The sequence below is a fragment of the Drosophila suzukii genome, chromosome X (assembly GCF_043229965.1).
Source record: "Drosophila suzukii chromosome X, CBGP_Dsuzu_IsoJpt1.0, whole genome shotgun sequence".
Classification (NCBI taxonomy): domain Eukaryota; kingdom Metazoa; phylum Arthropoda; class Insecta; order Diptera; family Drosophilidae; genus Drosophila; species Drosophila suzukii.
The window spans coordinates 30,858,991-30,919,938 of NC_092084.1; the positions used below are offsets into that span (position 1 = coordinate 30,858,991).

Genomic DNA, 60,948 nt, shown 5'->3' on the forward strand with positions numbered 1-60,948 from the left:
ACCACCTAGCCTGAGAGAGATCAACACATCGCCGAATATCATCAAGTTCGTCTGGGTGTCGAGATCTCATGTGTACACCGAATCCTCTTTGGCTTGCAAAGGACCGCATACTGTGCCAAGGCAGCCGGCATTTAGTATTCTGAACCAAGGGCTTAAGCTACGTCCAGCCTCTTGAGTATCCACTATAGTACATGAACTGTCTAAAGCAGCCAAGACTCCCTCTCATTACCTGTATACTTGTGATAGGGCCATCATATTTATTTAGGAGGCCCTTCGCAATCAACCGTTTGACCGATTGACCACTCCAGATCCCCCTCCAGTTAATAGTGGCAGAGTGAAACTCTATATCACCTGTAGCAACGAATTTGCGCCGCAATTCATGTCTTATGTCCGGGGTATCGTATCTTTGGATCTTGCGCTGGTGCGCATTGTCCAAAGAGTGTCCCTCTGTTGTCACCTGCACGTCAATCACATCAATGTGATTTGGTCGGAGTACCACCAGGTCGGGTTTATTAAGGCCGGATCCGCCCTGTAGACTTGGCTCAACAATAACCACGCAGCCTCGTTCCTCAAGTCCCCGCTTGATTCGATTTACTACGCAGTTCTGTCTAGCTACCTGCCCCCCATGCGAGCGATAGCATTTTTGCATGATGTGGTTTGATGTTTCGGGAGCATCACATCCTGCTCGACACTGTCGTTCCAATTCGTGCCTTCCCCTCGTAGTACGAGACTTCGTGGGTAGGGCATTTATCCGTAGTTTGATTCCGTCTATATATTCCTTTCCTGTTAGCAAACGCGTGGGTTGTGGACCCTAATGGATCGATTCACGGAGACCGTTACCACCAACAGACATGTACAATCTATTCGCCCATTACTCTTCTATTGCCGGACGCGATAGCAATTCATTTTGTTCAGCTAGCAGTCTAACTTGGGCCCTGCGCTTTTCATCTTCGATGAAAGAGCTGGCTACTTCGGATTGTTCAAAGTGAGGCCCTTTTAATGTTGCTCAGTCGTCTTAGGCGAAGCAGCGGAGCCATCCATCTTATTGATGGAATCCCGAGTCCCCCACATTTTGGGGGGCATGAACGAACGCTATCGGCACATAAGGTGGTAAATCTAGCCATTTACTCACATACCTATTGCACTTTACTCTCCCGTTTGCATTGCAAATGATGCCTAAATACATCCACTCGTTAGTACGCTTCAATGCCGGACACCCGTTCAAGCCTACGCGGAAGGTATGTGGATCCAACACAGTACACTTCGACCCTTAATACCGATAGTGAAACACTTGTCAGCATTAAGGGTGAGTCCAACAGTAGCCAGTAGTTAACTGTCTTGTCAAACAGTAGTTGAAGCCCCATTCGAGTTTCCGCAAAAAGGACCAAATTGTCTGCAAACGCGGCCGCGTTTATTTATTTATTTATTTACTTTTCGCTTATGGATAAAACCTTATCTGACTACATATGATTACCTTAAATCTATTATTGAAAATTTATTAAAAAATTTTCCCTAAGGGTTTGCCTCAGCATATCTTTCTTGGCCCCCAGCTGAATCTAATGCTAGAATGCTTAGTAGTGGCTCATTGCGAGCATAATTAGTCCTGACAGCACGGTCCAGGAATGGAACTATTGTACGGAGATTTCTGGCAGGAACATTAAAATGTATGCATCCCAACAGGCAAGGACAATCAATATTTCCTACTAGCATATCATTTAGAAAGGGAAGGCCAGCAGTTGCACGGCGATCCTCCAAGGAACAAGTGTGAGGCAGGGAACACTGACTATCATAGGACGGAGCCGGTTCAGTAAAATGCAAGGATTACAATGCAAATTTCAAAAACTTTTTCTGCAACCTCTCAATTCTCAAATATCTTCAAATGCATGTATACCGTGATTCGTAAAAATAGTCAAGTTGGTCGTTGTAGATCGATCGGGCGTGAAGCCATGTTGATTAGGTTCGATATAACCCTTATAAAGAAAGATCATTTTATGAAAATTATTCTCTCGAACAATTTAGCTATGTTGCTGATTTTAGCAATTGGCCTATAATTAGAAATATCAAATTTACTTCCTCCTTTATGGACCGGCATAATTCTGGAAATTTTCCATTTAATTGGGAATCTACCTTGAGACAAAGAAGAAGAGAACATAATTTGCAGGGGTAAGTACAGACTGGCAATACTATTCTTAAGGAAGAATGAAGAAATTCCATCAAAGTCTAGTCTTGGGGAATCATCAAAATATCTAGTTGCTTCAGCAATGTCATCATACGATATGTATAGGCTTCCAATGTTGCAAATTTCTGAAATTGAATTTTAAGTTTCCTGGTCATTCCAAACATCGGAAGGTTCAATGTTTGAGGAAAAACAGGCAGCAAACAAATTGCGATATCGGCCTCGGTGGAAGCAACAACATTACCATACGACATTGTTGAAGGTATAGACGAATGTGATTTTTTTGAGTTAACAAAGCGCCAAAACGCCTTAGGGTTGGCCTATGCTCAACTTCACAAATGTATTGGTTATATAGAAATTTATTAAGAAACTAAAACTCACGTTTGTGCTGCCTATATCTTTCACCATCGGCTGGGTTATGTTTTTTGGAATATTTTTTGAAGTATTTGTTCCTGAGGTTTTTGTATTTTTGCAGTCCTTTAGTATACCAAGGAAGACTTTAGGAACCCCGTAGCTTAGAACGGACTATGCTGTCAAGAGTATTTCTAGTCGTTGGAAGAAAGGTTTTATAATTAGGTTCAATGCAAGGGTTCGATAGCAAGGCACCCCAATTTAAGAATAGCAGGCAATCCCTAAGGGAATTTAAACTAGAGGGATCAAATATATATCTAGGATTAGCATCAATAAATGGCAGAAAGTTGTGAAATTCGATGTTCAAGCACAATGGTTTGTGACGTACAACATAATTTTAAATCGTAAATTCAGCCAGAGTTACGTTAGAATTAAACAATTGAAAATATTATTCATTTGGGTGAGGCCCATACCAAAACAGTCATTAATGACAATTATTTAATGTGAATGATGACCATTATCGCCCTCCTAACAAGCCTCGCGCATAATCTTTGTTGTTACTTAATTTTTATGTTTGTTTTGTTCGTCTACGTGACCGACTGTTTGTGTTTCTTAAAGTTGTTGGACTTTGGTAAAAGTAATGATAATAAAAATAAAGTGAATTTAACTATTTAGGTTGACATTCTTTAAGTGGTCGGGAATAGTGATTGGTGGATTTCGGAGTTTTGCGATCACATTAAGGAAAACACAGTTTGCTGCTCTGTGGAACGCCGCGTTTGAGGGAAAACCTCGATACGGCCTTGCCGCTGCCGGCTGATCCAAAAGTCGCTTGGCCTCAAACAAAAACAATTCGCATATGCAATTCTCTTTGGTAGATTGGCGCTTAGAAGCGCCGTGGTTTGCTTGCGCCAACTCTTGGTAGTGCTACCCTCGCCGCCGTGGTAGTGCTACCCTCTTTGGAAATGCACCCTTTGGGACCCTTTGCGCCACTGCTGTTGCAAGGGCTTGAAACCCTCCTCACGCGATTAAGTTTTAAATATCTAAGCTGCAAAAGGTGCAAATTAGCATTGAAGAACCACATACTTTTCACTTTCACTCACTTGAAATTACACTTGGAGTCTCACTTGCTATCAGTGGTTGACGCCAGCGGGCCGCCTTTTATACCCCCGCAAGACGCCACCAAGCCGCGATTCCTGCACTCCGCCGTTCAGCCACAGTGAGGCGCGAAAATCTTTTCTCTCCTTGCTCTCGATCAGTCCCTCCCAGCAAACCACACAGCCACAGTTTTTCCGGACCTACTAGGAGCGCAGCACGTTGCCTTGTTTCTCCCAGATGTTCCTAAGAAACATGTTGCTAAGCATCCGCAAAACATTGTTGCTAAGCATTCAAAGGAGCTGGTCTAGGCTATCCGAAACCCAGATACATTACTGGTACACGCGCCCTTACAGAATTTAGCCAAGTCTCAACCAGTATGTTAATGTCACAGTCACTGTTGGATGTATTCATAAAGACAGACTGCGTTTTAGTTCTCATTCACTGCATTTCCTCTCCAAATGATTCATCCCGAAACATAACTGGCAAATCGGAAATCGCTCAAACCTTTGCAAACTACTGGTCAGAATAAGCAGCCGACGAGAATTTTAGCACAGTTTTTTAACAGAAAAAATCCCAAATAGAACCGTCAACTACTCTCTTAGTGCCGTGCGCAGATGCATTGATGATAGGCGATAACATCACCTTTATAGAGTTCTCCAATGCTTTAAATTTCCTCAAAGGTAAAACTTCTGGCCGCGATAGAAAATCATACCCAATGTTTAAGAACCTATCAAAGACTCACAAACCTATTCAACAATATCCTTAGCAACCACATACATCAACAATTTAAAAACAGCACAGTCATACCCATTCACAAACCGAATGCCGTAAAGCCAGCAGTAAGTTCATACCGCCCCATATCCTTAAACTGTTGCATGGCAAAGGTCATGGATAAAATTGTTGCGAACAGGCTGTGGTAGTTTTCTACCAATTGCAAACTCCTCGATAGCCGTCAACTTGGCTTTCGAAAAGGTATGTCGATATCTGAGTGTCTAGCACTGCTAGATCATCAGACTAACGCTGCCCTATCGACAAGAAGACATTTGTCAACATAATTGGAAATTGATCAGATGGCGAATAGGTTCTAGGATTCTGAGATATGTTTAATATATTAACTGTCTCAGCAACAGAAGAATAAACATAAAAAACGTATAATCAGAAAGCAAGCCTATTCACAATGGCATACCACAATGATCGTCCTTATTGCATACAATAAATTATGCCGCACGATTGCTATTCTTTTCCTACGCCGACGACTTCACTATAGTAAGACAGATCAGCAAGAGGACCATCACCGCAAACATAAATTCACTTTTACTGACATTTTAAATTGGAGTAGTTATTCTTGCGCGAAGCTTTCCATCTCTAAATACACACATGTAGAAAAACCAAATGCAATTTTAAGATCAACTCGACCACATAAAGGTTCTTGGCTTAACCATAACCAAGAGATACAGGTGGAAGGAACACATTGACTCACTAACAGTTTAAATCTCCAAGCGTCTCATCATCATAAAATGGTTGGCAAGCCAGAGATACAACTGCGATACAAGGACTCTTATAAGCCTCACAAATGCCCCTATAATGACCAAAATTGACTACTGTCTACCATTCTACGGAAATTGCCCTGCTTCATACTTAAAAAAACTTAAAGCCAATTACCATTCAGCCTTAAGGCTTGCGTTTGGAGCATTTCGCACCACCCCCACCAACAATCTCCTTTTTGAAGCCCAATTGATGCCAATAGAGCTAAGGTTTGAAATGAGCATAGCAAAGATGTGCAAGGCATTACTGTTCGCAGCAAACACCCCAATCCAAACCATCCTACAAAAAATAAAGAAGTCTAAACGAAGACCCAGACTCCAATCAGTCTTACAAAAAGCATTCCAATTTTCCAAAGATAATGGCACATTTACGCCCCCTACAAAACCGTACAAACAAAAGACACCACCATGGTCTTTCTCAAAAGACACGGTGAACCTTTCTCTGCACCGTACAACAAAGGCAATCACTCCGCCAACAGTATACCAACAAAAATGTATACCTCTATATAACTCTTTCATAACTACGGATTTATCTACACGGACGGTTCAAAATCCGCCCAAGGAGTATCCTATAGCATCACGACAGAAACAACTGTAACTAAAACAGCCATTCTTCCGACACTCAGCTCAATCTATACAGTAGAGGTAGCAGCCATCTATTCTGCATGTAAATATGCGGCAAACAAAAGAGAAAAGTGGCTATCTGCTCTGATTCCCTGTCTGCTGTAACTTCAGTTACCAAAACTTATATTACTGTGGATTCCAGGCCATAACATTATTTCTGGTAACGACACAGCAGACCTAGCAGCAAAAGAAGCTCACTAATTCCCACAGGCTATTAAATGCAACTATAACTTTACAGACACACAGTCATTCATAAAAAGGACTTTCAAACAACAAATGGAATCGATCTGGCAAAACGCATCTGACCACTACAAATATTTCAACGAAAAAAATTATAAATCAAAGATTACACCATCTCATCCGAAGACAACATCAACCGCAGAGATCTCAAAAAATCCTTAGGACTACGTTTTGGACATACAAGATACACCCATGAGCAAGTTCTCAATAAACAACCCCCACCCCAGTGCGAACACTGCGGTACGCGAAACATCGTGCGGCACTTTTTCCTAGAGTGTCCAGTTGATGAAACTTTAGGAAGCAACACCCCCTCTCCATAAAGTCACCTGATGCCTTATCCCCAAAATCCATCAATATCGTCCGCGCCAATAATTTCACCAAGGCCATTCGGTTATTCAATAATATATACATTTTTGTAATAACTATATATAAATACACTTTTGCTGAAAATATGTACATAACATCCTCCTAGCTTAAGGCCCAGTAGCTATAGCTAACATAAATGGTTGGTGGCAATTTTCAGTTGTCTCAAAAAACAAAAAAAAATGCATAATTTTAATTTAATATATATAAATTAAAGTTAGTTTAAGATGTTTCAACCTGTTCAATCACAAAATTAATTTTCTTGAGCCAGAACTTGCGTGCAAGTTATCCAACCCGTGAAACGGTCCCACTCATGGAATTTATAAACAAATTTTTGAATTCCATCTCAGCTTTGTTGCCCTTGCCTTCAGCGACATTACCTTTGCCTTTGTTGAAGATTCTGTCTTTGCCTTTTCCTGCTAAGATAAATAACCCTTCAGTTCTGCAGTAGGGACGCGGTGACATGGCTCAAGGCAAAAAGCTTCTTTTTTTTTCTGTGCCTAAAACGCTATGCCGCTGTTGACCTCAGCAGAGCAGTCGGCGCATCGTAGAAGACTGCCTACGAAAACGGTCGTGCAATAAAGAGAGGCAGATACTCGGAGATTTCCCTCTCTTTCTTGTCTTATAATCTGCCTGCACTCCGCGCTCGCAAAGAAAAATTTCGGCCGGTCCGTTATTTTTTTTGCATCTCTCCGTTATGTTCGGCTAGCGACTAAGATTTCGGCGGAAAAATTTTCGTGGAGCAGCGACATGGGAAGGCGCTAATATTTTTGGAACATTATTGTATATCGAAAAAAAACAACTAATATTGTTTTATAAAAGTAAATTATTTGATTATAGTAAAATTGATTATAGAAAATTGAATTTACTTATAATATTATGTTTACTTATTATACATTTTTATTACAAAATAATTTTTTTGTTTAGTTATAGAAATTTAGTCCGTTAAAATTATATTATATATTATATTATATATATGTATTATATTTTAATATTACAATTTTTAAAGTAGTAAAGGGGTGAGAGGAAGACTTGGTGCGTTTGCATTCTGTTTGAGTGATTAGAAAAGAAGCATCGATTTTAATTGTGCGCATCAGCTTACTTAAAACGTGTCTTAAAGTTAAAATTATAAAGCCAGGTAAGTGTTACGTTAAGTCTCATACATTGTGCATTAAACTGACTTTAAAGGTACGTTAGTTTAAGAACTATTTTATGCGTTTGACAAAATAACCCCAAAAATCGAATTCCATTGGCCGAAAGTGGATTGATAAAATAAATTACATAACGGACCTAATTAGATAACAAGAAAAAATCATTTGTGCACGTTTTTAATATTAAACTTCGCTAAACAATTCTCATTTTCCGGGCAAACAAAATGTTTAATTGTGAAATTATTAATTTATCAATTTATTTAAATCGAATAAATAATTATTATAGATAATTATTCATTTATCAATTTATTTAAATTTAAAATAAAATGGATTTATCTATAATAATTATTTATTATTATAGATAAATCCATTTCATTTTAAATAATTGTCTCATTTGTTCATTTGTATTTACATGTTTTTAACAACAGTATGATAAAATCTTTCAAATTATATAATAATATTAAAACTGAATATTACTAATTAATATAACTAATGTTATCAATTTAATTATATCAATTTGTTATTTATGTAATAAAAAAAAATAATTATTGTTTTAAATTGTTTAATATTAAAACAAAAGTGTAATGCCATATATTGATTTCCAGGTCTCATCTTACAAATAACTTTGTTTTTTATCAAAATGCCAGTTTCTCGTTAGGTTAGAAGATTAATTAAAAGAGAAAGGGATCAGTTGCGTGAAAGATTAAGGTTAGTTAAAGAGAACTCGAACGTACATATTGACGAAATTAGGGATCACGAGGAAATTGAAGCTGATCAGGAAAACTTAGAAGTAGGTCAGGATAATCTAGAGTTAGGTGATGAAAATTTAGAAGTTCGTGAAAATTTAGATGTACATCAGGAAAATTTATTAGGAGGTCAAGATAATGTAGAAGTTAATCAGGAAGATATAGAAAACATTGAGTCCGATCAGGGAGACTTAAATTTTAAGTTTAATCAGTGTCCAACTCGTAGTTGCGCTATAGATCTAATCAAAATTTTAAATGAAGAAAATTTAAAAGTTAGGCCTTTTTATAAATTTAAATGCGGGAATACACCAGATATTACTCCTATTGCATATTGGCTTATCGAAGCAATTAGTAAAATTATCTGTGGTAGCAGAATTACCAGAAGTTCTAAGCATTGACGTTAACATTGACGCTCTCGTGCACAATTGTGGCCTATTTTAGTTCGAGTTAATTGTATTAATAAATGCCCCGTCTTTCCAGTAGGAGTTTTTTCATCTAAAAATAAGCCATCTAATTGTGTTCAATACATGTCAAAATTTACTAGTGAATTGTCCGATCTTTTTATAAACGGACTAACAATTTTAAACAAAAAAGTAAATATAGAACTTAGGGCGGTGGTTTGTGATGCACCTGCAGGAACCCCTGGACATACATCCAGTCACGGCTGTACCAAATGTCTTCAGGTTGGTCGCAAAATAGATGGTACATTAACATACAGTACTGTTGCTAGTGAGTTAATTACTGATGAAGACTTTGCGAATAGAATTTATCCAAACCATCACAGCAAAGATTATTTGAATAGTCCGTCCGCCTTTGAAACGCATGGTGTTCGTATGATAACCCAAGTTCCTTTAGATTGTATGCATCTTATTGAGTTGGGGGCAGTGCGCAAATTTTTAGAACGAATTTATTATAACAAAGTTATAAATAAAGTTTCACAAAACCAAAACAGTATTTCCGCTAAGTTAATGTCAAGCGAACTTTTATACCTAGGGAATTTGCAAGGAAGCCGAGGACATTGTTAGAGCTTCCTAACTGGAAAAGCACTGAGTTTAGGCAGTTCTTATTATACACTGGTATTGAAGCTCTTAAAGATTCAATATTTGATGACCAGTGTTATTTATTTTTATTACTGCACTGCGCATATAGACTGCTCTGTTCGCAAAAGCAACGGGAATATAATATTGAAAATGCTCAACAAATATTAAATCTATGTGTTGAAAATTTCCCCATTGTATTTGGAGCAAACAGTGTGACTTACAATGTCCACGGCTTACTCCATGTAAGAGATACTACCAATCAAGTCGGAAATCCGGTTTCATGATCTTCTTACTCCTTTGAGAATTACTTGCAGCTCCTTAATAAATGTGTCAGATAAAAATCTTTTATCTTAGAACAAATATTTAGGAAGATAGTCGAAGAAAAATACGTAGCCCCAGCAGAAGAACAAATAAAATTAGTAGGCAGAAATCTTAAAATGAACGACTGCACACTTAGTGATAGGCAACCAGACAATTTTTGTTTTGTAGGAGATGAAGTTTCAATTCAAATAGAATCTTTCGAAGAGTAAGATGGGAAAATTTTTAAAGGAAGGGAATTGCAAAATAGGGACAGTTTTTTTTTTGAGCCAATGAATTCTTCTGGCCTAGGTATATATTTAGTTAATTTATAAATTCCATCTAGTATAAAAAGATTTTCAATAATGGAATTTAGGAGAAAAGCGGTAGCCATTCCTTATTTAGAAAAAATAGTATTAGTTCCATATTTGCATTTTTTTTTAAATTGGATTTTTAGTTTTTTTTTTTGTAAAGGAGGTGTTTAGTCCGTAGGCGTAATTTTATTATGAATCGGGCATATTTATTGCGACGGCGCTTTAAATATCTTTCGAAGATTCACCTACCTCAGTTCGAGTACCAAAAAAAAAAAAAACGGCACTTGTGTTATTTTATTTATTATTCTTTTAATTTTCTTTACTTACAATTATTGTTAATTTATTTTTTTTCTTATTATTTTCCCTTATTTTTGTTTATTTTTTATAATTTTATTTATTTCTAACTATTTACTAATATTTTCGTTATTAACAATTGTTGTTTATTTTCTGTTTATTATTATTTTCATTTATAATTGTTTGTTTATTTTTTATAATTTGATTAATTTATAATTTTTTACTTATATTTGATTTCATTATTTTTTTGTTTTTTAAACATTTTTAAATTAGTATGTCTCAGCCAGAATCAAAAGTGCGTCGAGTCCAGTTTGATTTGGCAGAAATGTATAAAATAAATCGCCATTGACGACAAATTTCTAAAAATCAGGGCGATTACTATTTTCAGTCTATTTTGATGTTTTATTTATTTTTTGTAATATATATAAATTAAAATTTCAGAAGAGGTTCTCCAAACCCTCCGGGAGATCTCTGTAATATCGCAGAAGCTCGACATTTTGGCGGACAAAGTGGCGAAAACCACCGCCATTTGGAAGGTATCGTTCGCTCCAGACAAGGAGATTTCGGGCGTGGTACCGTTTCCGTTAAAAACCGAAGAGAAACTAGATGCGTTCGAAAATTCCTTGACCCCGGAGCTCATCGGTTTTTACGTAAGTATCGAGCAAGGACTTGTCCTTGCATTTCTATGTTTCTTTTTTATTTCTATTTGCACACAAAGAAAATATCAAAAATAATTGGTAGCGAACCGCTGTCAAAGCGGTTCAAACTGGTCATAGCTGAGGAAATGATAAATAACTACAATATGGACGGGTCCAACGGGAAGAAGTCCCTCCGATCCTGTATAGGGTTTTACGGAGTTCTTAAAGGTAAATATAAAAATAAACAAGTAAAACGCATTTCTAAACATATGCCATTACATTTTTTTAGGAGCGTTGGCCAAGGACTCCGAGGACCCGGACATACCTAATTAAAAGTAAAAGTGTCTTGATGTATAAGTGAGTTTGTGAATTAAGGTTTATTGCCAATAAAAATAAAATATAAAAATAAAAATTAGATTTTTTTAAATTAACGACAACGAATAAAATTAATTTGCATGCGGATTCAAGTTTTTTCACTGGACGCTCAATTGTTGATTGTCGATATTTTAACAACCATAAATTGTACGTAGCGCTCTTAAAGTTGAGGCCACTGACTTCGAATTTCGGTAGTAAATTTTAATATTTTTGACTCGTTGGGTGGTATATCATTCCATGATGAAATAGCAAACCTTTCTGTCCCTATCTTATATGTTGTCGATTCTTTTGGTTTCGGGAGAATCTCGATTTCGTTAGGGATTAATCGATGTATCCGATACTCGATCACATTTTATCGCAGCTTGATTAAATTTGCTCATTTGACTATCGGTAGTACCGTATTTAGGTATTTTAAAATAGGAAAATTACAAATTACTCATTAGAGATGACGACTGCCTGTCTTGCTCGCACTTACGGAAAATTGTATACTCTGAGATTAAATTGTTCTGATGAATAATGGCGCTATAGGCTATAGTGTATATACAAAAAAAGAACAAAATAAAGACAACTTTTTGTACTTTCAGCGGGTATATCTACATTAATTTCGGTTCGATCGCAATGTGCAATACAATTTCTGAAAGGTATATTTACTTCCTTTCACAAAACGTCCCCGGCTAATGGTTTTTGAGATTTTTCTCAGATCTCGGAAACTATAAAAGCTGGAAAGTTAAGATTAGGCAAAACGATTCTAGGGGTCTTAAGCAGCGTAAGTTTGTTCCACCACTCTTACACACCCACCCTAACGCCCAGAACGCTAATCTGCCCGGCGCCACATTTTTAAAGATTCTGTTTCAATGTAAATTAAAGTAAAATTAATAAATTAATTAATTCGCAAATACGGAACAATCTATATACAAACTATAAAAGTATAAAATATATATAATAAAATATAATTAGAACAGAATTAATCAGAATCCTTCCATTCACTTAACCCCATCAACACCATCTCAAACCCAATCCCCGACAACGTCATGAAAATCATCACATTCCTTGAAAAAGACCAAATTAAGTTTAAAATTTAAATGTAAATAAAAATATAGTTAATTCCACACCTCAGACGAGCTGAAGGCCTTAGCTGCGAGAGTTCTTAATTTAGTTAGCCTAGCCAGGTAGCTTAGCCAGCTAGCTTTATATAAATAAATAAATAAATAATTAAAACAAACAGAATTTTAAATGTTGAATGCTTTTATTGGTATGTATATGTATATGTAATTGTTTTTATTTGTTTTGTTTCTCCATCTCTCCATCGGCGGCTTCCCTCGATTGCTCTACGGCTTCCTCCTGCCGCGTTGCTCCGCCAACGACGTCGTCCTGGTGACGAGGATCGGAATGGCGATGGCGAGGAGTCACAACGTCTGCGCCGACGACGCAATCGCCAATCCGCTATAATTTTTTTTATTTTTATTGGTAATAAACCTTAATTCACAAACTCACTTATACATCAAGACACTTTTACTTTTAATTAGGTATGACCGATCGCGGCTACAATCCGAAATAGACTGATTTCATAATTCTACAAATTTATCCAACGAACCTCGGCCGGAAACTTTTATTTCTTAAGCTTCTAGAACTTTAATTTTTGTTTAAAATAAAAGATTGTGCTGAAACTCTCGTATCTCGTTGTGAAATAAAATTATGCTAACCGATGCAATTTAATTGAAAATCGGAATTTTCAAAAATTAGACTATTATTATTTCTGTTTTTTTGTTTTGTGAGCTTATTTTTAACATTTGTCATAGCTTTTCGTAAACATTTGTCCGGGTCCATGGAGTCCTTGGCCAACGCTCCTAAAAAAATGTAATGGCATATGTTTAGAAATTCGTTTTACTTGTTTATTTTTATATTTACCTTTAAGAACTCCGTAAAACCCTATACGGGATCGGAGGGACTTCTTCCTGTTGGACCCGTCCAAATTGTAGTTATTTATCATGTCCTCAGCTATGACCAGTTTGAACCGCTTTGACAGCGGTTCGCTACCAATTATTTTTGATATTTTCTTTGTGTGCAAATAGAAATAAAAAAGAAACATAGAAATGCAAAAACAAGTCGGGCTTGCGTGATACTTACGTAAAAACCGATGAGCTCCGGGGTCAAGGAATTTTCGAACGCATCTAGTTCCTCTTCCGTTTTTAACGGAAACGGAACCACGCCCGAAATCTCCTTGTCTGGAGCGAACGATACCTTCCAAATGGCGGTGGTTTCCGCCACTTTGTCCGCCAAAATGGCGAGCTTCTGCAATATTACAGAGATCTCCCTGCGGGTTTGGAGAACCTCTTCTGAAATTTTAATTTATATATATTACAAAAAATAAATAAAACATCAAAATAGACTGAAAATAGTAATCGCCCGGATTTTTAGAAATTTGTCGTCAATGGCGATTTTTTTATAAATTTCTGCCAAATCAAACTGGACTCGACGCACTTTTGATTCTGGCTGAGACATACTAATTTAAAAATGTTTAAAAAACAAAAAAATAATAAAATCAAATATAAGTAAAAAATTTTAAATTAATCAAATTATAAAAAATAAACAAACAATTATAAATGAAAATAATAATAAACAGAATATAAGCAACAATTGTTAATAACGAAAATATTAGTAAATAGTTAGAAATAAATGAAATTATAAAAAATAAACAAAAATAAGGGAAAATAATAAGAAAAAAATTAAATAAACAATAATTGTAAGTAAAGAAAATTAAAAGAATAATAAATAAAATAATACAAGTGCCGTTTTTTTTTTTTGTACTCGAACTAAGGTAGGTGAATCTTCGAAAGATATTTAAAGCGCCGTAGCAATAAATATGCCCGATTCATAATAAAATTACGCCTACGGACTAAACACCTCCTTTACAAAAAAAAAAACTAAAAATCCAATTTAAAAAAAAAATGCAAACATGGAACTACTACTATTTTTTCTAAATAAGGAATGGCTACCGCTTTTCTCCTAAATTCCATTATTGAAAATCTTTTTATACTAGAAGGAATTTCTAAATTAACTAAATATATACCTAGGCCAGAAGAAATCATTGGCTCAAAAAAAAAAAAACTGTCCCTATCTTGCAATTCCCTTCCCTTAAAAATTTTCCCATCTACCCCTTCGAAAGATTCTATTTGAATTGGAACCTCATCTCCTACAAAACAAAAATTGTCTGGTTGCCTATCACTAAGGTTGTGGTGTTCATTTTAAGATTTCTGCCTACTAATTTTATTTGTTCTTCTGCTGGGGCTACGTATTTTTCTTTGACTATCTTCCTAAATATTTGTTCTAAGATAAAAGATTTTTTTCTAACACATTTTTTAAGGAGTTGCAAGTAATTCTCAAAGGAGTAAGAAGATCCTGAAACCGGATTTCCGACTTGATTGATAGTATCTCTTACATCTCACACTGTTTGCTCCAAATACAATGGGGAAATTCTCAACACATAGATTTAATATTTGTTGAGCATTTTCAATATTATTTCCCCGTTGCTTTTGCGAACAGAGCAGTCTATATGCGCAGTGCAGTAATAAAAATAAATAAAACTGGTCATCAAATATTGAATATTATTAAGATCTACGATACCAGTGTATAATAAGAACTGCCTAAACTCAGTGCTTTTCCAGTTAGGAAGCTCTAACAATGTCCTCGGCTTCCTTGCAAATTCCCTAGGTATAAAAGATCGCATTGACATTAACTTAGCGGAAATACTGTTTTGGTTTTGTTTTGAAACTTCATTTATAACTTTGTTATAATAAATTCGTTCTAAAAATTTGCGCACTACCCCCAACTCAATAAGATGCATACAATCTAAAGGAACTTGGGTTATCATACGAACACCATGCGTTTCAAAGGCGGACGGACTATTCAAATAATCTTTGCTGTGATGGTTTGGATAAATTCTATTCGCAAAGTCTTCATCAGTAATTAACTCACTAGCAACAGTACTGTATGTTAATGTACCATCTATTTTGCGACCAACCTGAAGACATTTGGTACAGCCGTGACTGGATGTATGTCCAGGGGTTCCTGCAGGTGCATCACAAACCACCGCCCTAAGTTCTATATTTACTTTTTTGTTTAAAATTGTAAGTCCGTTTATAAAAAGATCGGACAATTCACTAGTAAATTTTGACATGTATTGAACACAATTAGATGGCTTATTTTTAGATGAAAAAACTCCTACTGGAAAGACGGGGCATTTATTAATTTATTAATTTTTTCAAACACCAAAATGATTTTAGTCTAAGTTTTTTCAAGTTCGGAAAATCAGTCAGGATATGGTAAGTTGAAAATTCGACATGAATGCGGAAGACACGGAAATCTCTTCGGGCGGATTTCGGGAGAAACATGTAGTGTGCAAAAAAGTTGTCAAATTCAATGTAAAGTGCCATGACTTTCCATTCATTCGAACTTGGGGGTACCACATCTAGAAAGTTTCATTTTTGTACTGGTTTCCCCACAGTTCATATCAATTTTTCTTTAGTCGTTTTACTCCAACATAAAAACCGAAATATTACGCAGTGATCATTTTTACAATCCGCTCCTGGTCACCAGGACGACGTCGGCGCCGACTTGCCGGCTCCCCTCCATCGGCGGAGCGCTCCTGCTGCCGACGACATTCCAACTCCTCGCCATCCCGCTCCTGGTCTCCAGGACGACGTCGGCGCCGACTTGCCGACTCTTCTCTATTGGCGGAGCGCTCCTGCTGCCGCCGACGTGGCAACTCTTCGCCATCCCGCTCCTGGTATCCAGGACCACGTCGGCGCCGACTCCTTTCTGTCGGCGGAGCGCTCCTTCTGCCGCCGACGTTGCGGCTCCGTCTGGGAATCGCCCAGATAAAAATTATTGATTGTCTGAAAAATTAATTTTTATTGTTAATATAATTAATAAGTAAAATCAAAAATATACTTACGCATTTAATCATTGATATTTGGCGTGCCATCTTTTATGAAGTTCCCGCAAAAAGTAACGGGGATTGTTTTCGGCAGTACGGCAACTCCACAATAGCAACTAGGGAATTTTTATATTTTTCTTTAATCAATAAAATGTTAAATTCTACCAAACCACTGGCTCGATTTCGATGAATTATACATTAAAATAATCAGGAAATAAATACCAATTAGGGGGTGCATACATATCACAATGAAAATTTGATATAAAAAATATATATTTTTCAATATTTGGCGACCAAAAGTAGTCGATTGGCTCAATTAAGTGTTGTAGGTCGTAGCCTGGCACTTGGCGATGTATCGATAAATACCTTTTTGTGGTAAATGTCTTGGCTGAATTCGCTTTCTCGCTGGTCTGGACAGTGTGACCGCGTGCGAAAAGCCATAATTGAAAAGACTTGAATTTCTCGAGAACTGTGGGCTTGAATTGCCTGTAATTAACTCAAAAGGTAGTTAAAATTATGCCCTTTCGAATGCGGTACCGTGCAAGTTGGCACAACCCTGTGAAAGTTGTAAAAACTTATAAAAAGTTAGCGTCGGATGATTGTCATGGCTAAGCAATTACATTGTGGTTCACGTCTTAGTATCCAATGGTTCGGTTTCTGGATTATCGGTCTTTTATTAACCTTTCTTACACCCCCAACTGTAAAGCAATTTTCTCAAAATCTATGGGTTTGATTTTGATAACATTTTCACAGAACACTCCTTAGATTATCCCCTATCTACCCATGTAACGTGTTGGCACAACCTCTAGGAGTGGAGCCGTAGGTAATTTAATTTTTGCCCCCTTTTTTGTGTGGGGAAAATCCGAGGTTGCGTCACTGTTAGGCAATTTTCTCGAAAACTGTGGGTTTGATTTTGATGAAACTTTCAGACAAGGAGCTTGAGTTAACCCTTAACAGCTTGGCTTATCGTGCATATTGGCACAACCTCTGTGAGGGGAGCAGTTAACAAAATTGTGGGGACACGATTTTTCAAATGCATTTTTGAAATATTAATAGGCCTCGGATGTGTCCCAAACCTACCTAGATCGATAGATCTTTTCTTTCTAAACAATCAAGCATTTTAGATTTTTCGATTTAGTCCCCAAATAGCGAGAAAATTTAAAAATAAAAAGCGCCCCCATGTTCCAAATTCCACCATTCCACTTTCGTTGCTAACAGACCGACGCTAATTTGACAGACACTATTTTTCGACTAGTGAAACTCTTAGCCGATCTGAGTTATAGGCTTTAGCATCGAAAAGTCTTTGAAAAAAAGTACGACAGTGTCTTGGTATTTTTTGTGTATTAATGGTACTTAGTATGAAAGATTTTTCGACTGAATTGCCGCTTGACTCTGACATTCAAAGAACAGTTTTCATATATAAGTGGAACAATTTGCGCTGTTTATTTTATTTTGCAAGTGGTAGTATCTCAAATTAGATTGTTATGACTTCATGTTTATTTACTTCTTGGACACTGTAATGTGTTTCTTGGTGGCTAGACTACACCCACTGCACTACAACAAAGTCAAATGGCTGGCCAGGATGCCGACCAGGATTCCAAACGGGCTAATATTGATATTACAAACATATCAGTTTGATATGAAATAATATCAGTTTGATATGAAAGAATATCAGTTTGATATGAAAGAATATCAGTTTGATATTGAAAAATACCATACTGGTACCATCGTTTTGTCACAAGTTTAATATGTGCGCATGTCAATCTGGTATGAAAAATTTCCTATTGATGTGTTCGAAAATATCAATTTGATATGTCTGAAAATATCAATATTATATGGCAACATAAGGGACCAAAATTGATATTCAAAAATACCCGATTGATGACCAGCTTTGGTATTTTTCGTTCTCTCTGTGAAAGCAGACAAGCGTCTTAGCAAAATGTAGCATTGTAAGTTCATTGTAAAGATTAAATTGTGTAAATGGCTTAATTTATATATGTGTAACTAATAACTCAACTTTACCGCTGGTGATACGAATATTTTCATCAAAAACATCAATAAAAACAAGAAAGGAAGCTAACTTCTGCACGCCGATGTTTCTATACCCTGGCCGGTCGTTCCCGTAAGAGCATTTTATGTAAAGAGCTATCCGATTTCTAGAAAACTATAAATTAATTTTAAAAATTGTAGGCTTATGTTCCACTTTAAATTACTGCCGTGTATGTTTACCGAAAACGAAATATAACGGTCTATGTATTTTTTTGACATTAATTATCCGATCTTTCCTATGACAGCTATATGATGAAGTAGTCCGCTTTGTATTGATTTTACATTTTATTCGAAATTCTAAAATATTAAAAGAACGATATTCCAACAAAAGTTAATATGTCAAAAAACACCAAAAATTTTAATTTTAAAATTTTTAAAGAAAATATTTTTTTGGTCATTCCTAAGGGAGCTATAGAATATAGTAGTCCGATCCGGTTCGTTCTGACTTATATACTACCTGTAATAGAAATAAGATTTTTGGGAAAGTTTAGTCCCGATAGCTTTAAAACTGAGAGACTAGTTTGCGTACAAACGGACGGACAGACGGACATGGCTAGATCGACTCGTCTAGTGATGCTGATCAAGAATATTTATACTTTATGGGATCGGAAACGTCTCCTTCGCTGCGTTGCAAACTTCTGCCTGAAATCATTATACCCTCTCTAGGGGTATAAGAAGGAAGAACTCTATAGTCGAGGGCCTCGGCTATCAGACACCCGTAACTCAGCTAAAGGGACCAAAGGAAGAAGGACATATACAAGCAGCAAAGCGAGATTGTAATGCGATACCTACCCGCGATCTCAATATACGAGTATGATAATGGAGCGGCAGCATTAATATATTTTTTCTTGAACTAAAACTATGTGCGCCACAGTTTTGGGTGGTTTGTGGGCTTTAGAGTGGACGGGCATATTCGCGTAGTAAACTTGCGTTGCGTACAAAGCTACAAAATCTAAATCTGAAATCCCATTTCTCTGGCTCTGATAGTTTCCGTTATATACTTTCCAACGAAAACTGCTATTAAAAAATAATTGGTAAAAAAAACATGAATAGAAAAATTAAAATGGTGTCATTGGGACTCGAACCTGCGTCACTTTTTTTTTTTAACCAAACGCTTTAACCGTCTGCGTTACCGATCAGCAGACCGGCCGCTGACAAGTTCTGAAATTGAATATTTCAGTACGACAGATTATGCAAAAACAAATATATATATTTTTCAGAAAATATTTCCATTTTTTAGAAAATATTTAAATTTTTTAGGGTTAGGGTAATCATTTTTAGAAAAGGTAATACAAAACAATTTTATTTTTTTGTTAGTCTTTCTATTTTTCTAACATATAGGGCAACTTTTTCTTGCTCTTAGTACGCTTCTAGTTTGTGGCAACCATTTCCTACATTTAAGTTCTTGATTCAAGGAAAATTTTCTTGACTTTTGAAATCAATTTCTTGTATTTAGTCAAAGAAAGTTTTGATGGCGATTTTCAAAAATTAATGGTAATTTTGATTTTGAGTGTAATATTAATAATTTTTTAACAACTCTCGTGTTACTTTAATGGAGTCTGCATCGTTTGGATCGAAAGAGTCCAGAACCTGGGCCAAAAATAAATTATTTACATTGACTTACTTTCTTAAATACTTACTGTTTTTATGCCAAAAAGGCGTTTTCGTTTCCAATCGCTTCCGCACGAACACAGCGAAAGTTTAAATTTCTTGTCTGGCTTATACAAATTCACGCGGGAATTCAAGTATTTTTTCTAGTATTTTCTTAGCTCATCAGAGTACCGCGTTGAAAAAAGGCCTTGACGAAAAATGTTATCCGCCTATTTTCCACTGGCTTAGTTCAAAATTATTTGAAACAGTGTCAAATATGAGTATTTTTAATAGGAATTTACACATGTACTTTTCAGTGGCGCCACCTAACGCATATTCCGCATTTTGAAAAGTAAGTGTCGCCATCTAACGCATTTTGCTCAGTAATTTAGTGTTTAAGTGTACTTTTCAGTGGCGCCACCTAACGCATATTCCGCATTTTGAAAAGTAAGTGTCGCCATCTAACGCATCTTGCTCAGTAATTTAAAAAGCGCCATCTATGAGTATTTCTTAAAAGTGTTTAATACAATTATAAATGGAATTTACACATGTACTTTTCAGTGGCGCCACCTAACGCATATTCCGCATTTTGAAAAGTAAGTGTCGCCATCTAACGCATCTTGCTCAGTAATTTAAAAAGCGCCATCTATGAGTATTTCTTAAAAGTGTTTAATACAATTATAAATGGAATTTACACATGTACTTTTCAGTGGCGCCACCTAACGCATATTCCGCATTTTGAAAAGTAAGTGTCGCCATCTAGCGCATTTTGCTCAGTAATTTAAAAAGCGCCATCTATGAGTATTTCTTAAAAGTGTTTAATACAATTATAAATGGAATTTACACATGTACTTTTCAGTGGCGCCACCTAACGCATATTCCGCATTTTGAAAAGTAAGTGTCGCCATCTAACGCATCTTGCTCAGTAATTTAAAAAGCGCCATCTATGAGTATTTCTTAAAAGTGTTTAATACAATTATAAATGGAATTTACACATGTACTTTTCAGTGGCGCCACCTAACGCATATTCCGCATTTTGAAAAGTAAGTGTCGTTATCTAACGCATTTTGCTCAGTAATTTAAAAAGCGCCATCTATGAGTATTTCTTAAAAGTGTTTAACAATTATAAATGGCGCCTTCCACACTTTACCTGTGTATCGATATACTTCTTAAAATCATCGCTTATTGTTCCATCTCTTACATCGATAAGTGTAGTAGGCATTCACCCGTCTCTAGCGAAAATTTCATGCGCCAAAAACGTAAACTAAAGGAGTTACATTGAAAATATAGCGATATCCAGGACACCCAGCTGGCCAATGCATTGCGCAACGAGGAACTGAGACCGGGGACACCAGATTTCGGGAACTTCTGTAGTGCGTCCTGCGCCAAGGCAGCGTGGAAGAAGGAACTTGCACCTTGTGGGTGGTACAGAAGCGGAGGAAGAAGAAGAGCGGCATCGCTGCAGTCTAGTGGATAAACAAAAGGACAAAAACCCGGTCTAAAAGGATTTAATGGACAACTAAACAGGATGGCAACCAGGAGAAAGTGAAAGCGACATTTCCATTTGGCCCTGCAACAGCGAAATTTCGAAATTAAGATGCAGGTGAGAAGGCAAAACGAAAACAAAACAGTCAGTTGTTCCATTTATTAGTGGTAAATATAGCAAAATATGTTGTAATTATATGAGATTCCAGCTTAGTTTTTCATTTTGATAGAGAAAATAGTAATATTGCAAAACATTGAATAATAACTCAATAGTAACTCACGTATAAGATTCCCCTTGGGAATTCTCATATAAACTTGGTTCATAATTTGCATATATTATTTGAAACCTTTCATTTTACTGTAATTAAATTAATGTCGATCCATACGATGATCACCGAACTATAGGATATCTCCAACTTATTATTTAAAATGGGTTATTATTGTGGGTTAAAACAATTATTTACGAGTGAGATGGCGAGACTATGAATTTAACAAAAACTTTAAAACTTTTTAAAAACAATAAATCTGTAGAAATTAGGATTTTTGTTTAGCGCATATATATTTCTGTAACAATCTTTTAAAGCAAGATGCCTATTTCATTTTTATTAATTTAGGATAATTTTCTTATAATGTCTTTGGTCTAATCCAAGCAGTCTAACAAGAAATGTCAGATTTTTGGGATCTATTCTTAAAATTCCTCTGCTATTATCTGACAAATGTGAATTTGTGAAATTTTACATTTCTAATTTCTTACATCTCCTTTCTTAAAATTTAAAATGTACCAAAGCAATTCACGTATCACTACGCTAACATATCTTCGAAACCAGAGAAACAAGATGAAGGTAATTTATGAACTGGATAAATTACCAACCTTTCTAGCACATTAACAAAAATGTGCCTTCCTCTTATAAAACTGGAATAAATAGCATACAAATCTACCTTCCTCTGTCGTTTAGCAAATGGACGATCCGCCATCGCTGCCCGTGGGCACGGAAGTGAGTGCCAAGTACAAGGGCGCATTCTGCGAGGCAAAGGTCAGCAAGGTAGTGCGCAACATCAAGGTGAAGGTGGCCTACAAGCAGGGACTGGGCTCTGGAATCGTCTCTGATGATGCCATTAAGGCCCCGACGGGTCAACTGCGCGTGAGTGCCGTGGTGGAGGTGCGTCACCCGGATCGCAAGGAAATCGTCGAGGCGACCATCACCAAGATCCAGGATTGCTCGCAGTACACGGTGGTCTTCGACGATGGAGACATCACCACACTGAGGCGAACGGCTCTGTGCCTAAAGAGTGGCCGGCACTTTAACGAGAGCGAGACGCTGGATCAGCTGCCTCTGACCCATCCAGAGCACTTCGGTAATCCCGTGGTGGGTGGACGAAGGGGCAGACGGCGCGGCCACCTGAACGAAGATAGTTCAGAAGACGACGAAGAAAGCGATGCCAAGGAGGTCGTCAACGAAAAGGAGGAGAACATCGGAAAGGTGGTGTGTGTAGAGACCGAGTCCAAGAAGAAAGACAAAGAGAAGTGGTTCCCCGCTTTGGTGGTGGCGCCCACAGCACAGGTAAGTCAAGTCGGTATTAAGAGTTAGCACCAAGGATTGTTTATATTTGATTCCCTGCAGGCCACTGTCCGCATTCGAGTAAAAGACGAGTACCTGGTGCGCTCGTTCAAGGACGGCCGCTACTACACGGTGCCGAAAAAGGAGGCTACCGAGTTCACACGCGAAGTGGCCAGTAAACAAGATGTGCCTGCTGTGCAGGCGGCCCTCGAGTTCCTGGATAGCAGCATACTTCCTGCCCACTGGGACAGGGACTCGTTGTTCGGCCTTTCAAACATCTCTAGCGATGACGAGGGCGAGATTGACTCGGACTCCTCCGACGACGAGCCGCACGAGGAGAAGGATCGCTTTGTGGCCCAGCTGTACAAGTACATGGATGACAGGGGAACACCGTTGAACAAGGTGCCCTCCATTCAAAGCCGGGACGTAGACTTGTATCGTCTCTTTCGGGCGGTGCAAAAGCGAGGAGGCTACAACCGCGTCACCTCGCAGAATCAGTGGAAGCTCATTGCCATGCGCCTGGGCTTTACGCCCTGCACAGTGAGTGTGATGAATCTGGTAAAGCAGGCGTACAAAAAGTTCCTGCAGCCGTACGGCGACTTCCACCGCAAGCTGGGCTGCTCCATGCTGATGACCTCGCGCAACTCCAACCGCAGCAAGGGCAGGAGCCTGGTTCGGGCCAACTCTGTGGCGTCACCGAAGCCCATGGAGACCACAAAGACGGAAACCATCAGCAAACTGGCCCAGCCCAATCAGACAAACGTCGTGGCTTCGACTTCGAGCAGTGCAGCAGCCGCGGCGGCTTCAACACCGGCCAGAGCCGTATCCACCGCATCGCAATCCGCAGCCGAGGAGTCTGGCAACACCAGCGAGTCTAGCGTGGTGGTAGAACCACCAAAGAAGCAAAGGAAGGGCTCAGCGGCTAGCAGTCAACAGGGGAAGGTCAAGAGCTTGGTGGAAAAGTACGAGGAAAAATCCACAGCAGCCCAAAACTCTTCGACTGCCTCAGTCGCTGGAACGGGTGCCAGTGTGTCATCTACTGCCGTACCAGCCACTTCGTGTGCGCCTTCCACGCCAGCCAACTCATCATCTTCCACTTCCGGAGGTTCATCAGCCGTTCCGAGTGCTGTTGGCATCAAAGACGCCGAATCAGATCTGCCGCTGGCCAAGATTAAGGCAGCGGCTGCAGCTGCCGCTTCCACCAGACACAGCATGGAAAAGGAGACCAACACTAGCTCGGGCAGTAGTGCCTCCGCCTCCAGCAAGGCAAATTCTACGGAGATGCAGCGCAGCCGTGATGCCTCACCATCGGGTAAGTGAAGGCGGAGAAAAAAAAACCAGACTTAATGGAATTGGATCCAAAATATGTTTCTCCAATTCTTTATTTTTTATGTGGACAATCTTCAGTTCCCCATATTTGATTAGTTTTAAGAAAACTTCCGCTTAGACTATCTTCACTTTGACCTTGTGGTAGGCATTGGCCAAAACGCCACGCAGATTCCATATATGCTCGAACTTTTCCGGCTGCACATTGTACGCTGAGTCGACGGCCTTGGCCCAGATCTCAACGCCCCCAGCTTTCCTTTGGGCCTCAGAAACGGGCAGACGAGCGGTCCACAGTGACCAACCGTAGTGTCTGCCGTCGGGTATATCCTCCTGCTCCAGTTCGGCCACATGCCAGGTCAAACCTTCATCGTTGCTCAGGTCCACCCGCACTATCTTCCTACCGCCTCCGCTCCACGCGTATCCCCTCACCGCGATATGTCCCTCGTCGTCATCTATTTTGACCCTGGATCCTGGCTGCGGCGTACAGATGGCCGAGGTCACCGGCATGGCCTGGATGGCATCCGACTTGCTAAAGTCTACCGTGTCCCAATCCGTGCTGGGACTGAAGCCCTTATAGTCGTTCTGCTGCCAGTGTGAGTCCGATTCCCGATCTGCCACAACAATCCGCGTCAGCCACTTGACATTGCGGGCGCCCACTGTGCCGGGTACAATTACTCGGATGGGGAAGCCATGATCTCGGCTCAGTGGCTCATCGTTCATCTCGTAGGCCAGGATGACATCTCCCCGCGGATCCAGAGCCTTAGCCAGTGGAATCGATGCTCCGTACGGGTGGGAAGTGGGATCCAGGTCGGCACCCTCGAATATCACGTGCTTGGTCTCGTCCGGCTGCACACCCAGCTGCTTCAGAACGTCGCACAGTCGAGCTCCGGACCATTTGGCATTACCCACTGCACCGGCTCCCCACGAAAGACCTGGGGTAGGAATAAATAGAGCTTAAGAAATAGTTAATCATTTTATCCAGACCACTCACCCTTCACCGCTTTGACTTTTGTCATCTCGGAGCGTCGATTGCCACCGCACATTATGGCCGCAGTCACCGAATGCTTCGGAAGGTCCTTGATCCCCTCCAAACTTAGGGTCTTTTTCTTTTCGCCACCCTCGATCTCCAGTTCGTAGTCCTCCGGACTGATTACGGGCACTGGTAGGTGGTTGCGCACATAGAATAGCTCGTTGGGCGTGTAAAACTGCTCGGCCAGCAGGCCAATGGGTGGTTCTGCGTTGAAGGGTCTCTTGGAGGCTGGCTTGAGCAGGGCATGGCGCTGCGGTTCCTGCGACCAGGGCGAGCCCAACTCATCGTCAACACTGGCCACCAGTTCACCCTCCAGGTTGCCAATGCGAAAGCCTTCTAGAAGCTCTAAAACTTCCAGCGTATTGTGCTGTTGGTAGATGGCCCAAAAGGGATCTATGGCGCTGCCGGCAGCCATCAAGATTTTATCGCCCCCCGGATGATTCTCGGCAAAGTCTGTGACATCATAAACGCCCAGGCCGTAGGTCACCCAAATACCTTTCTCAGGACAGTTGTGCTGCTCCACTTGGTCGGCCTTGTAGGTGGGCAGCTCTTTTCTTGGGGTCACGTGCCAGAGTCGAGCCAGTGCCTCCTGTTTGTCCTCGTCTGAAACCTGCTCCTCGAGCAGCACTTTGTTGTTCCTGTGGGTCAGCCAGTAGTAGCCCAGGGTCAAGCCACCTGCCCAGAAGCCGGCATAGAGCACTTGCTCTGCTCTGCTGCCCGGAGAACTCCACTTGAAGTCCTGCTGCTGCTCCCTTTCTCCATCGCTCGCCCGATTGGTGGTCAACAGAAGCCGCCGGTGATGCTGCTGGTGTCTCTGTTGGAGCAATCCCGCCCAGCTGCGCCTCAGCCAGCGCATGATTATGTAACCAAGAACCGGGAAAACACTCGGTGTTTTGAAAGAAACCCAATCCAATCTCAAGCTTCTCCGATCTGCTTCTTGCCGCTCCGGTAAATCGGTTTTGTTATTGATTTATGTGGCCTCCTGGTGGTATGTCTCGTATTTGTCCAGTGGCGTCATTGGCCCCGGCAGCCTCTGCCCCCAAATCTGTGAGGGTTTATTTGATAAGCAATCTTAAAAAGCGCTAATTCGGGTCTTTACCAAACGCTTGTTGACAACGGAACACACTACACTCCCCAAACGATATTTTGCATATTTGACAACCCTGGTTCGGTTGGTTTTAATACCCTTGCGGGGGGTACCATACATATCTAGTAGTTTTTAAACCACTTTTGTATAATTTAACACTTGTAACTAACACATTCAAGAGAAGACACTTTCAAACCAAACCAAACCAAATCGAATTTGAAACAACTATTCGGAAACACTTTAATAAATGTGTTAAAAAACATCTCAAAAGTTATAGTCATAAAATATTTTTCCAGCTTTACTTTCCAGCTAAATGGAACTCAGTTCTTTATTTACCACTTCTTTATATATTTACTTAAACCTTACTTGTCCAAAATTACTTGAAATTAAGAGATTTTAAAATATTCCGATTTTGACTTGATCTTATCCAAAATTTAATACAAATCATTCCAAAAACCTTACAAATACTAAGATACTGATTTGAAAGCAAATAATTATGCAAGATTCCAAAATATATTAAACTAGTTATAAAGAGGAGTAGTAAGAGTATTTGAACTACGACTTTAACTCGTGTATTTATATTTATCACGCACGAAGTACTTCCACACAACAATAAAACATAAAAGTATCGATACAAGTATCGATATTAACAAAAGCAGTTGACGAAGAGTAATTAACTAAAAATGTAACTTAGTAAAGGAACCAGGTTCGCCAAAAATACCCATGTCTGTTCGGACAAGGCACTTGTTGCTTTGTTGTTCATTGATGAGTATAGTATATTTGATAAGAGAAAAACCATCTTCTTTCTCTTTCTTATTCGAGGTATAATGTTTATAGAGAAGAAAAGATGCTTGGTGTTTGTACAGATATTTTACACCCACATGATTGTTATGATACTGGATAAAGAAGCGCTCTCTTTCTAGGTGGGGGAGCTTTTATAAAATACATACTTTTCAACTTTAAAATATCTATTTCATGTTGCTTAGATATGTATTGTCTTTTAGGGCATGCTTCCTTGGGATTTCCTTTTCTTTTTATTACTTATTTTCGAGCAAAGGTGTCTAAAAACTGCTGAAATACTCAAATGTAAATAAATTGCAATTGATTGGTTCGAGAATAAAATACTTAATAAAGTTCAGTTGTATATTTTAAATTTTAAGTTCTATAAAAATTTGACGTGAAGAAGTGTATGCATACATATATCTATTAAAACTCATAAATTAGATTCAGCTCAGCTATAAAACTGACTATAATATTGCTTCTCATTCAATGAACTAGCAACTTTCCAAAAACCAAAAAAAAAGTTTAACGCTTATTCTGCGTTAATTAATTAAACCACATTATCTTAAAGATACACCTCTTCACAATCGGTAGTTCACGTTACCAGCATCATTTTGGCATTCAAATTACGAGAAATTTAACTTTATAAAAAAAGCATATAACTAAATGTGGCTCACCAAGAATATGCAATATATAAATAACTGAAATATATGTAAATTATCATATAACAATAAACAAAGCTAATAATAAATAATAAATTTTCCTCTTGTTTTCCAGTCGTTGCACCGGCTCCTGCCGGCGCAGGCACGTCCGCTCCATCTGCCAACTCCCAACCGGCGTCCACCAAAAAGGAGAAGCACCAGCGGAGCAAGCAAGCAGACAAGGAAAAGGACAAGGAGGAAAAGCAACCGGGTAGCGGCAAGCGCAAGAAGGAGAAGATTAGCGTGGAGAAGATTGATACCGGCGACTTTGTGGTGGGGATCGGAGACAAGTTGAAGGTTAACTACCACGAGAAGAAGTCGCCCAGCTCGCATGGCAGCACTTACGAGGCCAAGGTTATCGAAATCAGTGTCCAACGCGGAGTGCCGATGTACCTGGTCCACTACACGGGTTGGAACAATCGCTACGATGAGTGGGTGCCGAGAGAGAGGATTGCAGAGAACCTGACCAAGGGGTCCAAGCAAAAAACTCGAACCATAAGCACCAGCAGTGCGAACAGTGGCAGTGGAGGAGGAGGAGGTGGCTCCCTTTCGGTGCAGGGCTCCCTGCCGCCGGGAGTAGCGGACAAGCATCAGACCGGCAAGGATGGGTTCTCCAAAATGCCACCATCAGCGGGAAATTCCTCTGGACCTGGAGCTATATCGCAGTCTGGATCTCTGGGAGGGGCCAGCTCCACTCCCTCGCTGCTGTCTACTGTAGTCAAGACCCCGACGACGGGAGGGGCAAAGCGGGGACGGGGACGCAGCGACTCAATGCCACCGCGCTCCACCACACCCTCGTCGGTGGTGGCGGCTCATTCCGCTCGCACTAAGTCGCCGGCTGCCTCCCAGACGCAACTGCAGCCACAGATGAAGAAGCGCCCGACTAGAGTTGTACCTGGTACCACTACTCCACGTCGCGTTTCAGATGCCTCGATGGCTTCCCAATCGGATTCTGACTCCGATGAGCCAGTGCGACGTCCAAAGAGACAGAGTGCCAAAGAGAAACCCCAAACGGGGAAGGCACAGCAGCCCGGAAAAGGGAGGGTGGCTAGCCGGGCTTCCTCCACGGCCCCAGCTCCCCATCCCAGCGATGACTCCGAAGAGGATGAGGATGATGATGAGCCGGCGGCGGGAAGAGCCGCTCCCTCCAAGCAGCAGCAACAACAGGCTGCCTCTGTGCGGGGATCCCGGGCTGGAGGCAATCGTGCCATGAGCAGTGGCGCCGCTTCCGCCAAGGGACGCGACTATGATCTCAGCGAGATTCGATCGGAGCTGAAGGGATTCCAGCCGAAATTGCTAACGAACCCTGCGACCAACGAAGAGCCAAAGGATATCGCAAAGCAAGAGTCTTCTGCTGAGTCAGCCCTGCAAGACATCAAGAAAGAGCCCAAGCAGGAGTCCTCGGCCAAGAGCAGCTCAACAGAGCTCTCCTCCGAAACCGAGTCCTATGTGGACGAGGACTCGCAGTCCTCCGACTACCGCAAACAACCAAAGGGAACAGGAGCAGGCAAGAAGGAGTCAATGTCCACTACCTCCAAGTCACATCACGAGCCAGTGTCCAAAAGGGAGCTGGCTGTCAAAGAAGAACCCCTCAAAATCGAACCTAAAATGGAGCCCAAGGAGGAGGAAGCTAAGATTAAGCCCTTTTTATCGGGTGCGGACATCAAACCTACGGCTCTCATAGCCCCAGCTAGATTCGGGAACGCATCAGCTCCCCAAGCTCCGAGCTCAACTGTACCGGGATCTTCAACGGCCAAATACACATCGGTGATTGTAGAGAAGCACTTAACGATTGGTGGCAAGAAGTCCTCGGAACAACAGTTCAAAAAGTTAGATCAGGTCAAGAAGCAATCTGGTGGAGCAGCTGCAACTGCCTCTAGTTCTTCTCTATCAGGTCAGGAGTCAAAGAAGTTTGCTGAACCAGTGGCAAGCTTAAAAGTGGAACTGCCAGCAGCTTGTTCGCCATCGTCGTCCTCCTCTTCGTCCAGTTCCTTGTGTTCCACCGGATCTGCGGCAAGTTCCAGTTCTGCCACTCGTTCCCTGCCGGATATGAGCAAGCTGGAGATTAGTAGTGGTACCACACCTGGGCCGACGGCGACACCAGCGGGATCACAGCCAGGCCAGGCCGCGCCACCCAGCACATCAGGTGCTGCCAAGGAGTCAAAATACAGCAGCAGTGGAGGAAATGCTGCAGGATTGGGACTCAGCATACGAAAATTGCTGTCCTCGGATGTGTATGAGTTCAAGGACACAGAGCCCTTCGAGTTCGAAAAGCGCATCTCCCCGATGGCTTCTGTGGGCGGAACTGTGGCTGCCGGAGCCACGGGAGTCGGAGCAGTGGTGGGTGCAGGAGCCTCCGTAATCACGTCAGTGATGCCAACAACAGGAGTCTCCGGATCTGGCGGAACAGCAAGTGCCTCCACTTCAGCCGCAGTGGTGGTCAGCTCGGCGGCCAGGAAGCAAGCACTTAAAACCAGCGCAATGCTGCAGAGTCTGGAGCAGCACCAGTTGCCTCCCGCTGGACACGAACGTAGTTACAATGCAATGACGACAGCATTAACCGGACTAACAGCGCCTAAGCTAAAGAAGAGGGGTTCTCCACTGAAAGAGCCAGCATTGGGCCTGGAAAAGCCAAAAATGTACAAGCAAGACAAGGACCAAGTCCAGCAACCGGGGGAACAGAAGGCACAGCAGCTTACACCACCCACTTTAAAAGTGCTACAGCCTGTAGGACAAGTGTCTCCTTCAGCTAGCAATCCAGTGAAGATGCATACGCCGCCAGGAACAGCAGCCCTAGCGGTGTCAGGATCCTCTTTGAGTACGCCAACCTCATCGAGTGGCCAAGCCCTACTGTCCGCCTCCTCTACGCCTAGCCAACTTGCTCCGCATCATGCTACACCCTTTGATGCCTTGAGGAAGTCGCCCAGTTTCAATCTTAACATCACCGCCCTGAATGAGGAATTGGCACAGACTGTCCAGGAAACCACTCGAGCGCTAACGGATGCGCTGCAGCCTCCGACAACACCTGGGCCATCGCCCCTACCATCAAGTGGGTCGATACCAGCCCCAGTCACGCCAGTAATAACTCCAACGCCCACAGCAGTTTTGAGCTGTCCCAGCACACCGCCCATAGGAGCTAATGCAGTGCTTGCCTCGCCCAAGTTGAGTACTCCACCCCAGGCCACCAATGCCAGCAAGCCACCTGCTCCTCATATCGTCGGCAGTCCCTTCATCGAAACCAGGAACGTGTTCGAGCTAAGCACATCCAACGAGGGCAGCGGCTACAGTTCCGGTGAGTCCAAGGATAACAAGCTGGAGAAACTGGAGAACGTAAAAATCTTGCTGGCCGGAGCAGCAGGACCCTTTGATTTGGATGCCGGAAGCTATGAACAGAAGCCTAGCTCCATAGCGGACAAGGTGCTGAAGGCTATCAGCCAGAAAAAGGAGGAGGTAGAGAACAGCAAGAGCAAGCCCCAAGTAGAACCCATTGCCGCTGCCAAGACTTCGGGGGGTGAGGAAGTGGCGCACCCCCCGCCAGCCAAACTTGAATTATGCAGCAGTGCCATTAAGCTGGATACTCTTAAGCTGCTGAGCGAACCACTCAAAATACAAACGGGTCCACTACTGGGTGAACTTTATAGACCCGGACCTGCGACCAGCAGTCCGGAAACCAAGTCCATTCTTGAATCCTCGCTTCCGGCGAAGAACAGCGAGTTGAGCGAGACAATCCAGAAACTGGAGTGTGCCATCCAACAGCGAAAGACGCCTGTGGGTGGAGCTCTGTCCCTGGCCAGCTCTACGGCAGGAACTCCGCCTGCCGCCCACACACCGAACTCCACGGCTACCGCAGGAGCCGGTTTCTCGGACGAATCCATGGACAGCACCGACTCTGAGCAGCGTCTGGTCATCGAGGATGTAATTGCGGAAGAGCACACTACCACCACAACGACTGGCGAGCAAAAGAGCCCGGGATCTGGGCAAGAGGAGGGTCAGAATACCACGACCACTATGGTGACGGCGGTTACCATCGAAACAGAGGGCACCAGCAGCAGCACTCCTACGCCCCCGGTTCCTGCTCCCGTTAAATTGGAAGTGAGTGCCAAGGCCCTGCCCGGAATTCAGGCTCCCATTCCCTTGAAGCCCACGGAGGCCAGCTCCTTTGCTGGGAGACTTGCTGCGGTGACTCGGCCTCCGCCACTAGCCAAGCTCCAACAGCAGGAAGAGGTGGGTCAGGCCAAAAACATAAGCTCTTGCGGCATTCCCATTGTGCTGCCCGAGATCCCCGCCTCTGTGGTGGTAGCGACTCCGACCCTCATAGTGGCCTCCGCGGCCATGCGCCACAGTCCAGGCTCCACACCGAGCTCGCCAGTTCCTGTTCTAATATCCCCGTTCCTCACCGCTCCAAAAGAAGCAGGGGGATTGCTGCTAAAGGCCTATACAGCAGCGGGCGGAGCAGTGACGGCAGGTGGATTACCTTCGTCCGGAAGCGTAATAGCAGCAGCCGGCGGCGGAACACCCACTGTTATTTCAAATTTCTCCCAGCAGCATCAGCAGCCGGCTAGCGTCCTTCAAACGGCACCGGAGATCCCCGCCAGCTACATATTAGATGCGGAGATGGCTGAAGCCCCCAACAGCAGTGCCACAGTGGTGGCGCGACCTTTTGTAATGCACGCGGTGGGTAAGGAACTGTTTAATGTTGTGGCACCGGCGGCCAGTTCGCCTCTGATCAGCGATCCCCACAACGAATCCATAAATTTGCTCTGCGAAGAAACCATACCAGGCAGTCCGGCCCCCAATTACGGTGGCACTGAGCAGCTACCAGCCGCTGTGGGTTCGGCGTTGGCTATTATGGGCATAACGCCGCTGCCCCCCGATACACCGCCAGCCGGAGCTGTTGGTGCCATCCAGCAACAGCTGCAACAACAAGTGCAAACCGGACAGCAGCAACAGGTGGCAAAGACGGTAGAGGTCATTCCCTCAGCACCCAACAGTTCGCCGGACTCGGCTAGTCAGGATGAGAGCGGCGAGGAGACCAAAAAGAGTGCCGAGCACGGACACGAGGACTCAAGCGGCTTAGAGACACTCAACAAGCGCAAGCGAACACGTAAACCGATGCCGATGAGCGCCCAGACGACGGCCGCCGTGGCGGCTCAACTCCAATCCCTGGGCAAGAGGCGACGCCAAGTGTCTGGAATGCGCAGCCAGAAAACCACCACCACCACAGGTAAGAAATTCATCGGTCTGGCTATTGTATTCGTTGAAGAGTATGATACAAGTAAAAGGTAGCGTTTAAGACCATATAAAGTAAATACATTATTGGTCGGAATCACTAGCCGAGTCATCTAGCCAATCTACTGCTCACTCGCAGAAAGCTCAAGAATCTGCATTCCACATCCCAATACTCTAGCTCTAATAGTTTTCGAGGTCTCAGCGTTCATACGGACACACGGACATGGCTAGATCGACTCGGCTAGTATACGCTTTTACTAGATTCAGTAAGAGGTATAAAAAGAGAGAAGCTGACAATATATTAATTAATGAATAAACTAAATATTGTACGCCTACCGCTTAAGCCTAATTAATCGGTGTTCGAATGCCCCATTGACTCTTTCAGCAGGATCCGATACCGATGACAACTCGGATAACATAGCACCAACCGCAGGACAACAGCACCAGCAGCAACGACAGAGCGCCCGCCAGCAAATGCTGCCCCAGGGCAATGCTCAGCCACAGCAGCAACAGCAACTCCTGCAACAACAGCAGCCGTCCCTGCAGCAGGGAATCCAAGCGGGCAATACGCCGGGAGTACGTCCATGTCCATACAACTTCCTTGTAGAGCTCGGTGAGTACATCGCGTAGTTCTTCGTCCTTCTGTGCTTCTAACATCCCCCTCACATCTCCAGATCCTGCGCTTAGTTCGGACGAGTGCATCACGATCCTGCGCAAACAGATCCAGGATCTGCGCAAGGCCTACAACACCATTAAGGGTGAACTAACGGTCATCGATCGCCGACGCAAGAAGCTGCGTCGTAGGGAGCGCGAGAAGAAGCAACAGCAAATGCAGAGCCAGCAGCAGGGCAAGATCTGTGCCTAGCTCGAATGGAAGCCACATCCACCTCCATGGAACATCGAGAACATCCATCTTAGAACGTGTGCAAATAGAAATGACTTTAACGCTCCAGGAAAAAACGAATGAACATCGTTGAAAGTGGATGATTATAAAGAGTAGAAATTGTAAATCTATGGAATTTTTTCCGTTTCTAATTTTAAGCGCAAATCTTTAGATTTAAGCTAAGATTTTGTGTATAAATACATTTCATAAGATGTATGTACTAGTAAATACCAAACCCGAATTTTTGTATTCTGCATTAGGAAAAATTGGATAAATACAATCTAGAAGGAGTATACTCGAAATGGAAACGGATTTATCGGCGTGAGAAACTTAACCTTTTAACCGGAATTTTAAAATACATATATTGGCAAATCAATCCGACCTAATGTATATGTATATCTAAACACTATTTTTAATCGTTATTGTATACAATTTTACGGCCTAAACTAATTTTCAAACTCATCTCTAAAGCAAAACTAATCGAAATCCGGTTCAATAAGTTAAAGGTTAAGTTAAGCTCCCAGTAGTCTGAGTCAACATTCTTCAAAGGAACCGCAAGCAGTTATAGTATATGTGTTGTATTTATTTTCATCGAGTTTCAAAAATCTAAGAATCTTAAGAAACTGCGTATCCTCCCTCAAGGAGGATGTGGTGGCCGTTAACGAAGCTGGACTTGCTGCTCAACAGATAGCCGGTGGCGTCCACAACCTCCTGGACCTCGCAAAACCGATTCAGCGGAATGTGGGCCAACAGCGGTCCACTCTTGGCGGGATCCGACCAGTTGTCTGCGCCCATTTTGGTCAGCACCACTGTGGGATTGACAGAGTTGACGCGGATCTTTCGCGGACCCAGCTCCAAGGCAAGCGATTTTGTAAGCGAGTCTAGGGCCGCCTTGGTGGCACTGTAGGCAGTGTGCCCGCCAAAGGATCGGGTCGACGCTATCGAGGACACGTTGACGATGGAGGCTCCGTCTCTGAGGCGGGGCAGCAGAGACTGCGTGACATTGAACACCGCCTTAATGTTCACATCGAAGTGGCTGAAAGAAAATGTACTTAATTTATAAACATACGTACGAAAAGCATAAACCTACTCCAAGCAGGGACGGTGGCAGCTGTGGGGCATTATAATTGTACGTATATTCCAACATTTCTATATTTGGTTTGGCCCAAGAAAAGTTTGTTGTGTCGTCCCCAAGGTACCCTTATCAGTCTTCTACATATGATCTCAAAAGAGTACTTTCCCATGAGAACTTAAAGATTTTCTAAAGTATTTTTGATGGAAGCTATATAGGTAAAGTGTATTGTATATACGGTCAGTTTCTTTTTTAGAGGTTAAATGAAGTAAGTTTCCAGTGACCCTTTCTCTTAATCTGGTCTTTATATTCGATATCATAATAAATTAATTGGGTGATCATGATCTTTCGAGAACTTCTCTTTGATAAGAGAGAGCTAGCTCTGATTAATGATAAATGATCAACAAAAAACAAAGTTATGGGGCTTTTGAAAGACTTACTTTTTTAAGTTACAATTTATGTACATTCGTATATATCAAACCTCAACAATTTCGATTTCGATTTTTATAAACAAATACATCAATATAAATTCAAAATGATTTTTTTTTTCTGGTTTGTTTTTGTTAGATTTTACTTGTCCTCAGATCACGAGATATTTTACGAAAATATATGTAATCGTTTTTAAAAATAAGAGTTTTATTTTATATTTCTACCTTTAATGAAATACCCCTGAAGAGTGATAAGACTAGTCCTAACCAACGTACATAAGTTAAAAGTGGGTTTCCAATTGGGAGAACGTCAAAATCTACTTTTAGCTCCCTATAAGTCGACCGAACGGGGTTCTCGAGATGCATCCCACTTACATATCGAAATCTTGTTCCGTGAGCTCCTCGAATGGCTTAATGACTGCCACACCGGCGTTGTTGACCAGTCCGTCCAGCAGAGGCACATTCGCCAGGCCCTCGCGCACTGCCTGCCACCCGCTGAGGTCCAACTGGAGCGGCTGGATGTGTACCGGGTCGAAGGCAACCAACTCCTCGAGCTGCTCCGCCTTCCTGGCCACTGCGACGACGGTTGCTCCTGCGGAGGCCAGCTGCTTCACCAAAGCATGGCCAATTCCGGCTCCAGCCCCGGTCACCAAGATTACCTTGCCCGCGAGATCTGCCCACATGCTGATTGCTACTATATGTCAATATTTTTGCGTCGTGGAAAGTTCCGTCCCGAGTGCAAGGGGATAGCTGGCAGAACTAAACTGGAAATAATGTTTACACCTTATCGGAGGCATTCATCGCCGGCCAGAGCTTTCTTCGGAGAATCTAAAACCAGAAAGCTTTGGCTCTCTGAGCTAGGGCGTTTAAGGTCGTTTCTTGATCGCAGATTTGCAGCAGATCTCCCCCAGGGGTTGGCAGTGGGGTGGTCCGCGGCTTAGAGGTCCCCTGAACTGATATAAAAACGGCTATAAATAGAGCCACCGATAAGCTTAAGATGCCGGACTTTACACTGATAAAACCATTGATAAGGTTTCATGATTGTTTTTATGATATTTCACACAAAATTTATCTTGAAACGCCCCTTATCAATATTGTATTCGTGATGCGCGCACCAACCTGTAAAGCATTTAATGGGGAAGTTTTGGAAATCGACCTATATAATAGTAAAACGGTCCCCAACCATAAAATTGTCAATATTACCCATCAAATAGTTACTCTTACGTATCCGTAATCGTAAGGTTACTAAAAAAATTGTTGTGTAACTATAAAAAAGGGTAGAACAGACCCAACGCATGGATTGTTAAATAAAAATAGATAGTTAAATAGTTATAGTTATCCAATCCATAAAATATAGTTAGTGAACTTCTTTATAGTAAATATATAAATATACCTATAAAATTTATAAAATTATTAACTAAATACATAGATACGTCAATTTATAGGCAAAATAAAAAAGTGTAATTTTCAAATTGCCCTTTAGGGAATATATCTTTTAAGTAATGTCTTAACTTTTCAGAGCTTAGCTTGGGACTCTAGGAGTACGAACGCTAGACAAAGTTGGCAATTACAAGAACCACAACTTGTAAAGATATTGTTGCGTATTTTCGTGTGGAAAATATTACGTTAGGATAAGTATTTTATATAGTTAATTAACTATTTACTATTGTAATTTTAAAATATACACATATCGTGATTGTAACTATTTTAATAGTGGCTTAACTATTAAACAGTAATCAAAGCTAAATAAAATACATACACAACCATATTAAATAGTAAAGTGTAATTTTTTATAGTTGCAAAACTATCAGCATCGTTAAATTTTACCAACCAAATTTTTTTGTGTCTAGATGCCAAAACATGACGTCTTTTGTGAATAGTTTTTGAAAATGTGAGCAATATTGTACTATATATTTTTATTTGTTTATTTATTGTACTCTGTTGCCAAAAGTTTAAGACTTAAGGTACAGGGAGGAATCGTCCATAGTTGCTAAGAGTTTCGGCCGGTATATATTTTTAATATATATTTTATTTTGGCACTTTAAATATCTTAAAAAAATTTTCGTTCTTTCAAATTCCCAGATTTTTTATGGCGAAATTTTAATCTGGCAACTCTGCCATGAATCGATCTATCGATTTGTCTAGTTATCGATAACTGCGCACAGCCAAACAACCAATCCACAAAACAAATGTAATTTTAATTTGAATTAAATGAATTACTGAGTATTTTTGCAAAAATAAATGGCGCAAACGCAAGTCCCAGGTAGGTTCTGACTGATCACATGAACACAGATAACTTTACGGCTCAAATAACATTTTAGCAGCCAAGCGCATGAAGCTGGAGAAGAAGCCTGCAAACCCCGTGGAGGAGGATGGTAAGAATGGGGGACAAATGCTTTTTAAATGTGAATATGGTTTTAATAATTCCCCATCGATAGACACGCCATCCGTGTTCAATCCAAAGTACAGGGTGTGTCCCTATTTGGACACCATCAACCGCAACCTGCTGGACTTCGATTTCGAGAAGCTGTGCTCCATCTCTCTGACAAGGATCAATGTTTATGCGTGTCTGGTGTGCGGGAAGTACTTTCAGGGGCGTGGTACCAATACCCACGCCTACACGCACTCTGTGGGCGAGGCACATCATGTGTTTCTCAACCTGCATACACTACGATTCTACTGCCTGCCGGACAACTACGAGATTATCGACTCCTCGCTGGACGACATCAAGTATGTGCTGAATCCAACGTTCACTCGCCAAGAGATCAGTAAACTGGATCAACTGCAGCCGAAGCATTCACGAACCGTTGACGGAGTTCTATATCTACCCGGAGTTGTGGGCCTGAACAATATTAAGGCCAACGACTACTGCAACGTGGTGCTGCATGCCCTGTCCCACGTTGGTCCGCTCAGGGATTACTTTCTGCGGGAGCAGAGCTATGCGCATGTCAAGAGGCCACCTGGGGACTCCATGTTCACGCTAGTCCAGCGATTCGGGGAGCTAATGCGCAAGATGTGGAATCCACGCAACTTTAAGGCACATGTGTCGCCACACGAGATGCTTCAAGCCGTAGTGCTGTGGTCCAGTAAACGGTTTCAGATCACCGAGCAGGGCGATCCCATCGACTTCCTGTCGTGGTTCCTCAATACCCTGCACCGCGCACTCAAGGGCAACAAACAGCCCAACTCCTCCATACTTTACAAGATCTTTTTGGGAGAGATGCAGATCTATACGCGCAAAATACCACCAGTAGAGTTGGACGATACGGCAAAGGCGCAACTCCTGGCTACCGAGGAGTACAAGGACCAGGTGGAGCACACCAATTTCATCTACCTCACTTGCGATTTGCCGCCGCCACCGTTGTTCACCGACGAATTCCGCGAGAATATCATACCGCAGGTGAATCTCTACCAGCTGTTGGGCAAGTTTAATGGCAGCGCCGAGAAGGAGTACAAGACCTACAAGGACAACTTTATGAAGCGATTCGAGATCACCCGCCTGCCACAATTCATTATTTTGTACATCAAGCGCTTCACGAAGAACACGTTCTTCCTGGAGAAGAACCCCACCATAGTGAATTTCCCGATCAAGTAAGTGTCTCAATGCCAAGAATCATCGTTATTCATTACACCTCTGGTTATTTTTAGGAACGTAGACTTTGGCGACATTCTGGGCATGCGACAGCGCGACAAGGACGTTAAGGACACGAAGTACAATCTGGTGGCCAATATTGTGCACGACGGTGATCCTAAGAAGGGCACCTATCGCGCCCACATTCTGCACAAGGCCAACGGCCAGTGGTACGAGATGCAGGATCTGCATGTCACCGAGATCCTGCCCCAGATGATCACGCTCACCGAGTCCTACATTCAAATCTATGAGCGCTGTGCAGACTCCTCGTGATCCCCATGAGTGGTAGTTACTTCTAGCTGTAATTCGATTAACAAACTGAATGATCCAAAAGTAATATATGCTTTAGTCGAGTTTAGCGACTATGAGAGGCCTCTAAAAAGGAGAGATGTGTATTTGTTTTAGTAGTTTGATGCAAAGTGCTGGTAAATTTATTTAAAGTCAAAGGTATAAGCTATCATTTATTTATTTAAGCTTAAGGCTTGCAGCCCCAGCGTCAGCTGTGCCCCATAATAGCCAGACATGCGCATGCGTTGCGCCCACTCCATGACCAAGTGGGCCGATTTGGGCCACGACCAGCAAAAAATCGATGGCATCGCCAGTCGTTGGGTGACAGAGTGGTCGGAAGCATGTCAGAGCAGCCTGAGAACAACAGCTACGAGCAGGAGTGCCAGCGGGCGGAACTGCTTGGTCTCCAGCCGCCGGATCCCGAGGAGTTCGAGCGGAAGCGCCAGGCGAGATTGGAGCACGAGTTGGCCGAACAAGAGGCCGCCGAGGCGGTGGTATGTACGGCCATTTAGCCATGCGAATCTCCACTGAATCTCACTCTTCAGCTACTGGAGCAACAAGACGAAGGGCTGGGCAATGTTGGTGGCAAGCTGGGCGAGCTTAATAGCATCCTGTCCAGCACGCAGCAAAAGCTTAATCGCTTTAAGCAAACGGCCTGTGGCAGCTTGACCAACATATTTTCTAGAACCGGCTCGGGCTCGGTGGATCTTTCAGCGGGCATGGGGGGATCGGGAGCGATGGCCAGCCAGGAAGAGCGTCCCCCTGTCCAGGATCAGCCCCTTGCCAAACCACCACCCACAGCCGCCGAAGTAAGCGCCGCCAAGGCGGCCAAGCAGAAGCGTATGGACTCGCAGCTGGACAAGTTAGATGCATTAATCAACCAAGCTGACAATGCCCAGATAGCCATGAGTGAGCAGACGCAGCAGATGCGTCGGCTAGCCAAGTGAAGTGCCCCATTCAGGAGGAGCAGTTATCAGGTGACGATCCATTGCATTGCTAAGCCCGAAATGAAACCAAAACAATTGTTTTCTTCGAGAAATGAATATATGATTCCAACTTTATTTACCCTCACTCTTCAGGTGATTTTCGTCGCCTGATTCTGGCCAGCCTTCTGTCCTCTTCTTTGTTTGGATGAACACATGAGTTTCGCTTAAAACTAAACACAAGTTGAGATTACCCAAAGCGTCTTCAATCACATTTATCGAGTGTGCAGACAGTGCGTGTCGTGACGGTCTGAAGTACTGTCTTACAGTCCCGACGCTTACTGTTCTTCCTTGCTTTCATTCCGTTGACTTTATACATATATAATTAGATTTTTTATAGTTTACATCAGAGCTTCAAAAATACAGACTATTCTTCGACTATTCGTTGTTCTATGTAGTTAAAAACTGAATTACAAATGTTTGACAATAATAGCGTTCTTGAAATATTTGCGTAGTTTAATCATAGTCAAAACTCTTTTTCAAATTATACAAAACATCAAATATATTCTTCATATATTTTTTTGTAACATTTGTTTTTTTTTGCTAAGTCACATTTTGGAAAACTTTTTCTTTCAGTTCTTTAAAAATATATAAAAATTAAATATTTCCATTTCGCATTGAATATTTTACTGTTCTTGCATTCTTATTTTTTACAAATTTTTTAAATGTAAATTACTTGGAAAATCAAAGTGTAAGCAAAGGCAAAAAGTTTTTCATGCAGAGCGTTTCGCAGCTGTAAGACGGGTCTTTTACCTCTCAGCCTTGCAGTCATGAGAAGCGTTGTCTTTGTGCCAACTTTGGGAAGCATTGTCCACCACTTTAAAGTTGTTTTTCAAGCTAATACTTGTTGCAAAACATTTGTTAAACTATATCATAAAATGTATGAAACGATCGAGTCAAGTAATTAAATAAACTGTTTCTCCACAAAACAAAAATGCCCGACTTAAAAGAAATGAATTTATGGTCAACCTTCACTGATTACTTACTATTGCTAGAGACAGGTTAACCATTGATTCTACCGCCTATGCACAACAAACAACTACAGCAAAGGATCGGAAAACTTGGTTTACACATTAGCAGAGGATTTTGGACAAAGTGAACTCATATTGTGCCCCAAAGGTTAGATGGAAGTGGAACAACATTGTTGACCAAGTTTGCTCCAAGTTATGTACATCCTTCAGCGAAAGCAAAAAATGAGGAATTGGTCGACTTACGAGCTAAGCTGGGAATTATGAGAAGGGATGGGACACTACTTATCCTCCCAGGAGGCGGACGATGACGAGGTGGACATGTTGTCGCAAGGCCGCGGCGGCGTGGGACATCGTTTCAGGAGCGTCCGCTTCCCGAGCGAGTGGACAGCCGCCTCCTCCGAAGCGGTGTCCGTATCCGAGTACTCGTCGTCGCTCTCGCTGGCATGTCCCGCATCCGTCTCGTACTGATCCTCCTGCTGCTTGTTGTCCAGCTGGCTTAACTGTTCCAGAAAGGCATTTATGGTGGCGGCCACTCCGTCGGGCTGCTCCTCATTCTCATAGAAGAAGTACGAAAGCCGAAGCTGCTCCTCCACGCAGTTGACGCGCCAGGCATGAGGAATCAAATTGCCATTGGAGTCGAGTCGCTGCTGAAGTGCCAGAAACATGTCCGGCGAGATATCCATCTGGGGCAGCGTCTGCTGGGCCTGCCACTTCTCCAGCAGCGGCGGATCGCCTCCGAAAACGCCGTAGTACAGCTTGCAGGCGCGGTAGCAGCGCAGTCGGTTCGAATCTGGGCGGATGCGACGCAGAACCCGAAGCTGCGACTCCACGACGTGCAGGAACATGTATTGTCTCTTTCGGCTGGGCAGCGAGGTGACCAGCACCGCGCGACTAGTGCTCAGACAGAGCTGGGGCAGCGGCTGTGGCCACAGCGATTGAAGTAAGCGCTTGAACAGCTGCGTCAGCGTGGAGCTCTGGAAAAGGTGGCGGTCTGGGGCAGCAGCTGGTGCTCCTGCGGGCAGCCAACGCACTGCATCCGCCCAGAGACGAGCGGCGGCGCCATTGAACATGGTCTGGCCCAAAAAGCGCATACAACGCTTGCAGTACAAGTGATCCTCGCGATTGAGGATGTTTGGATTTTCTTCGCTGAAGCTTATGACCACATAGTTCAGGCCATAGAAGAGATCTGCTTCGGCGGGCACCAAACTTATTGGTTGGGACTTGCCTTCTGGCCCATGGTTGTGGCAGAAGAACTCACTGGGATCCACCACGCAGCTGGGAAACTCTCGCAACCTGCGATGGCTCCTGGCCGGCACTAGTTCCGCCCGGCAGTCGCGACAGTTGATGGTAATGGCCTCGTTCTCCTGGCAAGAGAGGAGCTGCGGGGCCAGCGGCACCTCAACGGCGCCACCGTCCACGGCGGCCAAATCAATCTGGTTGTAGTTAAAGCGAAAGCTTATGTGACTGCCACTGACCAGGAAAGTGGACAAGCAGTTTATGTCCATGCCGAATTGGTCGTGCTGGATGAGCAGCAACGCGGAGTCCTCGCAGTCGCTATCAGAGCTGGAGTCCTTCTCATTCTCCCGTTTCTCTGTCTTCTCGCTGATGTAAACATTGTAATCCCGAATGACGACGCGCGTCTCGTGGCTCCGCGAGATCAGTTGATCGAATTGCAGGAAGGCCACTCCGCTGCGCAAGTTGGGTCGCAGCTCGATGCACAGCGCCTTAATGGGCATCTTGTCCTGGCCCAAAATAAATCTCTAGCAGATCAGGAAGGCCAGGAAACAAATTGTGTAAATCTTGTATAGCGCCAACACTGAGCGACTAGAGATGGGAGTGGGGAAACATAGCTGCTCACGTCGATGTCATCGGTGCTTTCAGAAGTCGATAATACAGTATTCCGATAACGGTTAAGCCAGGACAGTGTCTTCGCTTAGCCGTGTCACACTCCGCTTATCTAAAAAAAAAGTTGAATTGTGTTGTGAAAAACCACTACCTAAAGATTGCTTTGATCTTCATTAGTACTCAGATCGGCTGAGAGTTTCACTAGTCGAAAAATCGTGTTCTTTGTAGTGTGTCCTAAGTTTTTAAAGTTCACAGATGTATCAAGAGACCTGTATTGAAAAATGTTGCCCATTTCTGAAAAGACTTAGTATCACAGTTTGAGGAGAATAATGATACCTTTCAATAGGTGTATCGTGCGTGTCGGTTTTAGGCCTTACCATTGGCGGCAACAAAAGTCATCGATATGTGTGTTCCGCTAGCTTTGAATACACAGCGATTGACATTTTGGTATATTCGGAAAAATAAAAATGGTATAATATATCGATAGTTCAGCGGCCACACTGGCCGATAGACCCTGACGTGTGTATCGATAACGCTATCGGGGTTTAGGGAATCATAATCGCGATGGCTAAAAACAAAGCCCGTGTAAAAGTGTCCGAAAACCGTGCGTAGCTTGAAACAAATCGTAACTCGGCCAGAAAACTCGAGAGCGGCCGTTTTGGAGGACGCGTGCATGGCCGTTTTAATTGTCGGTGGTCGCAGAACCCAGCAAACCATTAAGGATTTTAAATAAACGTTCGCCTTAAACGCAGTTCGTTCCCTCACACACACACACGCACAGTCGCAGACAAACACATCGCGCAGCGCATATACACACAAAGAAAAGAAGGCAGTGAAAATCGACAAGCGCACGCATGCACACACAGACGAATACGCAGGCGAAAAAGTGTTGATATATATCCAATATATTGATGTTGTGTGCACCGTTGTTGTTACTGCTACTGCTGTGTGAGTGAGAGTGAGTGAGTGGCAGAAGTGCGGGAGAGGGAGGGAGCGCGAAGGATAAAGCGAAGATGAGCCACAAAGCAAAGCAGTGAAAAATAATTAACGGCGAAGAGAGTGGAAAGAGCGGAGCGTATACAAGAGGAGCAGCAACAACAATAACAACGACTAGAAGACCCCTACAACACAACTACAAATTGGTCCTCTCATTTTGGCAGTCGTACAGCCCCATCTCGCTCTCTCTTTCGGTGGGGGATACGAAAAAGTTCACATGCAACAACAACGACAACAAACAATAGCAGTCCCAGTCGACGCGGGCAGAGGCAGCGACAGAGGCCGCGGCGCACTGAACGTATTTTGTACATATAAACAAAAATTGTTTTTAATCTCCCAAATCTAAAGTTAAAACTAAAGCCCTAAGCATAAATCTACAGTAAATAAGTTAATTAAACAGCAAGCAAATCAAGCATATAGAGAGCGACGCAGAAAGAGGTGAGAAGCGGAGAGACAAAGAGAGAGAGGAGAACGCTCAAAGAAATTCGCCTTTTACACGATTTTAAATTGAGCGTTCGGTTTGGCAGAGATCCATTATACATCCATCCAAAAGAGAGGAGGAAAAGCGAGAGAGACGAACAGAGCGGAGCAAAAACAAATAATCGGGGAGCAGGAGCAGCTGAAAAAGGAGCAACTGTAAACACACACAATCTCAGCCTCACGCTGGCGAATCGCAACGGCAGCAACAACAACAGAGGAGGAGGCGGTGACGCTGGAGGCGGGGCAGCTGTGGCTGCCGCTGCACGCAACAACAACAACAACGGTGGCGGTAACAACAACAATGGAGGAGGCGGAGGAGCGGCTGCAGTCGGCGCTGGCGCCGAAGGAGCAGGAGGCGGAGGAGCGGGCCGAGACGGAGCGGGTGCAGCGGCCAACGAATGGAATCCGGAGGAAATGGACCGCTTCAGCTCCGACGACTCCATCCGCTTCGAGGAGGACTCTCTGTGCAGCTGGAGCTCCGAACCGGAATCGCTGTGCAACAACTGGCGCGGTTGGAAGAAGCCCGCTGCGGGCAGCGGTGCAGGCAGTGGCGGTCTGAGCGGTATGGGTAGCATGGCGATGGCGTTCGGAGCAGGTGCCTCCAGTTCGTGCACGCCGGGCGGCAGTGGAGCGGCCATGGCCAACACATCCACCTGCGGCAGATATTATGGTGAGTACCCTCCCTTAAAGACCTTCTAGGCCCGTGCTTTGGTGAATAATGAGAGCTGGTAGAATCAGGTCGCAAGGCATTACACGTTCAAAATACTTTGTATTCCTTAAAGGTTTTTAAATGTCTAGAATTAGGAACATGCGATATCTAAGATCTAAGACCTATTTGAGGTATTATGTTTGCATCCACATTTTGTTATTTAGGGTATTCCCTAAAACTGTTTGATTGTTGAAAATTTGTCAGCTGTTTATCAGCTGGACCATACAAACTCAATTTTTAAAAACTGCAGCAATTCCACAACCACGAGGCTGCTGAATTGCTGAACACCAGAGTTGCCACCTTATTTCATTAAAAAGCCATGTCAACTCTGTAACATTTTAGCATCACTATTAAGAAATAGTTTCGTTAAAATCGATAAAGAAAAAATTATTGTTGGTTCTTTTTTCTGTATTATTATTTTTAGGCATTAAATTATAATAAAAAAAAAAATTACACATTTGTACTTTAAAAAAATTAACGAACTGGTCACAGCTTTTTGAAAATTCACTGGAAGCTATTTAGGGTCGTTTCCTCAAGTGCTGACATTTTTTGTTGAATTTCAAACAATCTAGCAATTCAACAGTTAAGGGAATACCCAGACTATGTTTTTAAGGAACTAAGTGTTAGGAAGTATTGAAAATTGTATTCTGAATCAAATTTGGGTCCCGTATACTTCTCATTTACATTTTTTTTCCGGTTGTCTTAAATAAAATAGCTAAAAACTGAATCGAAAAATGGTTGATCGTATGAAGACTTTTGTCAGCGTAATAAAGTGAGTAACTTAAAATGTGGTTCTGTAATAGTCGTCGACATCAATGTATTTGTTTGCCCATATGACACCTATTTCCCCCAAAAGCAGCTCTCGGTGTTACAGGAGTCTTTTGACAGGGGTTTTGATAAAATAAACCCACTTACTAATGCTACCAACAATAAAACATGATTACAGGCACAAATGAAATATATATATATATATATCTGCATACTACAATTTGTACATTTACGTCGGGTTATTTTTGAAACTAAGCATTTTATAAACCTTTTTGTAAAAACCCATCCACAAAACCAACCAACCTGACAGTGGTACCATCTTGCTCAAGCTAGAAATTATTACATTTCGGCAAAGTTATCTAAATGTTGTGTTACGGTATGCAGTATACTTATAAATTAATAAAAACATGCCGACTTTGTAGAAAGGTAGCAGCACGGTGTGATGAAATATGGTCGAGTCAGCTGAGAAGAAATCACACAGAGGGCACATTCTTGCGTTTTATTCGAGAGAATGCCGACATTGCTACAGGATTTACTTGGGGTAACCGCGTTCTTGTGGTCACTTATTGGGAGGACCTGGCAAAGGAATCAAATTCTCTTGAACCTAGAAATGGTCAAGTTCGAGTATTTTCCTAGTACTCTTTTAAATTACACAACTGCCAGAAATCGCAGAGCAGTGACAAGATTAAAGATATCTGAATTTGCTCTTCGATCAAATGAAAGGCCATAATAAAAGATTGCTTATCCAGCCGGTAATTGTACCAAATCTATTAATTATAACAACATTTATGTATGGCAGTTTCAGAGGCAAATTTAAGTCCTTACATGTTCTTATGTACTTTCCACCTGTCTGAGAAAAGGGATCAAATGCACTTTATTATCCTTCGTAAATATTTGATTGCACAACCGACGACGGTTTCTGTGAAACCCTTAATTAGTACGTTATTAGGACACAAACTTTTGGTTGTCAACTCTTGTATGGATAAATAAATAAAAGTAAAATTCCAGAAACTTGAACTGTGGGAATCAATTTCCACGTTTTTAATAGCTTGGTTGTATTATTGCTAAAAATTACACCTTATTTATTAAATGCTTCGCTCCAGAGTTAACCCAAAAACAAGTTTTTTGGTGACTTCAAAATAGAGCTTTTTGTCGGGTTGTTGTCATTTTGTTCCAAAACGATATTTTAATGTCTTAATTTTACATGCAGATCCTTGTAATGCCTCCAGACTCCACGCCTCTAGCGCCCACAAATTGGAAAGTTTGTGGAACTCGCAGTTTTATGCTTGAACTGAAAATAATTTGAATGCCTTTTTTGTCAATAACTACCAAGTTATATAATAAGTTTGCCACGACCACTCTAACATCCACAAATCAAATAATTCTGCTTAAAACTGAAATTTTAAAAGAAATTGTAAAGCCCAAGGTAAAGGTTGAGACGTCTAACGCCTACAAATCACTCTGTTTAAATTTAGTAAGCAAAAGAAGACCTTGCCACACTGTTTCTTCTGCAATTATACGCGTGACCGTTTTGCTGTTGGTAGATTCTGTAAAATTGGCTTAAGCGCAACAACAAGCGCGCTGTAATTGTTGTTGGTATGTCTGCAATTCTATACTTCGTATCCTCACCTTTCCTCGAAGTCCTCTTCTTATCGCTAAAGTCAAAATCACGACTTTAGCTGGCAACGTTTCATCTTCATTCGTTGTTCCTTTTACATTGTTGTTGCACCTCCTTTGTCTTTTTGTGGCTTATTGCGTTTGTGTACGTAGGACGGACATTGTTTTTGGGCCTGGTGAAAAACGTTTTTTACATGTTTTCGGTATCCTGTGCGCAGTCGCAGCATATTATGTAATAAATGGATATATCTGGCTGCGCCTGCGCAGTTCGTCCTCGTCGCTATTCTCCCTCCATTCGTCTTCGTCATTTGCGCATTCCACTACATTCGTTTTATTTCGTCTAGCATTACTTCAGTGAGCAAAAGAAGGACTACACAAAAATCCATATCCATCTAGTTGTCTTTTTTGCGTTTCCTTTATATCTATTTACCCAGGCTGGTCTTTCAATAATTTTAACCAACATTGGGAATTTTATCAATTGATGTATGCATCCTGGTAGTGGTGTTTTAGAAATTAGTCTTAATGATTGATTGTATTAATGATTCAGGATGTTATAATTTATAATATACTTATATAGTGTTTAGCTAGTATAGTTCTGGGACATTTTGGCCGAGAAAAAGCTAAAGTGGCAACCCTGCGGCTGGGTGTGTATGTAAAGGCAAAGCCAGCTGCATTTTCATGCTCGAAAGACATAATAACCGCAACAAAAACAATATAGCCACAAAACGATACCGCTGCCGCAGCCGACGCCGACATCGACGTCGATCTGAGGCGTCTAGAGCCTTGCTTTGTTGTGTCAAAGAACCTTTTCAAGGATACCATCACAACCTGCCCGAGGGGATGTAATAAAAATGAAGAAGACGACACGGACCAGAGTCCATAGTTCCCTTACACCATGCAGCTCCTCGGATCTTTAGATATAATAATAAGTTGTTCTTATATTTGGGCGAAAACCCACTGATTTGATTTAGAGTTGTATACTTTGGTGCAGGTAATTCGAGGCTTAAAGACTTTTCAAGAACTTTGAGTTTCTGATGTTTAAGAAATATCTTTGGAAAATAAACACCCTGAATACTAACTCTCCAGTGAAATATTTTAACATTCCACGATCCGAATGTATTTTGCAATGTTATGATGCGCTGAATAAAGGGGTTAGTGGCCCAGAACCTTTTATAATAAACTTAAATCCATATTGCTTAGCTGTCAAATTTTGTTAATCGGGTAACCAAAAATCTTTATTTTTACTGTAGTACCCCGATCCATTAAATTTAGTCTTATCTTCTCTTATGCGAAGGCAGTAACATCCCAGATCAAGTGGATTCGCAGAGGGGCCCCGCATAAACGTAGAACGTCGTCGATGCGATGCAATGACCCCAATTAAACCGAAACCGTGGAATGGTCACGCTGCAGTGCTGACAATGCAACTCCGTGTCCGTGAGAGGTGTGCGGCCGTGTGTGCGTGCCTCGAGTGGTCGGCGTTGCCACATGTCATCATCTAATTAGTGGGTCGAGGCTCACTCGGTGTCAATTTCGAACGGAAACTGAAACAGCGACCAGCTGAGCCAGAAGCCACGGGCTCTGAATTTTGTTTTTCACTCCTCGCCATATATGTACATATATCAGTTTCATGCACTTCCGCAGCCAAATCAACTGCACCAACAAATGCAGCACACACGTGCAAAAATGCTTGTTGGAACTTTGACCCCTCTTTTGCGCCAGTTTATTTGGTTTTCAGCGAGCTTTTTGTGTCGAAGAATCTAAATTTGCCTAAAACACAGCGAACAAAGCCAAAAATATGAGGGCACAGCAAAAATGGCATATCATGTTTCTTTTCGATATGATGATGTATTGATTTATAAAATAGACTTATCATTAGTCCATCCAATTAATTTGGATAATATCTTATACCTTACTCAATTATAATAGTTCATTTTTGAGCTGTAAAGTAAAGAAAGAAAACTATGGGGCTATGTGGATGTGTTGCCCATAAAGTCAGCAAAAATATTATTTTCATAAAATGGGTATACGTTTGGCCATATGGAAAACTCCAATCGCAGTTTTGGGCTAGTAAGCAGTAGTAACCGGTGTGCCGAATGCATTTGCTGTAGCTCGGCACTTCAGCACCTCTTGCTCAACTTTGACGAGTCGTTCGGCAATAACCCAAATAACTGGAGCATGATGCTTTGTGTTTTATATTCTCCTTTTCATTGTTTCATATTTTGCTAGTGCCCCATATGGGAATGTAAAACAAATTAAAGTTAAAGAAATGCAAGAGCAAGCACAGAGGAAACCAGTTTGGGGAAGCAGGAGCCTTGAATCAGCTAAAAAAGAACACATATACATATACACGGATCAGATATTAAAACTTCTTCAATCAAATCAATCTGACTCATGTGGTCATTCTGATTCAGCTAAGCCCCTTACCTGAAGACTTATCCGATTTCTCATCTGACGAATGCGTTTAATTGTTTTTTATCAGCCTTTCTCGTCCCTGTCAGTCAAAAGGAAAGAAAATATTTAAAATTAAAAAGATTTCTAAATAAAAAGGTAAAGCAAGTGGACTTAAAACATCAACATAAAAGCAGAACTCATGGTTCAACCCAATGCATCTTTAAAGTAAGCTTGAACCTCCAACAACTTTTGAGAAACTGTAACGACAAATTAATTTTTGTTTTAATTAACGCAAATTATGGATAAAGAAAGTTTGAAAATCAAAAGATAATCGAGACGTTTAAGATCAACACGGTAAATCATCATAATTACTTACTAAAAATGTTATATTACATCTTGGTAGTTTCAATAAAACGCCTCTATCGCTGTATGCTCAAAAATAACTGGCATGAGCAATAGGTTAGCGCTTGCGGAAAATGACTCTGAATAAAATGGTGCCAAAGTGTCTGAAAATTAAGCGATGACAGGGCAGGGGGGGGGGGGGGGGGGGGGGTGAGGGGAAAGCACGAAGAATGGGAGCGGGCAAACGAACCGACGAACGAGCGAAAGAAAACAAACAAACAAACAAAACAATGAGTTCTTGTATCCAGTGCTGGAAATTTGGCTCTATTCTAGCTATTCGAAAATTGCTTATTTTTGTATTTTGTTTTTAGTATACTAAGAATACTAACACAAAAAGTAATATTTTTCAGTTTATTTAAAAATTTTGAAACTAGAGCTTTCAATTTCTTTGCTCCACATAAAAATTCTTTCGTTCAGCGACCAGTCAGTAAATTAATCCAACCTTTTTACATTTTTGATTTTGGAATCGTGAAACCAATAGAAATCCAGCGTCTTGCCTATAACACAGTTATTCAAAGTTATTGTTATTAACTTGTAATTCAGTTGAAATTATGTAGTCTTAGACCAAAAACCGAATTCGTTTATTTGATTGGTCGATTATAATTGAAAGTGAAATATGTTACTCCTCATGTCCAGGTTGAACGATTCGAAATGAAAGTGAATTATATGAAATCTGGTTATGCTCCTGCTCGAATATTTAATTTGTGTGGGCGAACTTGAACTCTGGTGGCTGCATCATCAGCAACATTATAAATACCATACAATAACAAAGCCCGATATTCTTTGTAATGCTTTGGGGTTTTTTTTGTTTGTTTGACTTCTGTGTTCTGGGCGTTAAAGGCAGTGAGAATAAGACCTTTAAAATGCAGGTCCCCTTTTCCATTGCCATTTGTTTATTTGCATGCCAATTCAGTGGATTACTGTTTATTCACAACTCAATTGCGTTGCAAAGATAATGACATTGGTTTACGCAGGGGAAAATTGCGCGGCTAAGACTCATATATTTATCTCACGACAAGAAGAGAGATAATTTATTTACTAAATTTGAGGCGAGGATGTAAGATTTGAAGGTTAAGACCCTGTTAAAACTAAGACGTCATGGGATTAACTCTTTTTTTAGTTCTGTAGGGAATAGTGGAGTCTTTTATTTTTTTCGGTTAATTTCGTAGAACTTGACCGTTAAAATAGCAAAAGATGGGATTTGGTACATAAAAATTATTTTTTTGTATTAAATTGATTTTGTAAATTCATTTTGAGCTTAGTACCACAGAACCAAAATATCGAATTTTTTCGCCAATTTTGAAACTCACGCCATGTAACCATGGCCATTTTTATAAACGCTATTTTGGATTTATAGGATTAGTGGATAACTCGATAGAGGGTAAAAAGGCTTTTTGTTTCAATAAAAACCACCGATCCTTCGTAAAATTAAAAAAATTGTTTTCATAATTTTATATTTAATACAATTTTTATAGCCTTGGAGAGCGTAAATTGATTTCAGTCATAAGTTTGCAACGCAATGAAGGAGAAGTTACAGACCACATAAAGTATATATATTCTTGATCAGCATCACTAGACAAGTCGACAAGTTTCTACGCAAACAAGTCTCTCAGTTTTAAAGCTATCGGGACGAAACTTTCCCAAAAGTCTTATTTCTATTGTAAAAAAATTATAAATTCGGTGTTTTTGACATATAAACTTCTACTATTGAAAATATCATGCTTTTAATATTCCAGAATTTCAAATAAAATTTAAATCAAATCGAACGATTTCATTATATAGCTGCTATAGGAATATTTAATTAATATCAAAATAATACATAGATCTTTATATTTCGTTTTCGGTAAACATACACGGCAGTAAATTAAAATAGAACATTATATTAAAATTTTTTGAATTAGTTTTTAGTTTTCTACAAATCGAAAAGCTCTGTGCAAACAATGCTCCCACGGGAACGACCTGCAGGGGTATACAAACTTCGGCGTGCCAAAGCTAGCTTCATTTCTTGTTTTCTTTGATAATTTTCGTCGAACTTTAATATTATTGAGAATATTTTGCTAGGCTTGTAGGATATAAATTGAATGGCATCTAAAGGGATGACCCTTTTATGTACGAAAAGTATGTGAGATATACAAGGACTCGTGTCCGACCCTGAGATGAGTCGTTCTAGCCAAATCCGTCCGTCTGTTCAACGATGAGATCTCGGAAACTCTTAAGACATGAAATTTGGGAATACCCATGTAGATTCTGGAGACTTTTGTGTAGCGCAAGTTTATTTCAACACTGTGCCCCGCCCACAAAGATTTTGTAGAAGATTTTGTTTTAGAGTTAATCTTATTTTATTTCGTTTGAAAGTACCTATCAAAAAGATTTTCCAATCGCATCATTAGATAATAAGTCATGACCTTATGCTCGTATATAGCAAGAACATGGACAGAGACGTCACAGCCAGCAAATGAAAATGTAAAGTGTAAAAATCGTGCTAATTGTTTTATGACCCTTACAAAAACCCCGATGCTGACCTCTCCTTCGTTGGTCGTTGGCCGTCCCGCTTTAGAAAAAGTGGTTTAATTAATAAAATGCCTGGCATGCGTATTTTGCGTCTGTGTGCGTGCATGTGACTTTTCCTCGCATTGTTTGTCTTCAAATATGGTAGTAAAAATATGGAATAAGTCGTTGGCATCTTCTAATTTCTAATTAATTAATAATTTACAAATATTGGCATCTTTTATAATTAATCAATATTGACATTGGCTTCCCCTTGTTGAAGTTTCGACTGGTTATTGGACTTATTTCTAACCTTCAACTTTGGCTGTACAAATTATAATAAACAATGGACAGGAGTTAAAAAGGACAATTTTTAAGGTATTAAATGTTGCAGAAATTTTCTTTGTGTAATAATATACCTATACTGAGTAGCAATTTCATCATCGCATATTTCATAAGTTTCTAAGTAGATGAATTTCCAACTAACCAACGCAATTTGTATATGATTTGATTAAGTTTAATATCAGAACCTTTCTTCGGAACTTTTCTTGGTATTTGTATACCCGTTATTCGTAGGTTAAAAGGGTATACTAGATTTCTCGGAAAGTATGAAACAGGTAGAAGAGCGTTTTCGACCCCATAAAGTATATATCTGGATCAGGATCACTAGCCGAGTCGAACTAGCTACGTCCGTCTGTCCGTATGAACGCGGAGATCTCGGAAATTAAAAGAGCTAGAATGTTGGGAATAGGCATGCAGATTCTTGGGCTTCCAGCGCATGTTAAACTATTTACGTAGAGGGAATCTGTGTCAATTTGTGTCTAAGGGCAAAGAAAACCACTTAACGAAACGGAAAGAAAACCCTGTTGACAATTTTGAGCCAATCCGAATCTATTTCATAGTGATCTTGCTGGAGATCATTCTAAAAAAAAAAGCATTGAAGTATTCCATCAGATGTCGCTGAAATCAAGAGTTGATTGGATTGGATTGAAACAAAATCATGCTTACCATAAAAGGGTTACAAATTAACGTTTTTAGAGCTGATGCACGGGAATATCCCTTAAAAGAATTTCAACCAGTAGCACTTATGCAATGCACGTAGTTCAGATGTTCTATATATGTTGTTTACCTTCTTCCAGAAGTTTCCACATTGGCCGAACTGGCAGCCCGCTGTGTGGCCTCCTACATACCGTTTGAGCTCGTGGAGCATGTGTATCCGCCGGTGCCAGAGCAGCTGCAGCTGCGCATTGCGTTCTGGAGCTTTCCGGACAACGAAGAGGACATCCGGTTGTATTCTTGCCTGGCCAACAGCTCTGCGGACGAGTTCAATCGCGGGGACTCGTTGTTTCGGGTGCGAGCCGTCAAGGATCCGCTGCAAATAGGTGAGTTTGTATGCCTCTTATCGAAAATAATGATGCTAACAAATCCGATACAGGCTTTCATTTGTCGGCCAGCGTCAGTCAGACGCCGCGTGCGTATTTCAATGTGGCCGTCACCTTTGACCGTCGACGCATCTCCTCATGCAATTGCACCTGCACCTCATCGGCCTACTGGTGCTCCCACGTAGTCGCCGTTTGTCTGCATCGCATACATTGTGTAAGTATGGCAGGGCCAAAAAGATTATAGGGATCTAAGAAACTTTGTTCAAATAATCAATTTTATAATTTCCCTGTCGCCTTGCAGCCACAGGAAGTCTGTTTGCGGGCTCCAGTTTCCGAGTCGCTGACCCGCCTGCAACGCGACCAGCTGCAAAAGTTCGCCCAGTATCTGATCAGCGAGCTGCCTCAGCAGATCCTTCCGACAGCCCAGCGGCTCCTAGACGAGCTGCTCAGCGCCCAACCGACGGCGATCAACACCGTGTGCGGTGCACCCGATCCGACGGCTGGCGCCTCAATCAACGACCAGACCAGCTGGTATCTGGACGAAAAGACGCTGCATAACAACATTAAACGGATCCTCATCAAGTTCTGTTTGCCCGCCCCGATTGTGTTTAGGTGAGAGCTAGTGAATTTCTTCTCCCGCCTTTTGATTACTAATATATAGTTTTGTAAATTTCATCCGAAGCGATGTTAACTATCTGACAAACTCGGCTCCCCCGGCAGCGGCCGAGTGGAGTTCTTTGCTGAGACCGCTGCGCGGTCGTGAGCCGGAGGGCATGTGGAATCTGCTCTCGATCGTACGTGAGATGTACAGGCGCTGCGACCGGAACGCAGTGCGTCTGCTGGAGATCATTACGGAGGAGTGCTTGTATTGCGACCAAATACTGATCTGGTGGTTCCAGACGAAGTTGGCGCTAATGATGGGCTCACACGGCCATTCGGGCGGTAAGCACTCGAACACACACTCCAATTCCACGGCCCTGCAGCATGCTTGCAGTTCGCTGTGCGACGAGATAGTGGCCTTGTGGCGATTGGCAGCGCTTAATCCCGGCCTGGCGCCGGATGAGCGGGATATGCTGCACGCGCAGTTCACGGCCTGGCACTTGAAGATACTCGATCGGGTGGTCAAGAGCCGAATGATGCCGTCGTCGTACACCAACAAGCACCAGCAGAACTCGCGGTCCGAGACGGAACTGTTCATTGGCTTTAAACCGGCCATCGAGGCATGTTACTTGGACTGGGAGGGTTACCCAATTCCCGGGGTGACGCACACCCACGACACGAATCCCATCTACTACTCGCCCTTCACCTGCTTCAAGCATACAGACCTGAAGGGCGAGACCAACAATCCCGGCCAGCTGAATGCTACCCAAGCGCTGATGACGAACAACAAGCACTATAATTACTTTAGTGCCTCCAGCGATCACGGCATGCACGCGGGAGCCTTTAAGCAGAGATTGGACAGACCCTTTCGGGAGTCACGATTCTATACAAATCCGACCGATCTGGAGGGCTCAGCAGCATTGCCTGGCGGAGGAACTGGCAGATTTTCCACGGGATTGGGTTCTGTTGGGGTGGGTGGAGCTGTCGCAGGTGTTGGTCAAATAAGCGGAGGAGTAAACAACTCTATTGGAGCAGCGACCGCCGAAGTGAATCCTGTACAGCAGCAGCTCCCAAGTGGCTCCGCAGGAGTCAGTGCCTCTGTGGCAAATGTCAAGGTAGTGGTAGCAGCTGATGGTAATCGTTCGAGTGCCAGCAGCGAGGGATTCTGTGAAAACGATGATTTCGGCGGCGACACTAGCAGCAGTCACAATTACTGCCCACCTGGACAAGCGGTTGTGCCCGGCCAAAAATCGGCCCTCACGGAGTCGGACTCGCAGAGCAGCTTTGATGCAGTGTCGCAGCAGAGCAAGGATGAGGTACCAGTAGGGGGAGTGGGTGTCACAGTGGGCGTAGAACAAGTCCTCTCCACATCGGACACTTCGTCTGCTTCCTCGGCATCTTCATCGGCCTCGACAGCTTCGGGGAGCTCAAACAGTTCCACTTCCTCTATGCTGATGGCTGGGCAGGAGGCTACTGTTGGAGCTGGAGACACAGTGCAGCAGACACCTCGTCGATTGAGCAAGGATGAATCCTTTAGTAGCAGTAGCGACGAGTTTAACCAAGGAACAGTGGGTGGATCAGCAGGTGGAGTGGGTGGAGCCGGTGGAAACGGATCAGCTGTAGGGGAACCAGTACAGGGAGGAGCGGGAGCAACTGCCGGTGGAGACCTCACGCCAGTGCCCAGCACTTCGGCAGCAGCTAGAGCCGCCTTGGCCGCCAGCTCCTCAGTGCCTGTACTGCCCACTTCACCTCACCTTGTAACCAGCGCTGCAGGAGGGATGGGAGCTCTGGGACTGGGTGCTTCAGTGGACCAGCCTTGCACCTCATCCGCGCACACATCCCGAACTCTGGCAGCAGCAGTAGCGGCCTCCAGCGACAAACCGCATGTCTTCTCCAATGTCCGACCCACAGAGGACGCTTGGGATATACTGTTGGCCAGAGCTGAAGGACTGCATGCTCACGGTCACGGCGGGGAGGCTTGCATCCTGGCAGTACGTCTGGCAGAGCAGATGCTGGCCAATCCTCCCAATCTTCTGCTGGAACTGCCACCCGCACCTAAGAGAAAAGGCAAGAAGCAGAACGTAAATCCCATTTCACATCAGCTGACAGTCGTGGCCTCCGCTACACTGTCCAAGTGCGCTTTTCTATGCACAGTGCTCTCGGAGAATTCGGAACACTACCATATTGGTTTTCGAATATGTCTGTTCGCATTGGAGATGCCACGACCACCAGCCAGCACCAAACCCCTTGAGGTGAAGTTGGCCAACCAGGAGGCGGACATACTGGCTCTCCTAAAGCGTCTGCCGCTGGGATCCGCGGAGCTTCAGGTAATCCGAGAGCGAGCGGAGCAGCTGCGCAGTGGAACCTTTAAGACGCGAGGGGAGGCTTTGCTGCCGATTAACCTGGCCACTTTTATCTTCGATGCTCTGGTTACCCTCAGCCCTGCAGGGGGCTCTACGATTGGCCCTGGGGTGGCTTCTTCAAGCGGTGGAGGTAGTGCGGCAAGTAAATCCATTGTCAGCACGGGTGCCCGTTTACTGCTGTACAAGCATAACAGCGATGAGAGTCTTGGATTCGATGCTGCAGTGGCAGCTCTGGGATTAAAAGCCAATGTCTCGGAAGCAGAGCATCCGTTGCTGTGTGAAGGAACCCGCCGACAACGTGGGGATCTCGCTCTCACATTGCTTTCCCACTACAAGGATGAGCCCCGCAAAATAGCCAAGATCATGGAGAAGTTGCTGGACAGGGACATACACACGCTTCTAAATGCCCCGCTCCTGCCCGCATACTATTCGAGTAATCCGCCAGTGAGGACACCAAGTAATCAGCCAACGCGGCGGGAGGAGCACGATTATGGGGGTGGCTCTGGATGCGCCTCTTCCAACTGTAATCCGGTAGCCAATCTATGTGAGCTTCTGCCAACGGATTACGGCAGCGTAGGAGGAAACAGTCGACCACACAGCTCCACGAGCGCCGAACTGGAGCTGAGTATGTGCGCTTTAAGCATGGCCAGCAGTGGCAGCCAGTCGGGAGGAGGACAAGGTATAGTTCCCACACCGAATGCCGCAGGAACCACGGGGACACCTAGTTCGAGCAGCACTACGGCCAGTGGGAGTCAAAATCCCAACGGAAATCCCAGTGGTGGTAGTGGAGGAGGAAACGGTGGCGGTGGTGGTGGCAACGGTGGAGGAGGCGGTGGTGGTGGTGGAAGCTCCAGCAGCAGCCGGAGCAAGGAAAGCCGCTACAAAGGAAAGAGGGCATACCCTTCGATACCCAACCAGCCATCGGAGGCCAGTGCCCACTTCATGTTCGAGCTGGCCAAAAATGTGCTGACGAAGGCCGGCGGCAATAGTTCCACATCCCTGTTCACTCAGGCGAGCACCAGCCAGAATCACCATGGACCTCATCGTGCTCTCCACATGTGCGCCTTCCAGTTGGGTTTGTATGCTCTGGGTCTGCACAACTGCGTCAGTCCCAATTGGTTGTCCAGGACCTACTCGTCGCACGTCTCGTGGATCCTGGGGCAAGCGATGGAGATCGGAGCGCCGGCAATTAGTTTTCTAATTGACACTTGGGAGGCGCACCTCACGCCTCCCGAAGCGGCTGGTATGGCGGATCGCGCGTCTCGTGGATGGGACAGCAACATGGTTTACCCGGCGGCGGAGCTGGCCCTATCTGTTCTGCCTCATGCAGCTGCCCTCAATCCGAACGAGATCCAGCGTGCGATCCTGCAGTGCAAGGAGCAGAGCGATCTGATGCTGGAGCGGGCTTGTCTTACCGTGGAGACAGCTGCTAAAGGCGGCGGTGTCTATCCGGAGGTGCTGTTCCAGGTGGCTCGCTATTGGTACGAATTGTACATGCGAAACACGCCGAATAACAGCGAGCACGAGCCGCACGACGACACCATGGACCATTCGGCCGTGAGTCTGAGCGCCCTGATCGAGTCCCAGCAGCAGCATGAGCTCCAACAGCAGCAGCAGGCAGTGCAACAGCAACAGGCGGTGCAGCAGCAACAGCAGGCGGTGCAGCAACAACAGCAGGTGGTACAGCAGCAACAGCAGCTCGGTATGCCCAATTCTGGGGTGCCAGGAGGAGTTGGTCCTGGGCCTGGTCTCCCTGTCGCCGTGCCCCCGCCCGTAGTTGGCTCTGTGCAGAATCCGCAGGCCCAGTTCCAGCCCGTAGGCGTCGCTTCGCTGGCTCCCCTCGGACTGGCGCCGTATCCACCGTACAGTTTTTGTCAGGGGTTGTACGCTCATCACCACAACCTAAGTTATCCGCCCGGACAGATGCAAATGTACATCTCGGCGGGACCCCCGCCGCCTCCGCAGGCCTATGGTGGTTACCAACAAGCGCCGCCCCAGCAGCCGCCCAATCCGCAGCAACAGCAGCAGGTTGTGCAACAACAAGTGCAACAGCAGCAGCAGGTGGTGCAACAGCAGCAGCAACAGGTTCAGATGGCGGGCCAGGCTCCACCGGGCCATCCCGGTCAGCAGGGTCACCCGGGCCAGCCGCCTTCTGGCTTCCAGCAACCACCGCTGCCGGGAGCATTCCAGGCGCTGCCACCGCAGGCCTACCAGGCGATGCAGGCAGGTCCTCCGGGCCCGCCGATGGGACCGCCACAGGGCTATTATGGCCCACCGCCGCCTCCGCCTCCAAACGGACCGCCCGGGGTGGGCGTGAGCGTAATGCCAATGCGCCAGCATCAGCACCAGCATCCCGTGTACCCCTTCATGCAGCAGGCGCCGCCGCAACCGCAACAACAGCAACAACCGCCGCCCTCACAGCCACCTGTGCGACAGCGACAACCTCATCAATTCACGTGAGTACAAATATTCCTCGCTTGAAGACTACTTAAAGTGTTTATTTAATCAATGGTTCCTTTTTTTTTGTAGACCCACCCAGCTGCGGTATCTGCTGGCCGCCTACAACGTGGGCATGCTGGCTATGGAAACGCTAGCGAGACGTGTTCACGATGACCGGCCGCAAGCAAAGTACGCCCGAAACCCGCCGTACGGCGAGGATGTAAAATGGCTGCTGCGCATCAGCAAGAAGTTGGGCACCCAGTATCTGCACCAGTTCTGCATCTGCGCGGTCAACTCGATCGTAAGTCCGTTCGTGCTGCACGACGTGGCCATCGAATCCGCCCATTATCTGGGCAGAAACAACCACCAACTGGTGATGCAGCACCTGCGCTCTGCGCTCACACCTCTCGTCCAGAAGTGCCAGCAGATGTAAGTATTCAAGGTGATCTTCAAAAAATTATGATCTTCATGTAATGTGGGTGGGGTGTTTCCATTGCTTCAGGTATATTCAGTGCATCCATCAGAAGCTGTACCATCTGACTCAGGGCGACTATGAGGAGTTTGCCAGTATCGTTGTTGCAGCCCGCGCCGCCTTCCAAATCACACCCGAGGGTAGCGCCCAATTCAAGGACTGGCTGCAGTCTATCAAGCGGTAAGCAAGAATGCTATATAAATTGCAAAGCCTGGATTCCAGGCATTCGCGGACGTTTTGAAACTGACTAATTGTTTTCTCCCAGATCAAAATCGTGCAAGAAAGAGCTGTGGACCCAGATCAATGCGGCTCTACAAAGCAACTCCAAATGACAAAGACTTGACTCTTGCAATCTGATGACGGCAGTGGCAACAGCAACATTGGCGACGGCGGCGGCTGCAACGACAACGGTCACAGCAGAATGCAAGGCAACAACGCCGGCTGGCGGCAGCAGCGCCAACAACAGCGCTGGTAATCACAGTAACATCAGCAGCACCAGCAGCGCCGCCAACAACGGCAACGGCGGCAACATCAACATTGGCATTAACGACGGGCACAACCATCATCATCACCACCATCACCACAGGCATCATCATTTGCTTGAAACGCCGGCCAGCAGCTCTGCGGGACTAGCAGCGGCAGCAGCAGGAACAGGAGCACCAATCACAGTGGCCGCAACACCTGGTGACAACACACCAGCAGCATTAATTACTTCAGCTAC

The 60,948-nt window shown here is 43.2% G+C and overlaps 7 protein-coding genes across 13 annotated transcripts; 4 read left to right on the top strand and 3 right to left on the bottom strand.

Moving 5' to 3' along the window:
* The first annotated feature begins 21,035 nt into the window (after positions 1-21,035).
* Positions 21,036-34,144, top strand: htk (AT-rich interaction domain hat-trick). Of its 3 annotated transcripts, XM_017076310.4 has the most exons (7): positions 21,037-21,426; positions 22,096-22,150; positions 22,265-22,870; positions 22,931-24,179; positions 27,868-33,015; positions 33,406-33,633; positions 33,695-34,144. In XM_017076310.4, exons 2-7 carry the CDS (start codon positions 22,145-22,147, stop codon positions 33,883-33,885), a joined length of 7,428 nt encoding a protein of 2,475 aa, XP_016931799.2. In that variant the 5' UTR covers positions 21,037-21,426; positions 22,096-22,144; the 3' UTR covers positions 33,886-34,144. The 3 variants fall into 3 exon arrangements, with proteins under 3 accessions (XP_036676064.2, XP_016931799.2, XP_016931798.2); XM_036820169.3 differs by lacking the exon at positions 22,096-22,150 and having other exon boundaries at positions 21,036-21,426; positions 33,409-33,633; XM_017076309.4 differs by lacking the exon at positions 22,096-22,150.
* Positions 24,211-26,389, bottom strand: shop (sulfite oxidase). 2 transcript variants are annotated; one of them, XM_017076311.4, is made up of 3 exons: positions 26,323-26,389; positions 25,185-26,268; positions 24,211-25,125 (listed from the first exon to the last, which is right to left on the bottom strand). In XM_017076311.4, exons 2-3 carry the CDS (start codon positions 26,077-26,079, stop codon positions 24,311-24,313), a joined length of 1,710 nt encoding a protein of 569 aa, XP_016931800.2. In that variant the 5' UTR covers positions 26,080-26,268; positions 26,323-26,389; the 3' UTR covers positions 24,211-24,310. The 2 variants fall into 2 exon arrangements, with proteins under 2 accessions (XP_016931800.2, XP_070853346.1); XM_070997245.1 differs by having other exon boundaries at positions 25,185-26,348.
* A 321-nt stretch (positions 34,145-34,465) lies between the features above and the next one.
* LOC108011219 (L-xylulose reductase) lies at positions 34,466-36,171 on the bottom strand. Of its 2 annotated transcripts, none has more exons than XM_017076313.4 (2): positions 35,779-36,171; positions 34,466-34,939 (listed from the first exon to the last, which is right to left on the bottom strand). In XM_017076313.4, the coding sequence occupies exons 1-2, from the start codon at positions 36,084-36,086 to the stop codon at positions 34,519-34,521; spliced, it is 729 nt and encodes a 242-aa protein (XP_016931802.2). In that variant the 5' UTR covers positions 36,087-36,171; the 3' UTR covers positions 34,466-34,518. The 2 variants fall into 2 exon arrangements, with proteins under 2 accessions (XP_016931802.2, XP_065724799.1); XM_065868727.2 differs by lacking the exon at positions 35,779-36,171 and adding an exon at positions 34,994-35,040.
* Positions 36,172-37,512: 1,341 nt separating this feature from the next.
* Positions 37,513-39,419, top strand: Usp39 (ubiquitin specific protease 39). 2 transcript variants are annotated; one of them, XM_017076322.4, is made up of 4 exons: positions 37,513-37,666; positions 37,725-37,778; positions 37,842-38,994; positions 39,052-39,419. In XM_017076322.4, exons 1-4 carry the CDS (start codon positions 37,645-37,647, stop codon positions 39,305-39,307), a joined length of 1,485 nt encoding a protein of 494 aa, XP_016931811.1. In that variant the 5' UTR covers positions 37,513-37,644; the 3' UTR covers positions 39,308-39,419. The 2 variants fall into 2 exon arrangements, with proteins under 2 accessions (XP_016931811.1, XP_016931812.1); XM_017076323.4 differs by having other exon boundaries at positions 37,549-37,666; positions 37,728-37,778.
* Positions 39,420-39,623: 204 nt separating this feature from the next.
* On the top strand, positions 39,624-41,263 carry LOC108011203 (uncharacterized). Its single transcript, XM_017076297.4, has 3 exons — positions 39,624-39,816; positions 39,868-40,299; positions 40,402-41,263. The coding sequence occupies exons 1-2, from the start codon at positions 39,664-39,666 to the stop codon at positions 40,267-40,269; spliced, it is 555 nt and encodes a 184-aa protein (XP_016931786.4). The 5' UTR covers positions 39,624-39,663; the 3' UTR covers positions 40,270-40,299; positions 40,402-41,263.
* On the bottom strand, positions 40,345-43,149 carry LOC108011226 (uncharacterized). The gene has a single exon (XM_017076324.4). It carries the CDS (start codon positions 43,010-43,012, stop codon positions 41,555-41,557), a length of 1,458 nt encoding a protein of 485 aa, XP_016931813.2. The 5' UTR covers positions 43,013-43,149; the 3' UTR covers positions 40,345-41,554.
* Positions 43,150-43,653: 504 nt separating this feature from the next.
* On the top strand, positions 43,654-60,712 carry Dora (zinc finger SWIM domain-containing dorado). Of its 2 annotated transcripts, none has more exons than XM_017076314.4 (8): positions 43,654-45,267; positions 54,111-54,353; positions 54,407-54,567; positions 54,655-54,965; positions 55,036-59,772; positions 59,846-60,184; positions 60,258-60,407; positions 60,493-60,712. In XM_017076314.4, the coding sequence occupies exons 1-8, from the start codon at positions 45,012-45,014 to the stop codon at positions 60,557-60,559; spliced, it is 6,264 nt and encodes a 2,087-aa protein (XP_016931803.2). In that variant the 5' UTR covers positions 43,654-45,011; the 3' UTR covers positions 60,560-60,712. The 2 variants fall into 2 exon arrangements, with proteins under 2 accessions (XP_016931803.2, XP_036676057.1); XM_036820162.3 differs by having other exon boundaries at positions 54,114-54,353.
* The last annotated feature ends 236 nt before the right edge of the window (positions 60,713-60,948 follow it).

What these genes read in the sequence shown, in the direction of transcription:
- htk (XM_017076310.4), top strand. An exon ending in TGGTGGCGCCCACAGCACAG is followed by an intron (nt 22,871 to 22,930) that starts GTAAGTCAAGTC and finishes GATTCCCTGCAG; the next exon opens with GCCACTGTCCGCATTCGAGT. An exon ending in CAACTTCCTTGTAGAGCTCG is followed by an intron (nt 33,634 to 33,694) that starts GTGAGTACATCG and finishes TCACATCTCCAG; the next exon opens with ATCCTGCGCTTAGTTCGGAC.
- shop (XM_017076311.4), bottom strand. Translation starts at nt 26,079, where the DNA reads ATGCGCTGGCTGAGGCGCAGCTGGGCGGGATTGCTCCAACAGAGACAC. An exon ending in AAAAGTCAAAGCGGTGAAGG is followed by an intron (nt 25,126 to 25,184) that starts GTGAGTGGTCTG and finishes TTCCTACCCCAG; the next exon opens with GTCTTTCGTGGGGAGCCGGT.
- LOC108011219 (XM_017076313.4), bottom strand. Translation starts at nt 36,086, where the DNA reads ATGTGGGCAGATCTCGCGGGCAAGGTAATCTTGGTGACCGGGGCTGGA. An exon ending in ACGGAACAAGATTTCGATAT is followed by an intron (nt 34,940 to 35,778) that starts GTAAGTGGGATG and finishes ATTTTCTTTCAG; the next exon opens with CCACTTCGATGTGAACATTA.
- Usp39 (XM_017076322.4), top strand. Translation starts at nt 37,645, where the DNA reads ATGGCGCAAACGCAAGTCCCAG. An exon ending in AAACCCCGTGGAGGAGGATG is followed by an intron (nt 37,779 to 37,841) that starts GTAAGAATGGGG and finishes CCCCATCGATAG; the next exon opens with ACACGCCATCCGTGTTCAAT. An exon ending in ATAGTGAATTTCCCGATCAA is followed by an intron (nt 38,995 to 39,051) that starts GTAAGTGTCTCA and finishes GGTTATTTTTAG; the next exon opens with GAACGTAGACTTTGGCGACA.
- LOC108011203 (XM_017076297.4), top strand. Translation starts at nt 39,664, where the DNA reads ATGTCAGAGCAGCCTGAGAACAACAGCTACGAGCAGGAGTGCCAGCGG. An exon ending in AAGAGGCCGCCGAGGCGGTG is followed by an intron (nt 39,817 to 39,867) that starts GTATGTACGGCC and finishes CTCACTCTTCAG; the next exon opens with CTACTGGAGCAACAAGACGA.
- LOC108011226 (XM_017076324.4), bottom strand. Translation starts at nt 43,012, where the DNA reads ATGCCCATTAAGGCGCTGTGCATCGAGCTGCGACCCAACTTGCGCAGC.
- Dora (XM_017076314.4), top strand. Translation starts at nt 45,012, where the DNA reads ATGGACCGCTTCAGCTCCGACGACTCCATCCGCTTCGAGGAGGACTCT. An exon ending in CACCTGCGGCAGATATTATG is followed by an intron (nt 45,268 to 54,110) that starts GTGAGTACCCTC and finishes ACCTTCTTCCAG; the next exon opens with AAGTTTCCACATTGGCCGAA. An exon ending in CGACAACCTCATCAATTCAC is followed by an intron (nt 59,773 to 59,845) that starts GTGAGTACAAAT and finishes TTTTTTTTGTAG; the next exon opens with ACCCACCCAGCTGCGGTATC.